The sequence below is a fragment of the Dendropsophus ebraccatus genome, chromosome 15 (genome assembly GCF_027789765.1).
Source record: "Dendropsophus ebraccatus isolate aDenEbr1 chromosome 15, aDenEbr1.pat, whole genome shotgun sequence".
Classification (NCBI taxonomy): domain Eukaryota; kingdom Metazoa; phylum Chordata; class Amphibia; order Anura; family Hylidae; genus Dendropsophus; species Dendropsophus ebraccatus.
The window spans coordinates 28,805,996-28,877,684 of record NC_091468.1 but is presented as its reverse complement, the minus strand read 5'-3'; the positions used below and the strand labels follow the sequence as shown (position 1 = coordinate 28,877,684).

Genomic DNA, 71,689 nt, shown 5'->3' with positions numbered 1-71,689 from the left:
AGCCAAGCTGATCCTGACCCCGGTTGCTGGTTTCGGGGGACGTAGGGGACTCCCTAGTGTCGCAGTGTATGGATCGGTACGTCCTCCGGAGCACACATAAGCTTCCAGCAGCAGACACAACCGACCCCCCTGTCACGCCACAGCAAGTCAAGATGGCGCCAGCGGCGCACAGTGCCATACAAACAGGTACCGGGGACAGTGAGGAGGAGTTGGCCGGGACCCAGCAGGGAGTCTCAGAGGCTGCAGACTCACGCATAGCCCAGGTGATACCCCCCTGAATGTGGACTACCACAAATTGGCGGCCGAAGTGGCTCTGAAACTGTTGCCAGACATACAAAAAGCGGTGGAGGGCGCCATTGTAGCCTCACTTACCCAGCTCCAAGCGGATTTGGCGCACACTAATGCGCAGGTGAATACCCTGGAGTCCTCGGTCACGGCATTGCAGGGAACTAGTGCTGATCTTCAGCATGAGCTGGCCTTACACAAGCAGGAAATTATCTAAACTGGATGATCTAGAGAATAGATCAAGGCGCAGCAACTTGAGACTCATAGGGTTACCAGAGTCTGTACGCAGCACTGAACTGTTCCGTGTGTGTGAAAAGGAGCTGCCAGAAGCTTTGGGGCTGGGATATTATTGCAGAGTGGAGAGAGTCCACAGAGTGGGCCCTGAACCTGATTGATTGTACAGGAAGAAGCTGCGTTTTCAACTCCAATACCCTGCAATTTTGCGTGTTTTTCATGAAAACGGGTCTGTGGATACCTACACCTCCCTGTCAGATGCGGAGCAAGCATTGCAATCATGGGAGCAACAAGAATCATCTTCGCAGCGTTATGATGAATCCTTGCAAGGACAGAACAGTGCCACAGCCCGTGGAGACCCACTACCACCTTGGTCACCCCGACGACATAGGAGGGATATGCCGCACCGTAGTCCACGGGAGGAGGATCAGTCACGATGAGTACATCATTGACTGTCCGTGGGATTATCATCTACGGTATTTAATTATTCCCAAAAGTTTGGGCTGAACGTCCCTAGAGCTCCAGTGTGCATTTATTGTTGGGATGAGTTCACTCACTTTCCTATTGGCTGTGGGGACGAGGATTACGGCCCATAAGATGATAGCAGCGGGGTCCAACCAGCGCGTATAACCACTTTATTACGGATGCACATCGATATCTGTATTTTTGTTCTTATTTTGTTCTGGTGGGAGGGTATAGTCTACTGTAGGAATGGCGGGTCTCCACGCTGGGCTCTCATAGTAGAAAAAAGTGAAGTTCAGAGCTCAGTATCACCACCCACAGTAGATAGGGTAGAAGTGATAGAGCGTTCTTGATACCCGTTAATGTAGTTATAGTTGATGTTTACGACATTTTGTCTCTGTTTCGGTCTCCCTAGGCATTTGGTCTAGAGGGCATATTTACTTTTCCTTTCATATTTTTATTGGTTGTCTTGCTCTTTCTTGTCCTGTTAAGTCTGTGCCCCCTGTAGTGTCTGTGTCTGTGTTATTAACCCCATTTCTCAGGTTACTGTTACTTGGCACTTTTGTACGCGGATTGTAGAATCATGAGGATTATTTCCTGGAACATGAAGGGACTGCATTCCCCTAATAAACGCTCTGCTTTGCTGAGACACCTTAAACGGTTCCGCCCCGACCTATTCTTGCTCCAAGAAACGCACCTAACTGAAGGTGATTTTATCCGCCTACAAAAGTTCTGGGTGGGTAAGGTTGTGGGTTCTTCAGCGAAGGAGGGGAAAGCTGGAGTGGTAATCCTATTTGCTAAAAACTTCTCTGGATCAGTGTTGGATGTGCGGACTGATGACGAAGGCAGGTGGGTCCATGTGTTGCTCGAGGTGGAAGGAGCTCAATATAGCGTATACAATTTGTATGGCCCGAATGGGGACAACAGGTCATTCTTCAGGGACGTAGGTCAGTTGATTCAGGCTGACACAGTGGCCCAAAAGATTGTGGGGGGAGATCTAAATACCGTCTTAGCTGTGTCAGAGGACAGAAAAAGTGGGGATTCGCAGGGTCCCATGCCACGCTCTTGAGATAAACTTCTGGGCCCTTTTTTAGAAGCCCAGCGACTGCATGACCCATGGCGTCTTACACATCCGGATAGTAGAGAGTTCACTCACTGTTCAAATGTGCATAATTCCTGGTCACGTATTGACTACTTGTTGGTTAGTGATACATTTATAAGCAAAATGGTGCACTCAGAAATATTAGACATGGTGATCTCTGACCATGCACCTATACAAATAGATCTCCATGATTCCTTTCCAAAAGGGACTGATTATTTATGGAGGTTTCCCTCCTATCTTGTTAAAGACGATGGCTTCCTTGAGACCGTGAAGGGATGGTGGACAGAGTTCAGCACCTACAACGCGCCACATAGAGATAATGTACCATTATACTGGAGTACTGCGAAAGCGGTCCTGAGAGGACGTCTTATTAGTTACATTTCCTCACTACGCAAAAAAGTCACTCAGCACTATGCTGAGGCGAGCAAAAAACTGAGGGAGGCATATACAGCCTTTCTGCGGGATTCGTCTGGTCCCTTCATGGCGGCATGGAAGCAGGCCAAGCAGAACTTTGACTTGTGGCTTGATAGGAGGGAACGAATGCACTGGTCGTACTACCAAAACGAACTATTTCGATTTGGCAACAATTCTGGCAGGTTACTCGCTAGGCTAGCAAAGGGGAAATTTCCCACGTCACATATAGCAGCGCTACGGACGGATTTGGGACAGGTTGTCTCTGATCCGCAGTTGGTAAACACGGTACTGAAAGATTTTTATGCTAACCTTTATAGTTCCACTCCCCGACCACAGGAGGATAGGGTCAACTTCCTAAATAATATCAGACTCCCCACCCTTTCACAGGAACAGCTGGAATGTTTAAATGCTGATGTGACGGAACAGGAGGTGAAGGGGACTATTAAGGCACTTCACAATGGCAAAGCATCGGGACCGTATGGTTATTCGGGGGAGTTCTATAAGGCTCTCTTGGATTCTGTAGCGCCGGTTCTTACCAGCTTGTTCAACCATATCCTGCATACAGGAGAATTGCCTGTCCACTCTAACATAGCTCATATTAAATTGTTGCTGAAAACGGGGAAGGACCCCCTGGATCCCAATTCGTATAGACCAATGTTGTTAATAGATCAGGATATGAAGATTCTGTCCAAATTATTGGCCGAAAGACTAAGTGGATTTCTGGGGGATCTGGTGGGTCCTTCACAGGTTGGATTTGTCAAAAACAGGTCTGCAGTGGCCAATATTAGAAAGGTCCTCACGGTCCTCGATTGGACTAGACACCTCCCCCGACCGTCCCAGTCTCCTATTCTTTTAGCGTTGGATGCCGAAAAGGCTGTAGACTGGGGCTGGTTGGGGGAGGTACTTGATAGATTTGGCGTGCAGGGACAATTCCGCACCTTCCTGAATTGTATATATTCCAGCCCCAAGGCGCGAATTCATACTGCAGGCTTTTTGTCTGCTCCGTTCCAGCTGTTCAGGGGTACTCGCCAGGGGTGTCCTCTGTCCCCTCTCCTCTTTGATCTGGCGTTGGAACCTCTGGCGAGATCCTTGGAGGATTCTAATATTTACAAAGGAATTATGGTAGGGCAAGCGGAAATAAAACTCACGCTCTTTGCGGATGATGCGTTATTATTTGTGTCGGATCCTCAGGCGCATCTCGGGCCATTGATGGCCCATATAAATCATTTTGGATCATTCTCTGGATATCGCATCAACGCCGCAAAGAGTGAGGTTCTGAGGCTAGGGAAACTGTTACCCCCACAATTTTGGGCCTCCCATGGTCTGGGTCCCCAATCGGTAAAATCCCATATAACATATTTGGGCATACGAATTGGGAAAGAATCCAGCTCTTTATATACGTTAAATTACCCACCACTCTTTACCAAAATCATAGCAGAGCTGAGAAGGTGGACCCACCTGCCTTTGTCCTTCATGGGGCGCTGTCATCTCATAAAAATGATGAGCTTTTCTAAACTTCTGTATCCTATGCAGACTATCCCGGTTCTTATGAAGCACTCCGATGTATGTCGCCTCACCTCAGAGTTTACGGCTTTTATATGGCGGGGGAAAAAAAACAGAATTGCACTGCAAAAACTAATGCTCCACCGGGTGGTGGGTGGAGTGGGGTTTCCCAATATTAGAGGCTACAATTTAACCTGTTTATTTAGACATGTGTTTGATTGGATACATGCCACCAGTCAGTTCTCCAATACTCAGCTGGAGTCGGAGCTGGTGACTCCCTGGAGTCTGTTGGCATGTCTCCACTCAAGAGTGGCCTCCCTTCCCACCCGAATAAAGAGTTCATTGGTGATCAGAGACACCGTTATTGCTTGGAGGGAAATCAGAACATTATTTAAACTCCCCTACCTGATGACTAAGAAACTCCCCTTATGGGAACATCCCAATTTTCCTTAGGGAAGAGATGATTGCCAGTATGAGCTGTGGAGAGCCAAGGGTATCACGGAGGCAGTACACCTTATGAATACAAATGAGAAAAGATGGATGACTACCACGGAAATCCGTGATACATATGATTTGCCATTGTGGGGGGTTCAGCTCAAAGATAGTCCTTGGGCACGGGTTCCAGTCAAACAAAAGACACTTTATTGTGTGAACGCAGTCTTACAAATAAAAATAGCTTTTCTTCAGCATAATGAAAAAACACTTCAAGGAAAAGATAAACAGTCCTTTCTCTCAGGTAAGCCAAAAATAAACAAAAGGCCACGGTCTCACCGTTTAGATGCAGCAAATCCCACAGGCTTCCTTAGCCTTCCAGCTTTGATAGCGCTCACACTATGGTTAAGTAACACACCACACTTTACTTCAGTAACACACCACACCCACCTTTGCTCTGAACCAGCTGCCTTTTAAAGGGCTGGTAAGACCTGGGCTGGAGTATGGGAGCGACCTTCCCACCCAAGCTCTTTGGTTGCTCCATAAAAAACCCGGACCCGAACTACCAAAAAAAAAAACCACTCAGCAATATAATGTCACAGGTGCAAACTATTGGGTTTTTTATATCACCGAGGCCAGCCACCTTGGTGACACATACCTGTCATCGACAATAGCACCTACTGCCTTTCTACACCACCCACACATTTCCTACAGATCTTGAAAGTGACCTCCTTTTGTAGGAGCAGGTTACAAAATGTGGCAAAGGAAGCTGTGACCAATTCCTTTGATGACATCTTTGGTGTGAGGCCTAGGCAGATTTCCCTCTCAGATCTTTATGGGATATTGCGCAATGATTTTCTAAAGGTGTCTGCTTCCAATTTGTTCTCTAAATGGATTGATGTGATACATGATCCGGATATTGGTGCTAAGATTGGGCAGGGGTTGGTAAACGTCAGAGCATGTGTGATCAATGAGCGTTGGAGGGAAACCTACTTTAGGATAATACACCGTGCAATTTATGGTTTCAATTTTCCAGTGTCGCCACAATTCCCAGATCGCATCACTGCGTGTCCGAAATGCAAGGTGAATGCCACCGATTTCTGGCATGGCCTGTGGTCCTGTCCGATGTCGCAAGAGTACTGGAAACAAATTATAGTGTATGTTAAGGCACACTGGAATATTGACTTAAAGGCCGAACCTCAGGCCTTGATCTTTCATTACATTGACCCCACTGAGGGGGTATGTGTACCTGTGAAGTCCATCCCTCTCATGTTGCATGTGGTATTATTGGCGGCCAAGCGGCTTCTTCTCGATCACTGGTTGCAACCAAATACTCCCTCCACCCCTGAGCTGGTTAACCTCCTAAAACACCTGCTCGGTATCGACAGAGTGGAAACGGAGCGGCACAAGGAAAAGAAATGGAGGTCATTCATACAAAGTCACTATACCGCATCAGAAATACATGACATAGTAAAACCATTCAGGTACACTACTTGGTATTTAAAGGCGGATTTGGCAGGCTCTCTGGGTCTGCTCAGGCTACCACCCCGCAGACCTGCTGGGGCTGCTGACGGGGCTCCGGAGTCATTACTTCCTGACCCGGACTGAGCCTTAGTGATCCTGAAGGTTGTACTGGCGCTTTCTGAAGGGGCATGTGAACCGTCATCTGGAGAACCTGTGATGTGGGTTAGCTATATTGGAGGTTATTCCCTCCCCCTCTCCTTTTTCCCACCTCCCCCCCTCTTGTGTCCTTGCCACCTTTCCCCAAGTGTGTCTTAACTTCCCTTTTATGTTACATGTATTTCACTTATGAGGTCTGGGCTAAAATAGACATAATCGCCTAAGGGTCATATTTTTGAGTACCTTGCGCCTAAGAAATAGGATTACGTATAGGTTAAGTGTCATAGACACCGATTTGTTGTTTTAGCCATGCTTTCTCTGTTTCTCTGTTTCTTTATGTACACTTATACTTTCCATGTTGGAGTGGGATGTGTTCCACCGTATGTTTTGTGTACCCCAAAAGATTTTAAAAATTCAATAAACAGAATTTGAAAAAAAAAAAAAAAAAAGAAACACTCAGATGTAGTTGAATATCTGAACCTAAATGTGTAAGAGCTGTGGTCTAGGGGTGACTCGCCTGTCAAGAAACCTGCCAACAGTTCATTCTTTGGTTCAAATCCCTGTTGAAATTGAGTGGATTTCTGCCATTTAATGGCAAATAATTGCCATTATTAAAAAAAAAAAAACCTACAGTTTTGAAATAATGGCCGTTATTTGCCATTAAATGGCAGCCATCCACTTAATTTCAACAGTGTGGGGACATAGCCTTTCTGTGTTTTCATTCCATTCCCAAGACCTATTTCCTTTCCATTAGGGGATTTGAATAAAAAAATTAACTACTGGCAGGTCTCTAGACAAGTGAGTTACCCTTAGACCACAGCTCCTACATATTTAGGTTCAAAGATTCAACTACATCTGAGTGTTTCTTTTAGATATAAACTGCCTACACAGGATTGAGCTGCAATCACAGACACTGACTGCTGAGCAAGCAGGAGGCGGGGTGCATTGATTATTCATGAAGAGGAGGAAGGAGTGGTGAGGTGTGGCACAAACAACACTTTGACACTTCATTACAGTAGGATTGTGCATAATTCACTGCAGACAAATTACCAAAAGGCACCATGCTCACTAGGGGACTGCCATCTACAGCACACTGTCAGCACCTTAGGTAGGGCTAGGGAGCTGACTGTTTCCTTTTAATTATTATGTGCATTGATAGGGCTTTTTAACGTTTTTTACCCATGTTTTCAATTTGTTTAGAAAAAAAATCCTGAAATCCTCTTCTGTCAGGCGCAGGGTCCCTGCTTATGTTGAGAATTGGCCTGTGGTTGTAGCCATGCTTTCCAGGCAACCTAGGGCTACATCTATTAGATAGGCACTGGATTGCTTTCGGCTGCAGCCGGAAACAATCAAGTTCCGAGCCGGGATCAGCGCCATTACAGCGCAGTCACTCAGCCGGTACTGGCGTGTGGATCGCTCCTCCAGGACAACGATCCACCCAACTAGACACCAGGGATCGGCTGCAACTAGTAATCAGATGCAGCTGTCAACTTTGACAGCTGCATCTGATTACTTGATTAGAGGGCACGGTGATCGGACCATGCCCGCTTATAGCCGCGGTCCCAGGCTACATGCGGCACCCGGGACCATGGCGGTTCAGAGCGGGGTCGCCGCGCGGCCCTGCTCTGAACTCCCTTAACGACCGCAGGGCGTGAATATACGCCCTGTGTCGTTAAGGGGTTAAGGGCACACTCTAAGTATCCACACACAGTATAATGCCCTCAATGCTATCTTACAACATTGTTGACAATAAATATTACCACCATACAGTGACTACATATTGCCTCGGACCTGCAACTGAATAAAACAGAGAGACATTACCAATTATACCATTACATATTACCGCCACACCATGACCACTATCACTAAAGACCCTATAAGAGAGTGCAGTTACATCCAGTGACTCACAGGAGGCGTCTTCTCTGATCAGAGTCGTTCACTTTTTCTTTTTCTCTCCATTCAGCCTGGGCCATCTTGTAGTCCTCTCCTGGCCATGAATCATCTGTCCAGAATCTGCCAGAGAAACATTTTAGGCTACTTGCTCCAGAACATATAATAGTTAGATCCCCTGTGCCCCTTTATATAGTAGTATTGCCCCCTCCCCATAGTAATCCCTCCTGTGCTCCCCCATAGTAATCCCACTGTGCTCCTCCATAGTTATCCCCCCTGTGCTCCTCCATAGTAATCCCCCTTGCTCCCCATAGTAATCCCAACCTGTGCTCGTCCATAGTAATCCCCCCTGTGCTCCTCCATAGTAATCCCCCCTGTGCTCCTCCATAGTAATCCCCCCCTGTGCTCCCCATAGTAATCATCCTTGTGCTCCTCCGTAGTAATTCCGCCTTTGCTCCTCCATATTAATCCCCCCGTGTTCCTTCATAGTAATCCCCCTCTGTGCTCCTCCATAGTAATCTCCCCTGTGCTCCTCCATAGTAATCTCCCCTGTGCTCCTCCATATTAATCCCCCCGTGCTCCTCCATATTAATCCCCCCGTGCTCCTCCATATTAATCCTCCCCGTGCTCCTCCATAGTAATCCCCCCTGTGCTCCTCCATAGTAATCCTCCCCTGTGCTCCCCATAGTAATCTCCCTTGTGCTCCTCCGTAGTAATTCCGCCTTTGCTCCTCCATATTAATCCCCCCGTGTTCCTTCATAGTAATCCCCCTCTGTGCTCCTCCATAGTAATCTCCCCTGTGTTCCTCCATATTAATCCCCCCGTGCTCCTCCATATTAATCCCCCCCGTGCTCCTCCATAGTAATCCCTCCTGTGCTCCTCCATAGTAATCCCTCCTGTGCTCTTTCATAGTAATCCCCCCTGTGCTCTTTCATAGTAATCCCCCCCCTGTGCTCCTCCATAGTAATCCCCCCTGTGCTCCTCCATAGTAATCCCCCTGTGCTCCTCTATAGGAATCCCCCCTTGTGCTCCTCGATAGTGCTTCTCTATAGTAATCCCCCCTGTGATCTTTCATAGTAATCCCCCTTGTGCTCCTCCATAGTAATCACCCTCTGTGCTCTTCCATAGTAATCCCCCTCTGTGCTCCCCATAGTAATTCCCCCCACTACAGAAACAGAAAAACAAACAAATGAACTCACCCAGTGCAGGCTCCACCGCAGCAGCGCCTCTCCCGGCAGCCAGCGCTCCTCTCCTCTCTTCTTTTCTCCTCCGGTACAGACATTGTGTCTGAGATGCTGCCTGTACCTGAAGTCTCGGCTGCTGCTGCTGCCGCCGCTGCTACCGCACACTCAGTGAGTAAGGCGATCACCCGGAAATCCGGGACAGGTGTAGATTCCCAGGATGCCCCTGCAGCTGTTGGTGCCCACTGAAGGCTCTTCTGAACCTCCAGTGGGCCTGTCCGACATTAAACAGGGGCGCCGCTGGTTTCACCGGCCAGCGCCCCCTTTGATTTATGGGGTGATACACCCTGTGCGGTTGCACAGGTCGCACACCCCTAAGGCCGGCCCTGAGTACAGATGATTTCATCTGTGGTCTACGCTCCTGTACAACATGTTAGCTGTAGTTCCCCTGTCTGCCACAGGAGACCACTCTTGTCTGTATTTCTATCTTACTATGGTGTTAGTGGGTTTGGAAGTAATGATGTAACACCCCTGAGGGAAACTAATGAGGGGAATTGGAGTATCTTATGCTGCGTTTACACGTAACGATTATCGTGCAAATTTGCGCGATAACGATCGAATTAGAACGATAATCGTATGTGTAAAAGCAGCGAACGATCAAACGACGAACGAGAAATTGTTCGTTTTGATCTTTCAACATGTCATCAAATCGTCGTTCGCAAAAAAATTGTCGATCGTTCCGCGTAAACAGCCGTCGCGCGATAGTTCTGCCGGCCGCCTACCGCAACCCGCCCGGCCGCCCGCTCATCCGCAGCCCCCTGCGCCGGTCTGATCGCCGCCGCCACTCTGATCGCCACCCCTGCCGCCGCTCCGATCGCCCTCCGCCGCTCCGATCGCCCCCAAACCCCCCCCCCCCCCCCGCTCCGATCGCCCCCGCCGGCCCGCGGGCATACGTTACCTGCTCCACGCAGCAGGTCTTCTGACATCCCCGGCTCCGCTCTTCAGTGCGCTGATTGGCTGAAGAGGGGAGCCAGGAATTTCAAACGCCTCCTCTTCAGCCAATCAGTGCTCCTCTTCAGCACTGATTGGCTGAAGAGGAGCCGTTTGAAATTTCCGGCTCCCCTCTTCAGCCAATCAATGCAAGGCAACACTGATTGGCTGAAGAGGAGCCGTTTGAAATTCCCGGCTCCCCTCTTCAGCCAATCAGTGCACTGAAGAGCGGAGTCGGGGATGTCGGAAGACCTGCTGCGCGGAGCAGATAACGTACGCTCGCGGGCCGGCGGGGGGGCGTTCGGGGGGGTGGCGATCGGAGCGGCGGCCGGGGGGGGGGGGAGGGCGATCGAGCCGGCGCAGGGGTCTGTGGATGAGCGGGGGGGCGGGTTGCGGGCGCGCGATCGCAAAAACTTTTTTTTCCGTACAATATATCGTACCGTCTAAACGCTGATCGTTCTGAAAAAAAAAATCGTTAATCGTACGATCGGGCCAATTATCGTTTCGCGTAAACGCACCATTAGTCATGAGGAAAGATTAAAAGAAATAAATCTTGAGAAGAGACATTTAAGGGGAGATATGATTAATTTATTTATATAGCTGGCCCCTACAGGAAACATTGGGAAAAGATGTTGTAGGTAATACCCCTCAAAAAACAAGGAGGCACTGGAGTACCCCTTTAAGCTTGCCTGTGGATCCAGCACATCTGTTTTATTGCACCTATTTTCCCTCTGGTTAAACAATAATGCAAATAAGTGTGTTATAGAGTATGATGAGGAAACCTCTAGCTCCACAGCCCAAGGGGTACAAGCTGCCCCTCATAATGCCAGGATGTGTGGAGGAGCAGATGTGGCGGGCCTCTGTACGAAGCCGGATGCGATGTTACAGATGATCGGCAGCTGTCATCACCGTACAGAGGAGCGGCACTGCATGCATGAGGTGCCCGATCTGTGACTGTACGGACTCCAGGCCAGCCATTGTCAGCCACTGCAGGGCAGTCATCTCTACAGCTCCTAATGTCGCATCATCACTTTGCTATTTCCAGCCTTCAAAGACGCCGGAGATGCGACAAATCGCCCTATATACCGCAATGGGACTCGGTCATGTCTCTCGGCCCGGTGAGCGATCACGCCCAAAGGATAAAAGAAAAAGAGGCGGATCAGGGGAGGAGAGAGGAAGTGCTCAGATCTCCGATCCCCGATCCTCCAGCGCTCACTCCTATAGACGGTCAGCGGCGAAGCTGCTACCATGATGCCGGCGGATGGAGCGGAGAAGAAGGCGGCCCCGTCCCTGCTGGAGGCCGCCCGCAGCCGCTATGAGAGTCTCCAGATCTCCGATGACCTCTGCGGGGAGTCTGAGGACAGCAGCGGCAATCCCTTCTATAGCACATCCCCGGATTCATCGGCTGAAGCCAGCTCCTCCGAGGACGATGATGCAGCAGAACAAGGGGATCGGCCAGAGCCGTCAGATCTGCCCGATCACATCGGCTGTGAGTCCAGGCCCAAAGCCGGCAGGCGCAGCGCAGTCCATGCGAAGGACAAGAGGAGGCGATGCAGAGCTGAAGACTCGGTGCAGTGTGCTGGGCAGGAGGATGGAAGGGGCACTGGTGATGCTGGCGGCCAGAGGAGGCCAGAGGATGATCGGGAGGAGGATGGCTGGTCCTCCACCCTCCAGCAAGTGGCCACCCCCAGCTTTACCGAGACCACTGGTAAGGAATCCCCAATGCTCCCCTCTGTATTCCCTGTCTTATTAGAGAGATGGAGGAGTTGGAGTGGATCTCTGCCCAGGAACCATCATCCCATCTGTCATTCTTATACATGATTGGGGCATCTGCCTCGCCTCCATCTTATCTTTCTGGGGATGAAGATCATTAATTTATAACAAATGTTAAATTCAGATATGGCGGCATAAAAAGGGGCAAACTAGCCTGGATGTAGTGTGAATAGGTGCGCTGGTGCAGTTGTGCAAGGTGGGCACTACTACAGGGAGTGTCCAGCTGCTACCCGTGTTGTTGGCAGCAGTAATCCGATGCTGAGATACCTGATGTCATGTAGTCACTATGAAGACAACACTTGTTGGCACGGCTTGGGAGCCCCCAAAAGATGGTGCCAGAGGGGTGACGCTAAGGACTTTGCATCATCACCTTGGCATCAACATGTGTGTTCTTGTGTAGAGTTATCATCTTGATGTTGGCGTCACAGATGTGGTGCGATGACGGTCACAAGACCTCTCAGAATAAAAGGATCCCGAGTAGTGATATATTTTATATAGACAGTTAAATATCATGGTGCTCAGACAGGTGTCAAAAAAATAACATGACACCTATACTCCCCTGCTGGGGCAGGACTCGCAGAGCCCGGCGCCCACACTCGTAAAGCCTATTTAGCCAATGGATGGCTGAGGCAGGACACGGCTGTGGCTGCCGATTAGCCGAGGGGGCAGTAGCATGGGCTGATCCTATATAATCCAAAGCAGTATTGCTTTAAATGACTGGCATATAAGTCTGAGGTGGTGTACACACATGGCTTTATTTAGCAATAATGATGTATTTTATGAGCCACTTTGCTGTGATTTGCACAATTGCAGTAATAAAACACAGTGGTGCCTTGGATTATGAGCATAATTCGTTCCAGGACCGTGCTTGTAATCCAAATCCACTCTTAAACCAAAGCACATTTTCCAATAAGAAATCACTGATATGCAGGCAATACATGTTCCACACCCCAAAATAATTTTGTATTCTGAATAACACGTAGAACAGATGAAACAAACAATGAGAAACAGCTGAATATGTGATATTATAAGTTACTGTACAGTATAGCAATCAGCATGTAGAGTATAATGTATAGTAAGGGCATAAACCTGAAAAAACAGCAGCAGTTTGTAGAGACTGAATAGAACTGCAGATCCCCATAATGCAGTAGTGTAGTACAACAGGCTATAATATAGAAGCAGGGCTGCTGTCAGAGGTCTGTGTGGTCACATGACAGCAATGGGGAAGGGGTGTGTGCTCAGCATGGACCAATCAGGAAGTGAGAATCACAGAGCTGTGCAGGAGGACAGTGACAGAAACTTTGCTTTACAGCAGCGTGTATAGCTTTGTGTAAGTGCAGGCACATTATAGCGGTGTGTGAGTGCAGGCACATTGTAGCAGGAATGGAGAGGATGGAAAACACAAGGGCTGACAGACTGCAGAGAGGAATTATCAGGGCATATGTGGGCACAGTATAGTAGTACTCTGTCCGAGGAGAGAGGGGTTATAGCTATGTAGAAATTACTTCCACAGTCCTGTCCCCTGATGCAGGCCCCAGCCTGAAGTGGATCTGCTATGATTTGAAAGGTGATGGAGACTTCCTGGGTCAGAGTACAGTGCTTTAGACCCCGCTATGCAGACCATGCCCCTCCCCCACTTTCACCCAGTACTGTGAGCTCTTCTTGCAAAAAGCTCTTAATCCAGGTTACTCTTAAACCAAGGTACCACTGTAATGGCTTTTTGCAAAGATTTTGATAGAATTGCAGCAAAAATTATGCCATTTTATTGCAATGGCACAATTCACGGCAAAATAGTGCAAAAAGTGTGTTAAAATGCATCATTAATGGTGAAAAAAAAGATGCCATGTGTAAGCAAAGCCTCAGGCCTAGCTTGTATCTATATAACAGCCTTGGATGCCATTCTTTGACCTCTGGCTGCCTGTTTTCCATCACTTGGACACCATGGCCAATGTTTATTGCAGCATCTTAGGGGTTAAATGGCCAAGATCACAGTTTATTTCTATCTCAACCTTTGCCACCGGAGTTTGACAATCCCAACCATCCTCCCTCTGTTAGTGGTGCAGCTTTTGTGTCTACGTCACCACTCTTAATGTTTGTTCACCGTTAGAAATATTGCAGTGATTGCTTACAATTATGTCCTCTATATTGAATTTAGTCTTTCTGTGCTGGCTGTGCTGTGCTTACTGCCATATTGTGCTTCTGTGCTGGCCTCCCATTTCATACACTATTTTATTTTGTTATACAGAAATAGAGATGAGCGAACCTCAAGCAAGCTTGGGTTTGTCCAAACCTGTTCGCTCTGCATTTGATTACTGGTGGCTGAAGAAGTTGGATGCAGCCCTAGTGAGTCCTGGAAATCATGGATACAATCTATGCATTATGGTTGTATCTGTTTTTTAAGGCAGTCTTATGGTGTGTTTACACAGGCATATTGAGTGCAGAATGGGAAAAAGGAAAAGGCTGCAACAAAATACAAAAAAGTAAGGGGTCTGAAGACTTTCTGAGTAGAGAAGAGTTAACCTCGAGCACACTTAGGTCCTAAATTCTCGGTATTGGATTAACAGCAGCTAAAAAAGTATCACACAACATAACATAAAAACAATTTGGAGTTTAGTTCTGGGTCCTTCCATTTCTCTTAGGGCCCTTTTACACAGAAAGATTATCTGACAGATTATCTGCCAAAGATTTGAAGCCAAGGCCAGGACTGGATTTTAAAAGAGGAGAAATCTCAGGCTTTCCTGTATGACCTGATCTCTGTTTATAGTCTGTTCCTGGTTTTGGCTTCAAATCTTTGGCAGATAATCTGTCAGATAATCTTTCTGTTTAAAAGGGCCCTTAATCATCAGAGATATTTCTACACCTTGATTGCAGTCACCTGTGGTCAACTCAGTTGATTGGAAAGGATTTGGAAAGACACAGCCCTGGCTATATATAAGTTCTCACAGCTGACAATGTATATCAGAGCAAACACCAAGCCATGAAGAGGAAAGAGCTGCCTGTAGAGCTGAGAGACAGGATTGTGTGGAGGAACAGATCTGGAGAGCACTCAAAGTTCCCAAGAGCACAGTAGCCTTCATAATTTCTTAGTGGAAGAAGTTTTGATCAACCCGGACTCTTCCTAGAGCCGGCCCTTTCACCAAAACAGTAGCAATCAGGGCAGAACAACACAGGTGTGTTCACACAACACCTGTTTTTTTTTTTGTTTTTTTTATATCCGTCATTTTGGTGCCAAAATGCATCCAGTTTCTACACATTACAGCTGCAATTTGCATAAAACGGACACACCTTGGCGGCCAAATAATAAAAAGGCCTTAGAAAATTCCCAAAAAAAATGTTTTGTGAACATAGCCTAAATGTGGTCAAACACCTTCAATAACTGGCAGCCAAATGACCTTTCGGCCAGTCGGTTAAATTACCCAGGAGCTCTCTGCATGGCTGATTACTCCTGTGTTGTCTATGGGGAAGGGTAAGCCGCAGCAAGAGTGCTCTCGCTGCGTCTTATCTCTTTCTGAACATGAGCTAGGGATTCAGCTGACAATAGTTAAAATGCATGGTGGCCTTATGACCCAACATAAAAAAAAAAAAAAAAAACACCTTCCAATGGTCTAACATAGCACACAGTCAAGACAACACAGGAGCGGCTTAGGGACAACTCTTAATGTCCTTGAGGGGCCTTTTGGAGCGACCTGAAAATGGCATCCACTGACCATCCCCATCAGACCTGACAGAGCTTGAGAGGATCTGCAGAGAATAATGGCAGATAATAACCTAATGCAGAATTGCAATCCTTGTTGGTATCAAAGCCAAGAAGACTGGAGGCTGGAATCACTGCCAATGGTGCTTCAACAAGTACTGAGTAAAGGCCCTATTACACTGAACGATGATCGGCTTTACTTGGCCGATCACTGACCGTTCAGTCTGATAGCACAGTGTAATAGCACATGTTGAATGTCTGCTGTGCATCGCTCCATGTAATCTGAGCGGCAGCAGACCGTCACTGACTTCAATGGGCCACCCAAATGATCTAAGGATCAGCTCTACCGCTGGTCCCTGCCCACTGTGTATGCGTGTTATAGCACAGACAGCGAGTGGGAAACCAGGAGGAAGCGAGCGCTGAGCTGACAGGTTGGAGTTCGCTTCTCAGGTAGTGTAATATGGCCTTAAAGGGTCTGGATGTCTGTGCAATATTTTAGATTTTCCTTTTCAATAAATTAGCAGATTTCGAACCTATATTTGTTATTATTGGGTGGTAAATGCAGAATGATGGGATGAAACATTTTATTCTATTTTCTAGATGGCAAAATATGAAGTGTTCTGAATGCATTGTATCTTGGCCTATTATAATCTTATTGGCATTGAGAGTATCAAGAATTAGTAGTAGAGTATTATCTTAAATGTTCCATTATTTTCTCTTTGTTTGCAGGGCCGACCCGTATAATGCCATCCAGTTCCAGTGCAATTGATTTTTTTCAACTATTTGTCCCAGACAACGTGATAAAGAACATGGTGACACAGACTAATATGTATGCCAAGAAGTTTCAAGAAAGATTTGGGTGCGATGATGCATGGGTGGACGTCACTCTTGCTGAGATGAAAGCTTTTCTGGGCTACATGATATCCACTAGTACCCACCATTGTGAGTCTGTGCTCAGCATATGGAGTGGGGGCTTCTATAGCAACAAGAGCATATCCCTTGTAATGACGCAGTCACGATTTGAGAAGATTCTAAAATTCTTCCATATTGTAGCTTTTCGCTCCAGCCAAACAACCCATGGACTCTACAAGATTCAACCATTCCTTAACTCTTTGCAGAATGCCTTTGATTCATCCTTCAGACCATCACAAACACAGGTAACACCAATAGCACAATAATTGTGCAAGCAAGTAAATGTCATTGCACCCACATGGTATTCCAAAATATATCAACTAACGCAGTCTCCATCATACTATAGTAACTTTCCCCATTGCCATTGAAAACAAGTAAGTGTCACATAGAAACATACAGTATGTGAGTGTGTAAGTTAGATAAATTTGAACTCTTTAGCTCAGCAGCAGAAAGCTAGGGACAGAAGTTTTGCTGATTGCCCAATATTTCAAAATTCTCACAGAATCTCAGTATTTTTCAGTCAGTTTCACTTTACACCATGTTTGATAAATCTCTCACATAGACAACTTGTCAATTTTACCACAGTGCAAACGGCCTAAACACTGAGCCCCCTGAAATAAATAAAAAAAATTGCATTTTTGTTTTCAATTTCACAGCGCAAATTTTTTCCCCAGTTTCTTAGCATATTTTATGGGAAAATTAAGTCTGTATGTAGTTGCAAAGTACAATTGGTGTCACTATAATTAAGGGCTCATGTGGGTCTGTAGGTGAAAAAATGCAAGCGCTATGGTCTTTAATACATGGAGAAAGGAATAAAAGTTTGCTTTGTTCTTAACCCCTTAAGGACCGGGCCAATTTTGTTTTTTGCGTTTTCGTTTTTTTCCTCCATAGCACTTGCAATTTTTCTCCTAGAAACTCACATGAGCCCTTATTTTTTGTGCCGCTAATTGTACTTCGCAATGAAAAAATTGAAAAAAAAAATGCACTTTGTTTATTTGGGGGGTACTTGTTTTTACGCCATTCGCCCTGGGGTAAAACTGACTTGTTATATATGTCCGGCAAGTCGTTACGATTAAAACGATATGTAACATGTAACTTTTCTTGTATGTGATGGCTTGTAAAAAATTCAAACCATTGTTACCAAAAATATGTTCCTTAAAATCGCTCCATTCCCAGGCTTATAACGCTTTTATCCTTTGGTCTATGGGGCTGATTGAGGTGTCATTTTTTGTACCTTGATTGCACATATGCGACTTTTTGATCACTTTTTATTACAATTTTTCTGGATTTGATGCGACCGAAAATGCGCAATTTTGCACTTTGGGATTTTTTGGCGCTTACGCCTTTTACCGTGCGAGATCAGGAATGTGATAAATCAATAGTTTGAGCGATTACGCACGTGGCGATACCAAACATGTATGTTTGTTTATTTATTTATTTATTTAGTTTTATTTATAACCTGGGAAAAGGGGGGTGACTCAAACTTTTATTAGGGGAGGGGGCTTTTTATTAATAACAACACTTTATTTTATTTTTTTACACTTATACTAGAAGCCCCCCTGGGGGACTTCTAGTATTATCACTCTGATCTCTCATTGATCTATGCTGTATATAGTAATACAGCATAGATCGATGAGATGGGCACTCGATTGCTTCCGGCTGCTGCATCTGGAAGCAACCGAATGTCGAGTCGGGATCGGCGCCATTACGACGCAGACCCCAGCCGGCAGCAGACACTGGGATCGCTTCTCCAGGAAAACATCCCGGGGGGTGATCTCCGCCACTAGACACCAGGGAACGGCTGCATCAGGTAATCTAGGGCAGCTGTCATCTTTGAAAGCTGCATCTGATTACCTTATTAGCGGGCATGGCGCTCGGACCGTGCCCGCTAATAGCCGCGGTCCTGGGCTACATGCGGCACCTGGGACCGCGGCTGTTCAGAGCGGGGTCGCCACGCTTATTGTAAATATATGCCCGCGGTCGTTAAGGGGTTAAGGGATTAAAGTGATACTCAGGCAGAAATTGTTTTTCTTTCAGATCAACTGGTGTCAGAAAGTTATATAGGTTTATTTACTTCTAATTAAAATACCCAGTCTTCTAGTATGTACTAGCTTTTGTATGTTCTGCAGGAAGTGGTGTACTCTTTCCAGTAAGACACAGTGCTCTCTGCTGCCACCTCTGTCCATGTCAGGAACTGTTGAGAGCAGTAGGAAATTCCCATAGAAAACCTCTCCTCTGGACAGTACCTGACATGGACAGAGGTGACTGCAGAGAGCACTGTGTCAGACTGGAGAGAATACACCATTTCTGCAGGACATACAGCAGCTGATAATTACTGGAAGACTTGAGAGTTTAATTACAATTATATTTAAACTATATAATTTTCTAAAACCCAACTGATTTGAAAGAAAAAAAAAAATCCACCTGAGTACCTACCCCTTCAGTGATGGCCCAATCTCAGTTTTGCTTTACACCTGTCTATTTTACCTTTCCACATATGCCAGGAGGTATTTTTCACTATCTTATGTAAAAATTCCTATGTAAAGCCTTTTGGTTTCTAGGTGCTTCATGAACCTTTAATTGATGAAGATCCAGCATTTATTGCTTCTTGTACAGAGCGAGATTTACGGAAAAGGAAGAAGAGAAAATTCACTTTATGGGTGAGACAGTGTTCTTCAACAGGATTTATTTCTCAGGTAAGGGTACATTAGGAATTTTACAATTAGTTTTTTACATAGATAATACTTTTTGTTTAGACTTGTTCCTTTTTTCACTGCAAATTTATCTTTTCAATAAGTTATGCACTATGTGTGCAGGATTTTCCAAGGTGAGTGATGCTGTGTAATTGGGAATAAATGCACAGTCACCTTAGCGGGTTGTACAACACATGTAGGGCATGTGTTGTATGGAACTGCGGCTGTCCACCTTCCAAATGCTCGACCAGAGCCTGGTGTATTTAATTAACCAAAAGACATGTAAAAAGAGATGGCAGGCAGCAGCGATCACACAGCTGCTAATTATTAACCCCTACAATGCTGCAGTCTATAGCAATGGTAGTGTTTTAGGGAGGCAGTGACAGGAGAAGTACCTGTCACTGACTGACAGGCAGAGGAGTATTACTTCCCTCCGTCCTGTCGGATTGCTGATCTTCCTATAAAGTCTGCCATAGGCAGAGGGCCGATAATACTGATCAATGCTATGTAATGGCATAGCATTGATTAGTATAAGCAATCTAATGATTGCATATATAAGTCCCCTAGGGGGACTTATAAAGTGTAAGAAAAAATATAAAAGTTTTTTTTAGAATATTAGATGAAGGTTACCAAACTAGCGTCAGGGTGGTGGTCTTCTGGAAGAACCTGCATCTTATTGGTAATAGGTAATAAGTAGCTGATATTCCTTTTTTCATTTGTACATAAGGGGTATGATATAGTGAGTACATTGTGAGTCCAGTAAGGCCTCTGTTCAATGTATCACTTTATTAGTACAATCTGCTGGACATGCTATGACATGTACACATTATGTTATAAATACATGAATATATATACATTTATATATATATATATATATATATATATATCTCAAATGGAAATATTATAACTATTGTAAAATACTGCTGTATGTCATTTTGGTAATGTTATTAACATCCCCCAGGCCAAACCCAAGCTTGCGATGTTTGATTCCTTGTGGCAGAAGAAGTTGGATGCAGTCCTAGGAAGTCCTGGAAAACGTGGATACAGTCATAGGCGAGGGGCTGTATCTATATTTTCCAGGCAGCTTTAGGGTCGCATCCAACTTCTGCAGCCGCCGGTAATCAAATGCTGCACGCTTGGTTTTTGATGGACCCAATCATGCTGGTGATTCGCGCTATTGTTTACACATATGTCAATAGGTTTTTAAAATATATATGTATAGATATGTATAATATTTTCTATGTTTTTTTTCCTTTAAGATATTTGTTCATTTGAAGGAAGGAAGTGGCACTGATGGCCTTGACACTCTGAAAAACAAGCCACAACTGCATAGCATTGTTGCTAAGAACTTGTGTCAGAATTCATGTGGAAAAAATTACATAATATTTACAGGCCCAAGCATCACAAGCTTAAATTTATTTGAAGAATTTGAAAAACAAGGTATGTATTTTTCAAGCAATGTATGTCATGACTATGGCCTTATATGGGTCATCCAGGATTAGAAAAATAGCAGCTTTCTTCGAGGAACAGTGCCACCCCTGTCCTCAGGTTGGGTGTGGTACAGTTCGGCTCCATTGACTTCAATGGAACTTGGCTGTAATATCGCACATAACCTGAGAAGAGTGGGGATGCTTGTTAAAGAAGGCGGCCATGTTTTTCTTTTGGAAGTGAAAATTGGGATGTATACTAAGAGCAAAAGAGCAACCGAAGGCATTCTAGATAGGAGGAGTTCCCACCTCCAGAAAACAATAGAATCCCTATTAATTTCTCTGACTAAGGATTAAAAAATCATTTGTTGGAGTGAAACTATTAAAAAAAATACTGATTTTAATTTTTAACTGTAAAAGAAACAACTTGATGTCTGATCCATTACCACTCGGCACAGCAGATGGAAGAAAAAGAATGAAATAATAAATTTAGATTTAAACCGTCTGTTCATAGAGCAGGATATGAGAGCCCATGTAAGTAAATGAGCCAACATTTCTGGGCTTCTTTCTGTGTGACATGTGCAAAGTCTGTCAGGCCCTTGTTATGAAGAAATCTTTCATTGAAATCTTGGAAAAAGAATGCTGCATTAACAACTGATGACCTCTCTACAGGATAGGCGGCTACCAATATTAGATTAATGGGATCCAACTTCCTGCAACTTAAGGGATCAGATTTTTGAAAATGCTGTGCTCATTATAAAGGATGCCACCTTAAGGGTGCGTTCACACCTACAGGATGCGCAGCAGATTTGATGGTGCAGATTTGATGCTGTGTTCAGTTATTTAAATGAAATCTGCTGCGGATCCGCAGCAGAAAATCAGCTGCGGATCTGGTAAGTGTGAACTTACCCTAAAGGGGAACTCTAAAGATTCTATAAAAATATAAAATGCCTAAAAAGCATATAGGTGCACTCAATAATCCCCCACTGATTGTCCGACACCTTTCCCACTTATCTACGCTGCTCCTAGCCCCAGAGTCACACTTATAAGTGATCCCAATATTCTATCATAGCACCCAGACGGGAAACTACATTTCCCAGCATGCATTGCACCTCACAGCCAACTGCCAGGTACCCGCCTCTGTCTTGTAGTATCTGGCTCCATCTGCTTTGCACAGTAAACACATCAATCTATCTATACATTTACATAGTCCAGGTAAATCACTGCGGCACTCCAAATGCAATCAAACAGGTTGGTTTATTTTTCCCACGGGTGCAACGTTTCGCTCTTACAATCAGAGCTTTCTCAAGCAAGACCTTGCTTGAGAAAGCTCTGATTGTAAGAGCGAAACGTCACATCTTTTCAGAGACCAGCCGTTCGGTGACCTGGCCGGGTCACGGAACGGCCGGTCTCTTACGATGTGTGAACATCTAAATCTTTAAATTACTATTTGTGGTAAGGAAAACAGTGAATTACAACTGGCACCAAAACCGGTGCAAGGCGTGGCCTCACTTCTTGTTGTGTTAGGTAAGTAAGATATTGGAGGACTTACAGCATCCCTAGTCATGACATCTGTTATAGGGTTTTCCTGCAAAAAAACAAACAAAAAAGAAAAACAGAAAAGAAGGTATTTAGTAGATTGGCCTTTTCCTTACACCCCCCTCCTCTTACCCACCATTACACCCAGATTATCTTTGATGGGGCCAACATTTTCAGTTTTTAAGTCTCTTATTTTTTATATAGGTGAAGAACATTTTGTGATTCTTCTTTACTTTCTGTGGCAATCCTTTCTGTTGCAGTTTTTGCTTCTTTTATTTTTTATTTTTTTGCACAATTTATTCTTCTGCCTGTAGTTGTTCAATGCCACTACCTGTTTTTTTTTATTAATTTATTGCATTCCTAACGGTTGTAGGTTGGTTTTCTCCCATTTGTACTACGTTTACTCCCAAAGGATATATGTGGTTCACAAGATGCCCTTAAAAATGTCCCATTTGTCTTGTGTACTTTTATATCCGAGGGCATTGTCCTATATAACTAAGGTCCTCTCATTTGGTGAAAATTGGCCATCTAATGTTTTTGAAGCCTCTGTGCTAAGCATTTTATGAAAGGATAAAATAAAATGTATTATGTTGTGATCACTATTACCAAGGTGACCCCCCCCCCACCACACACACACACACACACACACACACACACACACACACACACACACACACACACACACACACACACACACACACACACTTTGAATATTCTGCCTGGCCTCTTGGTTACATTTAGGTCCAGAAGTGGATCATGTTTAATCTCCCAGTGCTAAGTCCTCCATGTAACTTCCCTGATTACTACAAACAGGTCTTTCCTGCTCCTCCTCCTCCTCCAAAAGGACTGAATGTGGCTTTTAACTATTTATTCACTGTAATTCTACATATATAGTTTGTGACGTCACATGTACAATATGCAATTTGGATTCAGTGGCCTGCACACAATAGTTGTTAAAGGAAAGAATACAAGGACGTATACAGGATATTAGTAGTGTTGGTGCTTCTTTTAACCCTTCCAAATAGCAGGCGATGTGTCCTCATTTTGTTTTTGCTGTATAGTGAAGAGGGAGATTTGTTAGAGTGTAAAATATAGACTGGTGTAAACTGCTCACAGCAACCAATCACAGCTCAGCTTTCAGCTCTGGTAAAATGAAAGCGGAACTGTAATTGGTTGCAGCAGGCAGGTTACATCGGTCTATATTTTACTCCCTTTAATAAAAGTCTCTGGATTTTCCTGACAAATTGTACATACCCAAATGGATTAAACTGTAAAATAGATTTAATGTTACTGTTTAAGCAAAGGGATTACGTTTTTTACTTGAGTAGAGCATTATAAAGGCCTGTGGAGACTTACACGCCATTCATGCACCACTGGGAATTCTGGGGGAAAAAAGCATATGCAAAGTGACTCTAACATAACCTTTTTAAGGTAGATTTCCCTTGTTTTCCTACAGCTGGAAGTCTTAAAAGGGAGCTGGTTAACTTTTTTTTTTTATTTCTTTCACATCAGCGGGTGTCAGAAAGTTATATAGATTTGTCATTTACTACTTTTTAAAAATCTCCAGTTTCCAGTACTTATTATCTGCTGTATGCCATGCAGGAAGTGCAAAGTCTGACACAGTGCTCTCTGCTGCCACATCTGTCCAGAGCAGGAGATCCACCCCTGTTCGGATTTGCTACTGCTCTGGACAGTTCCTGACATGGACAGAGGTGGCAGCAGAGAGCACTGTGTCAAACTGGAAAGAATACACCACTTCCTGCAGGACATGCAGCAGCTGATAAGGACTGGAGAATTTTAAATAGAATCTATAGAACGTTCTGACACCAGATGTCACATTTAAAAAGAACAAAACAAAGAACTAGCGGGATGCAAGAAACACTAGGTACAGACTCACAGAGCTTATGCTTCCATGCACACAACTGCAAAATCAGGGAACCAGGCTAAACAATAGGAACTACAATCGAAACAATCCAGGGCTGGCAGCAAGATTTTTGATCCAGTGCAGAGGATCAGCTGTGAGAATGTTGCATAGCAACTGGCCCAAATAACAAGTAGACAGGAGAAGAATAGCTTGATGATTCCTGTTTCTGGCTATTACTGACCGCACCCCTACCTTGTGCTTGAGGATGCCTTCACACGTACCGGATCCACAGCGAATTTCACGCAAATTTTAATTCCGCTGCCAGTATGTGACCCTGCCCCTTTAACCCCCTGCCGACCGTAGCCCCTGACCCAGAACATACATTACCTGCTCGGCGCCGCGGCTGTATGTGAGGCTCCCCATCAGCCAATCAGTGCATGGCAGCACTGATTGGCTGATGGGGACCGGCGGGAAACTCTTCAAATCCGCTGCAGATCTGGTACGTGTGAAGGCACCCTAAAATAACATACCTGGAACTTGTTGTACTGCTCCTTGATACTCCTGCCATGACCCTTGGATTCAATGGCTGGTTCCTGTTTAGCTGTTTTGGTGATGACCCCGAGTTCCATTCTGAGCTGTGGAGTCTGTAAGCCTCAGCTCTGACTCCGACTCCTGAATTTTATCAGGACCGACTCCTGCTCCTGCATAAATGGCCGGTCAGATACCAGGGGAGTTGTTTATCACACTGGCTCAGCAGCTTCTCCCTAATGTCCTACATGATCCTGGGGCGACTTCTGAGGGAATAAGGAAAGATATAAAGCAGATTCTCCTGTGTATGTGCAGTGGATGCAGCCAGTCTCCAGCCTCCATGCCCTGAACAACTCACAACTAGACCAGAAGGAGCAAGTGGTCTTTTTAGTTTCTAATTAAATATTCACCATACACACAGAAACACTGCTAACAATGCCAGATACCTGTAATATAGAGGTCAGCCATAGTGATATAGAGGGGGGTCACACATAGTGATATAGAGGGGTCAGCCATAGTGATATAGAGGGGTCACTGTGGGGGCACGCCATAGCGCACACACACACACACAACCTGCTGCAGCCATAGCACACACACACAGCCTGCTGCAGCCATAGCACACACACACACAGCCTGCTGCAGCCATAGCACGCACACACGCACACACACAGCTGCAGCCATAGAACACTGAAGAAAAACACCAGCAGAGGATACTGCTGCACTACTTATTTCTTCTCCTCCTCCTCCTCTATATTACACAGGATATCTTCATATTACACTGCTGCTCATATACAGTCATCCAGCATCCAGGAAGAGAACTACACAGATCTCCCCCCACACAATGGACTCTTCCAGCTCAGAAACAAACTGCCAAATAGTGACCGAAAACTTTTCCCCGACCATCCTTATCTAATAGGGCCAGTGTCCTATTAGAATGTTGCTCATAATATATATTGATGAGCAAAACTTATAAAATTGATATCAAAACTCAATTTTAAATTGTTCTAAGATTTTTTTCAAAGCTTGAGTCGGAGTTGGTACATTTTTTCCGACTCCAGCCAAAACTAGCTCCAACACCGACTCCACGACTCCGACTCCACAGCCATTCCTGTATATTCCTGTGTTGTGAGAACATTATTGTGTTGCGACTACTTACCAGATCCCAGCTACTCTCTTGGTCTATTTCTCGTGTCTTTGTTCTTGCTCCATGCTTCATATCTGTTCATCTTGGTCCTGTTCTGTGCTCTACTTTTTTCCCCACTATTCTACTTTTCCACTGCTTGAGGATCCTCCTGCAGTGAAATTCATATGTTTGGATCCATTTTTCCATTGACCAAGGATATGGTTTACTATATTTTTCTGTATGTTAAATGTAACCATTAAAAAATGAACCCAGTGAGCCCAGCCTTAGCAAAGACTTCAGAAGAGAAGGATTTTGGGGCAGTGATTTCTGACACCTCACAATAAGGTAATAGTATGCTGGGCTGTATAGCCAGAGGTATAACTAGAAGGAAGAGGAAAATTGTTATCCCGCTGTATAGAGTTCTAGCGACACTACATACTGTGTCCCGTTCTAGAGACCTCACCTACAAAAAGATTCCTTCTTTTCTTCTTTCCTTCCTTCTGTACTGACAAGGGTGTTTCCTTTGTTTTCTGCTCAAATAGCATCTAACAAAGCCAATGCATTGGTTACCCGTTTCCCCCCCACAAGCCATCTACAGTAGTGTTAGCCTGTTCAGTGCAATTGCACTACCACTATGTCATGGCATAGCAGGTGAGGTCTAGGCACCCTCTTGGTCAGTCTGGTGAGGCCCAGGCATTGCCTTGGTCTGTTGGTTGAGGCTCCAGTAGAAAAAGTTTGAGAAGCGCTGATGTAGAGGAATATCTGGGCTCCACAACAGTAGTGGGAACATTGAAATCACCTCCAAGCCACTATGAAGCATCATCTGTATATAATTTTATGCTAAATTGACTTCATTGATGGTAACCTTTTAACCTTTGCATCCATTTTCAGATATTTACTGCTGTGGGTTGCTGAGCTCCCGTAAAAGTGACTGTACTGGATTACCACTATCAATGATGAGTAACACAGAAGTTCCACTGTCTCGAGGACAATATAGAATTAGGATGAAGGGAAAGATGTCCCTTATTTGCTGGTACAATAAAGGGCACTTTCGTTTTTTGAGTAATGCATACTCTCCTTTTCAGCAAGGTAGGTGTCCAATCTTATCATAATGTGTACAAACAGCTGAGAATTATATAAAGTAACAAAAGGAGGAATACTATGGGATGCCAAAATATCTGTGCACGGAGAAGCAAATTGTGATGTGAACATGCCCTCAGGCTACAGTCACATGCTCAGGAGTTTTTCAGGACTGTATATGATGTCTGCAATCATCCGCACAGACATCAGTAAAATTTATGGATCCGAAAAAAGTACGGCTGCTCCCATAGACTGCCATGGGACAATCTATGCCACAGTTACAGTCCGTACTAGAGCTTGTTGGTAATTTTTGTGGATGCAATTATTGCGGATGTGGAAATATATATGGACAGTGTGAAAAGCCCAATTGAAATCAATGGGCTCTAAGTTTGTCTGTAATTACGGATCCGCAAATATAGACAAAACTATGTAATGTGTGAATGTAGCCTTAAAGAAGCACTATCAGCAGGTTCTCCCCAATGAACCCGCTGATATGCCGCAGACTTTCTTTACCTTATCAGTGCAGTGCTGTTAAGGATTCTCCTCTTCTGCCCCCACACTCTGGATTTAGCCCCTAATTGCCCCTATGGTAATGGGGGGCTTAGGAGCATTTGGAGCTCATGTAAACTGTGGCAGTGAGCAGCCTACTGTCCTGGGCTCCTGATTGGCTCAGCGGCACAGGAGGGGGTGGGCCAAGGGGCTTGCTCCAGGCTGCCCACTATGCATATTCATATATGCATAGTGAGCGTCACGGGAGGGGCGGACTGGGCGGGCCTAGCTGGTGCTCCGGGCTTAGGGTGACGCCCCAAATGCTGATAACTGAATGTAAACCTGCCTGGGATAAACATATGTCTATCCTAAGATAATAAGCTGGGAAATACTAAAAGGGCAGACTAGATGGACCAGGTGGTCTTTTTCTGCCAGCAATCTTCTGTGTTTCTTTATTTCTATTATTTAGAGACAGATGGTAAAATAGCACATTTGAAAGGGAAAGGAAATTCAAATACAGTGGTGCCTTGGATTACGAGCATAATTCGTTCCGGGGCTGTGCTTGTAATCCAAATCCACTCTTAAACCAAAGCAAATTTTCCCATAAGAAATCACTGATATGCAGACAATTGGTTCCACACCCCAAAAATAATTTATTATTCTGAATAACATGTAAAACAGATAAAACAAACATTCAGAAACAGCTGAATATGTTATATTGGATTGTATTAGGATTGTATTGTATTGGAGAGGATGGGAAACACAAGGGCGGACAGAGACTGCAGGGAGCATGAAAGAATAAGCAGAGCAGATGTGGGCACAGTATAGCAGCACTCTCTGTCCAGGGAGAGAAGGGTTACAGCTATGGAGAAATTACCTCCACAGTCCTGTCCCCTGATGTAAGCCCCAGCCTGAAGTGGATCTACCATGATTTGGAAGGTGAGGTAAGACTACCTGGGTCAGAGTACAGAGCTGTAGACCCCGCTATGCAGACCATGCCCCTCCTCCACTCGCGCTCCAACCCAGTACAGGGAGCTCTTAAACCAAAGCAATGCTCTTAAACCAAGTCACAATTTTGAAAAACTGTGAGCTCTTAAACCAAAACGCTCTTAAACCAAGTTACTCTTAAACCAAGGTACCACTGTATATCCAATTTTGTACAAAGATTTTCATTTTCAGAATTTTCAGAGGGCATAATAAACAACCTTTACTAACTGGTCGCCGTGCCCTTGAAGTGCCATGTTCTGCTCCTGGATCCCACCAGGAGCCAGCCGCTCCCCTCCCCCCAGCTACATCATGATCCGACTGATTTAATGCCCGTCCAGCCAGTCAGTGAAGGTGGAAACTGCTGTAGTCACTGACTGGCTGAGCTGGCTATCTCCCACCCTTTCCTGTTGTGTCATGATGCAATAAGAAATGGAGAGATGATGTCCGGGTCTGGGAGATCTGTGATGCTGTGCTGCAAGGGCACAGAGAATGGTAAGTATAAGTTTGGTTTTTTTTAATTATGTTCCCCCACCTCCTGCTGGCCCTGTAATTATAAATTTGGTGGCACTTCTCCTTTAAGATGCGCATGTTATGTTTTACTACTGACAGCATAATATTGCTTTAGTTGTTTGCTCCTATTTGTCATTGATGCATGTTACTTAAATGTTGAATTTTTGGTACCTCCTTAATTATAAAGTAGAAACGGTGCTGATTCATAATGTAGGGTTTTGAAGAACTTAGCCGAAGTAAGTAACCGGGAAATAGCCATAGCTAATTCTTCAGCTGTAATAGGGTCATCTAAAGCCTCCAGAGCTGGTGTAGGGAGCTTTGGAAGGGCTGTCGAAGCGAAGTATTCTGAGAGGGGCGAAATTGAGCTATATGATTGGTAGATTAAATTATATTGGTCTGTATAATACAAACGGAATGCAGATTAATATTTCTTGCGTCAAGTGGGATAAACGTCCAGATGGAAGTTTAAGAGATGGTATAAATATAGAAGCAGGCTTGCCTTGCAGGGCACGCGTCTGCAATCTAACCAATTGGTTGCCCCATTAAAAAAAAAAAGTACTGAAACAGATTTGTCTAATTCAGGACTGTTCATGATCTAAAAGGCGATTAATCTTGTGTGGTATTCTAATTAATTCTCAGAGCGCCTCCTCGTCTCTGGAAGCCTTGTGTCGTGTCTCTAACTCATGGAGGGTGGCTAGCAACTGTTTATTTTAGCTGCAGCTTCCTTTTTTAACCTAGCTCCATGCTGGACACGTTTAAGGGGCCTCCCATTTTATTTGCGGAGAAGTCATGTCCGCAAAGTGAGTAGCAGTAAAGGAACTAACAGCTGACTTCAGATCCATTAAACATATGGAGTCCGCTTAAGGGTCTGATTTAGTCTCCGTGTAAAAGGAGGCCTCTGTGAGCCCGGCAGGGAAAACACAAAATGCACCAGAGCATGATCGGAAAAGACAATGGGGGAGATTTATCAAACATGGTGTAAAGGGAAACTGACTCAGTTGCCTCTAGCAACCAATTAGATTCCACCTTTCATTTTCTAAAGAATCTGCGAGGAATGAAAAGTGTAATCTGGTTGCTAGGGGCAACTGAGCCAGTTTCACTTTACACCATGTTTGATAAATCTCCCCCAATGTTGCCAATAGGCGAGGAGGTCATCCATGGTAGAATATGGTGATGGGTATAATTATAATCAATTCTACCATATGAATTGTGGGGGTTAGAGTAAAATGTATAATCTCAAGAGTCTGGATGAGGAATCCTCCATGAGTAACATAATTGTAGCTTATGGAGGGCTCTATGAATTTGCTGCATCTATGACGTCTTGCCCACTTGGAGAATGATGGTCGGTTTATCTCCTGGTCTCCCCATCAAAGTTGTTGGGTTCTAATCTGGTAGGTAGATAACTGGTATTGCAAAGGTTCTCAGAAGATGTGGCAAGTCTTCTGGGGATCTCAAAGTCGCAACTTTGTCGTTGTGTCGTATACATAAAGCAAAGGGGAATCCCCAGCGGTATGGCATTTGTCTTGCTTGCAATACAGTTAAGGCCCTATTCCACCAACAGATGTGAGGACAGATTATCTGCCAAAGATTTGAAGCCAAACCCAGGAACAGACTATAATCAGAGAACAGGCCATAAAGGAAAGACTGGATTTCTCCTCTTTCAAATCCACTCCTGGGTTTGGCTTCAAATCTTTGGCAAATAATCTGTCGTCAGATCTGTTGGTGGAATAGGGCCTTTAGTAAGGGCTTCGGAGTGGCTCTCAAGCACAAGGTTTATTTGGAAAGGTCAGGAAATAGTTGCAGCTTCACACCATCAAAGCTTATTTCTGCCTGTAAATGAGCTTTTTGCATTATCTGTTCATAACGATCAACTTCAATGGGCGTTTGCAGTGGTCTGCCCAGGAGTGTGTTGAAGATACCTGTTAATGTAGGTAAGAGGTGAGGGGTACGGGTCGCTTCCGGTAGCCCTCTGATTCACATGTCATTTCTCCTGTTATGGTTTTCCAGATCATTTAAATAACCGTGCAAAAAGCTCGAGGAGGTTTGCTGTTTAGAAGGTCTCTAGATCCACTCGAGCTTGTAGGGAAGAAATATCAGATTTCACCCCATGTAGGTCTTTCCTCCATGCTAATTTCAAATCCTACACTAGAAAATTTTGTTCACTTTTGGATGGTAAGAAAGCTATAAGTGACAGAGGTTCAGGATGATCTTGGAAGATATGAGCAGCTTATTTTGCGGGTGGTGAACTTCATGGGGTGAATGGCCAGAAGTAGGTTTTGTGTTGTGGTGTATTGGACTATGCCATGGGGGAAAAGGGGGCAGACTTTGTTGAAAGGGATATTGTGGGATCTCGGTCTCTCTTATGTATCAGTCCTCTTCTGTATAAAATCCTAGCAATGGGAGGTCTCTGATTTACTAATTAACCTCCACCTGTTGTCTCTTGTCTGGATGATGTCAGTACACACACCTGGTATAAGTAGGCATGTTGTTAGAGCATTGAGCATAAGACACTTGAGAAAGAGATCAGCTTGATTTCGAAACATGTTATACGTCGTGTCAATTTTGAACTTTTAGCATTTACTACCCTATTTATCATCTATCTGGACCTGCGCCACTGTGTTACCCAGTGTGGAGTGGAGGAGTTTGTCTGCTATCTCCTATGGACTACCTGGACCATTTAAAGATCATTTGGGCAGCTCCCTGCGGACCCCCCGCTCTTTTTTGCTTGCTGTCGGTGCATGTAATAGCGCCAACTGCGAGCAGGGAACAAGGAGCAAGCAATCGCTGACCTAACCGGTCGGTGCTTGCTTGCTCCTAATATCGGGCCGTGTACTACGGCTATTACAGCAAGCCTCATGGACATAGACGACAATAGACAGTCTGTCCCCTTGACATGAATGTGAAATATTACTGAGCGTGCTCTGAGACCTGTGAAGAGATCATTCCAAAGGGAACTGCTATTGTCTCCTCTATCTACTGGTGTCGCTGCAATTCTGTACAGATCACTTTACAGCAGCCTCCTCTTATCACCACAGACACAACAGGAAATGTCAGCTTAGTTTTACCTTAGTGGTGAGAATGAAAACGGCAAGATCTCAGGATTATTTTATAATATAATGAGAAATATGAAACATTAGAAAAAAAACTCCCTAGAAATTAAAAAAAAAAGTTTAAAAACTAAAAAACTTGATTTAAACAAAGTATTTTTTTGATGACACATTCCCTTTATAGTATATGTAACACTATGGATATAAAATTTTTTTTTCTGTATATCACCTGGTCGGTGCCAGCTCATAGATCCCGGTGTCACGGTCCATTTTTCAAATTGTGTCACGTTACATGCCACCGTCCTGCACCAATTTTTTCATATGCAATTCAGCCCGCTCTGTGTACTGGAGGCGGGCTCGCCCCTGTGGGAACACTGACATGTTATCTATGTTGCTCAAGTAAGTACAACTACAACTTTCCTGCTTTAAAAATGAAAACCTTTAAAAAAAATAAATAAATATGTGTTTAAAATTGCTCTATTCTGATTCTTATAACTTTTATTCTTGGGTCTATGGGGCTGTGTGAGGTGTCATTTTTTTGTGCCATGATCTGTACTTTTTATCGGTATCCTGCTTGCATATACTGATTGCGTTTTTTGATTACTTTTTATTAAAATTTTTCTGGATGTGATGTGACCAAAAATCTGCACTTTTATGCTTTTGGTGGGTTTTTGTGCTTACTGTTTACCATGTGAGATTAGGAATGTAATAATGAGTGATGAGCAAGTACTAAAATGCTCGGGTGCTCGTTAGTTGAGACGAATATCTCCCAATACTCGAGTGCTCATTTCGAGTAACAAACCCCAATGAATTCAATGGGGAAACTTGAGCATTTTTGCAGAGGAAAACCTGTCGTGTGAAAACCTGTTAAGCTCAGAAAATGATGGAAACACAACGGAAATGGAAAGGAAACAGCTGGGGCAGCATGTATGGATGCCTCTGAGGCTGCCTAATCGCAACCATTATGCCAAATTCTGGGCAACATCCTGGTTAAAACAGATGTAGGCATATGAACCACCCAAAAACTCAACCTGAAACAGCATGGCAGTGAGAACACAGGGAACCATTAAAACAAAGGTAGCATATGATGAACCACCCAAAAGCTTTGCCTGACACAGCATGGCAGCGAGGACACAGAGAACCAATAAAAAAAGAGGTAGCATATGAACCACCACAAAATTTAGCCTGACACAGCATGGTGGTGAGGACACAGGGAACCATTCAAACACATGTAGCATATGAACCACCCAAAAACTTTGCCTGACACCACAGACCCAGACAAAGATGAACAATACAATCATCCAATAAAAATAGCCGGATTATGGCTAGATTTAGCCCCTCACCCTCATGCAGTTGTGCGTGAGAGGCATATCTTTGGAAGTAGGGACGAAAAATAACAATACAGTCTTCTTAAGAGGCCCCGGAATTTAATTTGATCTAATGTATACACTTTCAATCCTTTCTCTGAGAAAGTCTCTGAGAGGGCAAGTGCGGTAGCCTGTCTTTTAAAAAGACCTGGTCAATTCTGCCTTTAAAAAGGCTAATACAACATCCAAGGAAGGATAGAAGCTTCTGTTGAAAGGCCTGGTCAATCCTGCCTTCAAAAAGGCTACAACAACATCCCTGGAAGGATAGAAGCTACTGGTGAAAGGCCTGGTCAATCCTGCCTTCAAAAAGGCTACAACAACATCCAGGGAAGGATAGAAGCTACTGGAGAAAGGCCTGATCAATCCTGCCTTCAAAAAAGGCTAATACAACATCCAAGGAAGGATAGAAGCTACTGTTGAAAGGCTTAGTCAATCCTGCCTTCAAAACGGCTAAAACCTCCAAGGAAGGATAGAAGCTACTGTTAAAAGGCCTGGTCAATCCTGCCTTCAAAACTGCTACAACACCGAAAAAAGGTAGAAGGTACTGGTGAAAGGACGGCAGAGGACACCCGTAACATGACATCCCCAGATAATATGGTTCGAAATGGACAAGACAAGGATGCTTAATTGAATTTGACTATGAATTTGACTGTAGCAGTTGGGATAACATTCCTAGCATCATGTGACTTCCCACTTCTCCCCCCACCGCTGTTTTGAGTTTGAATTTGACTTTGACTGTAGCAGTTGGGGTAATTTTTCCTGGTTGACTTGCAGAAATGCACACATATGCGGTGCACCTTGGTGAGCAAGTCAGCCAAATTTGGGTAGGTTTTAAGGAACGGCAGCAACACTAGGTTCAAGACGTGGGCCAGGCATGGTACATGTGTGAGGCTGCAGAGTTGCAGAGCCGCCACCAGGTTCCGCCCCTTGTCACACGCAACCAAGCTCACTGCTAATTACACAGGGTAATTAGCAGTGAGCTTGGATATGACTTTAATAAGACATAAATAAATAAAAAAATAATAATAAATGTCAGCCTGTCAGCGCTGTCAGTTGACAGGCGGGTGTGCTTATTAGTGACTGATGCCACCAGCTGCACTGAAGACCCGCTCTGACAACACGTTAGGGGCAGGGCAGCCCAGCACCTCCAAGTCAAACTCAAAATCCAATCAGCATTGGGGAGAAGTGGTGAGTCATATCCAAGCTCACTGCTAATTGTCCTGTGAAAGATGGTGGCATATACTATATACTATATAGCTGCAGTTACCCACAGATTGTATACGACAACCTCCAGAAACTAGTGTGAACTGTATATTTTCTTATTTCTTCATTTATGACTGCAGTCACATCAAAGCTCACTGCTAATTGCCCTGTGAAAGATGGTGGTATATACTATATAATAGAAATAATAATATAATAGTACTGAGGATTCCTTAGGGGTCTGTATGCAACACCTGCTGTCCCCTTTCTGCCAGCAGCCGATCACCACAGTGTGCTGCTAAAATCTTGGTAGCTGCACTGCATGTCCCAGCCAGCAGTCTGAAGTCTGACTTTGAGCATAGTGGAGGTGAAGGGGTGCATGTAGGGCGGGAGGTGCTTGTGCCTGGGGTCTGGGCGGAGGGAATGACAGAGCCAGCACGTGACACAGGGGAAGGAGCATTAACTAAGTGAACGGCCTTGGTTCCACTGAGTGGGGTGTTTAGCACTCAAATGCCTAAGCATGCTGGTAGTGGTTAGCCTGGTAGTGGTGGCTCCCCTGCTGATCCTGGCATGGCACAGGTTGCACACTACAGTCCATCGGTCATCCGCAGTTTCTTTAAATAACCTCCAGACTTTTCAGACTCTTCCAACCTGTCCTGTGGCTGAACTTGACTCCCCCTCGGAAGCACTGTCACTAGGCTTATCCACCCAGCTAGGGTCAATCACCTTATCCACCACCAGCCTTTCCTCCAATTCGGAATCCCTCCTTTCCCTGAAGGGGCCAGGCTGTGGGAAAGGAAGCTGAGCTGCTGGAGCAAGGGTTCCACTCCCTTGGCTAGCGTGGGTGGACTGCGTGGGAGACTGTGTGGTGGATAAGTTACTGGACACATTATCCGCTATCCACGTCAGCACCTGTTCAAGCTGCTGCGGTTTCAATAGTGGTGTATCCTAAGACCACGTAAGTTGCGAGAAGCTAGGGAGTGAATGTCTGCGCTGTGCCACTGCTCCCTCCTCAATGGGTGCTGCTGTGTCACCCTGCCCAGAATCACGGCCTATGCCCACTGCATTGCTTGGAACCCCACGCTCTTGTCCTTGACCCTTACACCTGGGCTTCACCATTTTATGGACACTGCACAGTCAAGACTGAGAGAGCTGCACTACAGATCACAGCAAGCCAAGAAAATATATTACTCAGACTACTTTTGGAGGTCGTCGTATAGAGTCTGTGTGTAAGGGCTGCTATATGGTGTATAGCAGCACTTACACAGGGCAATTAGCTATGAGCTTGGATAATCCCACAGTAAGAAACAACGAACTGGAGAGAATGGAACCGCTGCACATCCCATCTATGGCTGATACTAATGCCGCTAGGCCTATATTAAAAATCAACACCAGAGTGTCTGTATATGAATTGATCAAGCCATATTGCCCCGTGTACCACCGCGCAGGTCCTCTGGTCCACACGGGTCCCTACGCTAACTCCACACCGTGTCACACTCTGATGTGTTTTTTATTTAGCCTAGCGGCACTAGTATCAGCCATAGGTGTGAGGTGCAGCACTGTTTCTTGCCTGAACCGCATTTTGTTTCTCTCTTTTCTCCGTGTTTTTGCACTCCTCCTGGTGAGACCCACATGACCGCAATTAGCAGGAGACACCTGAGTGCACATGGTTTTAATCCCTCCTGTTTTTTCCAATTCTGTTTGCTCCAGCTTTGGTGAGTGTAATACCTTATCCAGACTTGTGCTGCTTGGGTCGACCTTCTCCGCCGCCGGCTGCACAAAATTCTGATGTGTTTTTTATTTAGCCTAGCGGCACTAGTATCAGCCATAGGTGTGAGGTGCAGCACTCTGTTTCTTCCCTGAGCCCACAGTAAGAAATACAGAAATAAGAAAATTTACTGGTGGTCAGGTCCCACTAGTTTTTGGGAGGCTGTGGTATACAATTTGTTGGTGGCTGCACCTATACACTCTGTGACACCCCCATTACACTGTGGAAGCAGTAGTGAACTTAGATATGCCTTGTGTAAGAAATACAGAAATCAGAAAATATAGTAGAGGGCCCAATAAAATAGTACTGAGCACTTCTTAGGGGTCTGTGTGCCAGCAGCCGATCACCAAATCGTGATAGCTGAAATCGTAGTAGCTGCACTGCAAGTCCCAGCCAGCAGTCTGTAGTAATACAATTTAAAAACGATTTGAAGCCCTTGCAAGGGCTGTTTGGCTAGTATTCCCTGCCTACTGGAACGCTAATTCCCTCCCTAACGCTCTCCCTGACCAGTAGCAGCTCTGTCCCTTATCTCTTCCAGCATGCATGTGAGCCGAGCCTCGGTGGCCGACATTTTTGTATGGCAGGGTCATTTGATCTCGCCAACCAATCGCTGCTATCGACAAGTATGGGTCCCACGTTATCGCAGGATGTACCAAAGAGTGTCCTGCATGTTAATTGGCTGAGAAAAGGCACAGAAACTTACAGGAAACGGATGATGAGATCTTCTCGTCCGAGTAACGAGTACCATAATACTTGAACAAGTACCAAGCTCTGACAAGCATGTTCGCTCATCACTAGTAATAATTAGTTTGTTCGATTCTGCATGCGGCGATGGCAAAAATATGTTTATAGTTTTACTTATTTTTATTTATAAAATGGGAAAATGGGGGCAATTTAAACTTTAATGGAATTTGAAAAAAAAAATATTAAATTTTTTTTTTTTTTTGCACTAATTTGTAGTGCCCCCAGAAGACTCCTATGAGCAATGCAATGGTTGCTCAGTTTTGACATCAGCATTTAAATGGTTAATTAGCTGTCATAAACGATCAGCTTATAGCCGCGGTCCCATCACCTTGTGAGCCGTCTCTGTAACCCCCCAGCGGCACATTGACGTAAATATACATTGTTGCTCGTCAACTATATTGATTGTTAATCAGTGTTGCTTCCTAAGTGGACCGTTTGATTTCACAGAAGTTTGATTCAGGGTACAAACACACAGGGCGGATCCATTGCCTGTAGTTTGTAAGGGAAGACATATTAGCAGCGGGGTAGACCGCCCCGTTAACCCCCCGCCAGCCGCAGAATACTGTACCTGCTCCACGCTCCGGCTTGCTTCGAGGGCTCCCGGTGTCTGGACGTCCGGCTCCGCCAATCAGTGCGCTGTGGCAGGGCAGCGCACTGATTGAGTGAGACGCCCAGCCGAGAACCCCCAAAGCAAGCTGGAGCGTGGAGCAGGTACAGAATGCTCCGGCCGGTGGAGGGTTATCGGGGTGGTCTCCTTACATACTCGCAGTGGGGTGGACATGTCTTCCCATACAAACTACAGGCAATGGATCTGCTGCAGATCCACCGTGTGTTTGTACCCTCACTTGGCGTTATATTGCCGTGCTCCCTTTATTTTTTGAGCAGTGTAAATCTGGGGCAAAGTTTCTGCTTTTTCAATAGAAAGCAACCATGGTTCAGATTTCTCAGATTAAATTAAATCTAAGATCTGTGGTACCGGGACCGCTTTCCCCGATACTCCAGAACCCATCATTCCCGCCTGGCCTGCAGACGCGCAGATTTCTTCTGTGGGAACGGTCTGACTGCCCTAGGGTTAGGGACTGCATGACGGGTGACGCCATCTCATCTGTGGTGACACTTCAGGCTCAGTCCCCGGACCGTCGGTTGTCCTGGCTGGAATACGGGCAGTTAGCTTCATTCTTACGAACTCTCTTCCCGAGGGGCACGTACGTTGCTGCACTCACAGATTTTGACAACCTAGTCGTTTCCACCTCAGCTATCCCACATTGCATATCTGTACTATACCAGATTCTGGTTGGTATTGAAAACCCTGACAGACCTTCCTCCTTTGACAAGTGGGAACACGATTTGAATGTGTCTCTTGATGGTCAGTCCCTCCAGAAAATTTGCGAATTCACTCATGGTGCTTCTATGGCCGTTAAGGCAAAGGAGAAAAATTACAAGATCCTTTCGCGGTGGTATTTTTGCCCAGTCTCCTTGCATGCAATGTTCCCTGAGGTCTCTGACCGCTGCTGGAGATGCCTCACGGAAGCTGGTGACATGTTACATATTTGGTGGGCATGTCCGAGCATTCGAGAGTTTTGGGAGAAGATCTTGACCATCTATACCGCATATTCTGGAAGGACCATCGTCAACTCCCCGCAGCTGACCCTTCTGTCACAGATCCCGGGTTCCCTTGCTACCATTAAGAAAGGGATGTTGCGACATTTTATGACTGCGGCACGCATGGTTATCCCCCGACACTGGAAAACACCCAGGGTGCCTACACTAATGGAGTGGCTTAGTGAACTCAGGGAACTGGGTAGAATGGAAGAGCTGATTGCGGAGGCTCATGGGCAGTCTACTAAATTTGATAAGGTGTGGTTCCCCTGGCGCCTGTTCATGGACTCGGAGGCTTTCCTTGCCCTCACCTGTTAGGTAGGGGTGCTTCATGCTCTTATAGCGCTGTACTTGTTGTGGCGCTTGGCTCAGTGGTCTGCCCCCTGCCCGCCTTCTCTCCCCTCTCCTTGAGTTTCCGTTTCCTTCCTCAGCCTCCTTTTCTCCCCCCCCCCCCCTTTTTTTTTTTTTTTTCCTTTCCTTCTCTCCCCTGCAACCTGCAGGACTTTTATTATGCTTGCGGTTTGCATTGTAGTGCACTGCCGTGTTGGTAGTGCTGATGTTTGGAAATGTTGACATTGCACTGCTCTTTTTCTTTCTCTTTAAATAGTTTAAAATGTGACACCAGGCGACTTGCAGGTCGCCATGTACTGAGATTGCATTGATTTTGTATATGCTGCTTTGCGTTTGGTTGTCAATAAAATCAGATTACACATAAATTAAATCTAAGCTGTGGTTGGTTACTATGGGTAAAGCAGGTACTTTTTTTTTTTATTTTTCTTCATGCTGACATCTGGACCAGTCTCACTCAATGACAGGATCATTTGCTGGACTCCTAAGCATGGGAAAAATCTGAGATTTCAATCAGTAAATCAAAAGCTATAGTAAGCGGCATATGTAGCATCAGTTTTGCTCCATTATTTAGGTGAACATGGTGCTTTTGTGCACGGCATATATTATTTTTGCGGCATTTATCTAGCTGTTTGTGCTAATTTTGAGCAGTTTACGCTGGCTGCACTTAAAAAAAAAAGTTTGTCTCGGAGGAGCGTGGTTTATATTCCCTACTCTTTTCTTAGCCAGTTTATGTGCAATTTTTTTTATTTTCACAAAAAGTATTGCACAGCAGTACTCCAATAAGTGTGTTAGCCTTTTTTAGCCAAAAAAAAAAGCGCAAAAGTTGTTCAGGGTTTATCAAGACCTGTGCTCCTATTGATATTTTTTGAGCATGGACCAAAATTATATTGCAGTATGCAAAAGGTGCAGAAAAAGAAATTGCGCTGATGCTACATACCCCCCCCCCCCCCTAAATCTTTTCCAGCAAAGATATACATCAGTCTGCTCAGCATTTCCTGCTCTATAACATTATGCTAGATAGATAAGATAGCAATTTTAGGGTGATGAGTTCCCTTTTAAACTGCAGCATACATTGTGTGAGGAGTCAGAATCTAATCTATAGCCATCTATATGGGAGGGGAATGCAGTTTTTTCCTATGTTTCCTATGGCTGTATTTAGCCAGGACCCTTTTGTGAGGTTCAGGGTAGAAATACATTGTTGGTCCTAATCTCACAATGAATTCATATACTATAAATACAAGGGGAAATTTCTTAAACTGGTGTAAAGTAGAATTGGCTCAGTTGCCCCTAGCAACCAATCAGATTCCGCTTTACATTCTTTGGAAACTCTACAGATTCTTTGGAAAATGAAAGGCGGAATCTGATTGGTTGCTGGGGACAATTAAGACAATTCTAATTTACACCATGTTTGATAAATCTCCCCATAGAGTAGGAATCACATTTGGAGACTTATGCCAGTGTTTTGCATTAACACTATGGAGTTGGACAACCGCCCCTAGAATCCTCAATAAACCGTGTGCTGACATTCTTTTCACTGCTTCAGGGACTGCCTGCTTCCTGGGCTTTAGGGATTGTGTACGGCTTAATACGTGCTTTGATATTTGGGTCAGTGATAATCTCATGGCAAATAACCTTACTAACACCCAGAGGTCAGAGAACATATTACTCCTGCACTGTAAAAATTCTGTTTTTCGGTCTTGGGCAGGTTTACCCAAATTACAACTTTTTAAGGTTTAAGGGGTGGCTTCAAGGTGGCTATCAGTCATTCGTAATCTTGACATGCATTTTAGGGGTTTTACATGATTAGAAAAACACAGTTGCATTCTTCCAGAAACAGTGCCACCCTTGTCCTCAGTTTGCAAGATGTATTGCAGCTTGGTTCCATTGAAGTGGAAGTAGCCAAGAAAGCAGCTATTATTTTCTAATCCTGCATAATGCATTTAATTAGACTGCTATACTATGGCCGTATGCATTTACTTTTGCTTTTCTGAAGTTCCTTAGAATTCTAGGTGGTGCCTCAGAATTATGTGACTTACCTGCTATGTTCTTCAGCACTTTTTCTGTGGTTTCTGTGTTTACTTGGTATAACAAGTCATGAGCAAGCTTAAGGGGAAACTGGTTAGAAGCATCTAACATCTGTCCTTATAGCACAGGGAGCGATGATCCTTTGATCCTTCTTGCTGTGTTGGGATATGTAAACAAGGCAGTTGTGTGCACTGGGGGGCAGGACTACCACCCTCAGTGCACCAATCTGAACTGGCCAGCCAGCACATTCTAATGAATATCGTGGAGGTGCCCTGCAGTGATGTCACTCCGGCACTCATCACTGCAGATTGACGGATGAATATTCATTAGAAGGGGCAGGCTGGCCAGAGCCGGGGGTGCTATTCCCACTCCCTGTGCACCAAATGGCCTCATTTACATGTTTAATAAACTACAAAGTTCCCAAAAACAGCACCAAGATCAAGGTTAAAAACTTGCCTTTATCCTCAGCGCCCCATGTGCTAATGGGACATTCATAGGCGGATTATAATGAGGGCAATATGGGCAACCGCCCCGGGCCCGAGCTCCAGGGGGCCAAGGGAAATTGCCCCCATTATAATCCCAGGGTCACGCGCTGCTGCGCTGTGCTCCGGTCCATTAACTGTGAGCGTTCCCAATGAATGCTCACAGTTAAAAAATGCAGCCGCTGCGCCCTGACTGGCAGAGAGAAGAGCCATTGGCCATTCACTCAGCCAGTCACTCTTGTGACCGGAGGCAGCATTATACCTCCGGCCACAAGAGGCCGCTCCCTCCCCCAGCTCCCCAGCACAGGTGTGACATGCTAGCAGAGCAGGAAAAGGAAGGGGAAGAAGACGAAGCAGTCAGCTGGCTCAGGAGTAAGGTTAGTATGTATGTATGTTTTGTTTTTTTTCTTTCTGTTTTACAAGGTGATTGGGACTGAGGTGGAGGGGAGGCTTACTGCATGGGGGAAATTACTTATAGGGGGATAGATATCTACATAACAGGGATTGCCTAAAGGGGAGGGAACATTTCCTACAGGGGACATCAGAGAGGGATTTGCTATTGGGGGGGGGGGATTGCCTACAGGGGTTAATTGCGTACAGTGAGAATCACCTATTGGTGATGGGGCAGGTTTACAGGGAAGGGGGTTATACTGTAGATAGAAAGATAGATAGGAGATAATAGATAATAAACAGAATTGCTAGCAGATAGATAGATAGATAGATAGATAGATAGGAGTGAGATATGGTGCGTTTACACAGAGAGATTTTTCTGACAGATTTTTTTTTAACCCAAGCCAGGAACAGACTATAAACAGGTCATAAAGGAAAGACTGAGATTTCTCCTCTTTTCAAATCCATTCCTGGCTTTTGTTTCAAAAATCTGTCAGATAAATGTCTGTGTAAACGCACCAATAGATGGATAGATATGAGTGAGATAGATAGATAGATAAATAGAACAGCTATGAGATAGATAGATAGATAGATATCCCAAGAAGTCGCAGCACATCTAAATACTGAAAAAAAACTTGTGATTTTATTTCATAGTAACAATATCGGCCAGTGCAACGTTTCCGTCTCATCTGGAGACCTCTCAAGCGCTTGAGAAAGGTCTCCAGATGAGACAGAAACGTTGCACTGGCCGATATTGTTACTATGAAATAAAATCACAAGTTTTTTTTCACTATTTGGATGTGCTGCGACTTCTTGGGATATTTAAAGAGAAGACGTGGATTCAATCTTTGTTGCTGGCACTCTTGGACAAGGTCTGAGAGTGCACTCCATTTTGAACGTGATAGATAGTAAGAGATAGATAGATAGGAGCTAGGTTAAAGATAATAATTCACTGCAGAGGACATTGCTCTGCCAGTTGGGGCGTGGCTAGCAGGGGACCCACAATCTCTGAACTGCCTGGGGCCCATGGTACCCTTAATCCGCCCCTGGGGACATATCATTAGGAAACATGCTTCTAACCTAATAGTTTTCCTTTAGGATAAACAAGGATATGTGCACACTACGGAATTGGGGCGAAAATTTTAAACTGAGTCAGCGGCGGTCTCTGCTTGAAGTTCTGCCTGTCCCATGGACTCAATGATATTCTGAATATCAGTCCGCCTATTATTTTGTAGTGCTGCTTCTGCCTCTAAGGACTCCTTGCTCCATCCCTCCCTTCTCTGTGTTTGGGCTAGTTTCAGATGAGTATAATATGCCCCATTTTTTATATCCGTACTACAGCTGCAGGTCCCAGGTTGGGTAGTGGCTGCAGTGGAGCCAGAGATGAGTGTATCTACATGTGCCATCCATCCCTGTCTGAGTTCACCCCTCGCCAGGGCTGTGGAGTCAGTAAACCGCAGCTCTGAATTTTATCAGGACCGACTCCAATTCCAGCTCCTTCATAAATGGCCAGTCAGACACCAAGGGACTTATTTGTCCAAGTTGTGTTAGGCAGATCTGGCTTCCTAATGTCCTACATGATCCTGGGGCGACTTCTAAAGGAATAAGGAAAGATATAAAGCAGATTCTCCTTTGTGTGCGCAGTGGATGCAGCCAGTCTCCAGCCTCTATGTCCTGAACAACTCATAAGTAGACTAGATGGAGCAGGTGGTCTTTTCCTGCTGACAATCTTCTATGTTTCTAACTAAATATTCACCATACACGAAGATACACTGCTAACAATGCCAGATCCCTGTAATATGAAAACTCAATTATAAAATTTTGAATTTTTTTTTTTTTTTTTAAAGCTGGAATCAGAGTCTGTACATTTTTTTTCCAACCCCACAGCCCTGCCCCTTACTTTCCATTTTGGCACTTGCAGCCCGTCCAGTACTACATTAGTGGGTCTTTGTGACACAGCGATGCAGCTGCTGGGAACCACAGCAAGGAGGAGGCAGGCAGCGTTTAGTGAGGTGGTATGGGGGGGGGGGGTCTGGTCACTTTGCGACTGGTAAAGCTTTCAGATGGGGATGGAATTGGAAGCATGTAAGCAGAAAAAACTTTGTGCAGTGTATTCTCTAAATGTTTGTAGTGAACATCATGAGTAGTGTTGAGTGAACCTGTTAAAATTTTAGGTTCAGCAATGTTATCCGAACCCTCTGCGTTTGACTGTGGCAGTTGGAGAAGTTGGATGCTGCCCTGGAAAACACGGATACAGCCTATGGCCTATGACTTTATTAATGCTTTCCTGGCAGCATTAGCAGGGCTCCAGACTAAAAAATTTACCTGGGAGCCATTGGCTCCTAACCTGAAAAATTTAGGCGCCAAATAGAATATTTGGTCGCCAACATTTTAAACCATGTAAAATTAATGTTATGTTACATGGGACTTACTGTGTGCAGAGGCCACGGCAGCCTCCTCCTCCTTTAGATCCTTTCTTTTCTTAGTTTGAAAATGTTCAACATGGAAACTTGCAACTTGACAACCATATACAGTCTGACTCAGTACTTCAGCTTCACTTGGCTAGCCTTTTAATGAGGCTTACTCTTCTGAACTTGAACTTAAAGGGAACCTGTCACCCCCGGTGACGGGGTGACAGGCTCCCAACCCCCCGTTAGAACCCCCTATACTCACCTCATCGCGCCGGGTCCCGCTTCTGAAGATGGTCGGGTCACGGAGATCTCAGCCGCTGCAGCCCGGCGTGCGCTGAGAGATGAGTCCAACGCTCATAGAGAATGACGGGAGAGTCCAGCGCTCCGTCATTCTCTATGAGTGTTGGACTCATCTCTCAGTGTGCGCGCCGGGCTGCAGCGGCTGAGATCTCCGTGACCTGACCACCTCCAGAAGCGGGACCCGGCGAGATGAGGAGAGTATAGGGGGTTCTAACGGGGGGGTTGGGAGCCTGTCACCCCGGCACCGGGGGTGACAGGTTCCCTTTAAAAGCTTGCAACAGTCTATACATACTGAGCTAGACTTATGACTGCAGCCATAGTGACCCCCCACAAGATGTGTATATAGATAGATATATCTCTCACCTAGTGACTAATGCAAGTGACCCCCTACAATACAGACACCTGAGGGGCCCTGATAATAATAATTGTGCATATATCTATCTCCCAGTGTCTGCAGCCAGTTTGCCCTACACTTATAGATGGCCCCCTCCCCTTATAGATGACCCCCTCCTTTTATAGATTACCCCCTCCTTTTATAGATGACCCCCTCTACCCCCATTATAGATTCCCCCTCCTCCCTCCATTATAGATGCCCCCTCTTCTCCCCCCTTATAGATACCCCCTCCCCTTATAGATGCCCCCCCTACCCCCATTATAGATGCCCCCCCTACCCCCATTATAGATGCCCCCTCCTCCCCCCCATTATAGATGCCCCCTCCTCCTCCCCATTATAGATGCCCCCTCTTCTCCCCCCCTTATAGATACCCCCTCCCCTTATAGATGACCCCCCCTACCCCCATTATAGATGCCCCCCTACCCCCATTATAGATGACCCCCCCTACCCCCATTATAGATGCCCCCTCCTCCCCCCCCATTATAGATGCCCCCTCCTCCCCCCATTATAGATGCCCCCTCCTCCCCCCCATTATAGATGCCCCCTCCTCCCCCCCATTATAGATGCCCCCTCCTCTCCCCCCCTTATAGATACCCCCTCCCCTTATAGCTAGCCCCCTCTCCCCCCCTTGAAGATGGCCCCTCTTCTCCCCCCATTATAGATGCCCCCCCTTCTCTTCCCCCCATTATAGATGGCACTCTCTTCTCCCCCCATTATAGATGCCCCCCCTTTCCTCTATGCTAAGCAGTATTTAAAAAAAAACAAACACACAAACTCACCTGACAACCCGCTCCCCCGGCGATCCTCTTCTTCTTCGGACGCTGTCCCCGGCTGATGCGCGGCTGCCGGGGGTGTCCCGTCCTATCCCCGGCAGCGCGGCGCATCAGTGAGCTCCCTGTACGCCGGGGCTGTGACTTCTGACACAGGAAGCGTCTCTGACGTGCGCTTCCTGTGCCGGAAGTCAGGGCCCCAAGCAGCTCACTTAAAGAGACAGCGCGCCGCCGCCGGGGCCAGTCGCAAATGGCGCCCAGATTAATAAATCTGGGCGCCATTTGCAAAATATCAGTCGCATTGGCGACCATTTTGGTCGCCATCTGGAGCCCTGATTAGGAGGGCATCCAACTCCTGCAGCCGCCGGGAGCCAAAAGCAGAGGGTTTGGGTAACGTTGACGAACTTGAACATTTTGACAGCTTCGCTTAACACTAATCATAAGCCCCAGAAGCTCACTTTATGATATGCCCCCGACTAAAGGAGATTATTTGGATGTGAAGGAACCATCCAAATTCTATATCTCCCCCCAGTCCATATGAATTTATGTAGAGCGACTTAACCCCTTCCCGACTCAGAACGTAACTGTACATCCTGGGTTGGGTGGGGGAGTTCAGAGAGGGACGCGTGGCAACTATCCACCGCGCCAGTTAGCAGGTGCAGTATAATTGCCACGCCCACTAATTAGCTAAAAATAATAAGTAAAAATAATCTCTTGGGGGTCAGAGGACAGGGAAATTCTTCTTTTTGTCTGATAAATATTTTTTTCCCTCTATTTTAGCAAGGCACGTCTGGCAATGTATGCAACACTGCTCCATTGTTCTATTCAGTGAAATGTTAAAATGTTATGGAAAAGTATTGTGTAAAGTTGATTGTATTGTGTACTTTTGCACACTGTTTTTATACCTGTTTTTTTTCTTCCTTTAGGTGTCATTATAAAAAGAAAAAGTGGGGAGATTCCATGCCCTCTGGCAGTTGAAGCCTTTGCTGCTCACCTCAGTTATATCTGTAAATATGATGACAAGTATAGCAAGTAAGTAACATGGAGGAAGTCAACTGCAGTTAAAGGGGTACAATGGCAAAAACAGTTCTTTCAAATCAACTGGTTTTAGAAAGTTATATAGATTTGTAAATTACTTCTATTTTAAAATCTCTAGTCTTCTAGTACTTATCAGCTGCTGTATGTCCTGCAGGAAGTGGTATCTTTTTTTTCAGTGTCACACACTGCCACCTCTGTCCATGACAGGAACTGTCCAGAGCAGGAGAGGTTTTCTTTGGGGATTTTCTACTGCTCTAGACAGTTACTGACATGGACAGAGGTGGCAGCAGAGTGCACTGTGTCAGACTGGAAATACTACATGACTTTCTGCAGGACATACAGCAGCTGATAACTACTGGAAGACTGAGGTAATTTAAAAATCTGTACAACTTTCTGACACTATTGATTTGAAAGCAGTTTTTTTTCACAGGAGTTCTTTTTAAAATAAACATGGACACATGTTGTGTTGCATTTACCTCATCTTAAGACCTTCATGATTTTTTTATTATGTCCTGATAAAACGAAAGAATTAGGCTGCATTTACACGTTCCGTGTTCCGCACGGAATGCGGACGTGGAATGCCTGTAACGGACTTCTCCCACCGCCCGGGCAGCATCTGTGATAAGATGCTGGGAGCGGGGGAACTGTACAGATATGCGCCACGCTGTAATGAATCACAGATGATGCCCGGGCGGGGGGGGGGGAGAAGTCTGTTACAGGAATTCCACGTCCGTGTGGAACACTGAACGTGTGAATGCTGCCTTAGACTACATTCACACGTTCCTTTATTTCTGCGGACTGTGTATTATGTCTGCAATTTTTAGTCCGCAATCCACAAAAATGAATCTTTAATGTGTCCATATTTCTTGCGGATCCGTAAAAGTGGAGGAGGCAAAGGCAAAATGGTCAAAATTATGTATCTAGCTAAAGTCACAGATCATGTGAATAGAGCCTTACATACTTATGGGACCTACTTTGTCCATAATTGTGGATCCTTAAAGCTACTCTGTACCCACAATATGACCCCCAGCCCCCAAACCACTTGTACCTTCGGATAGCCGCTTTTAATCCAAGATCTGTCCTGGGGTCTGTTTGGCAGGTGATGCAGTTATTGTCCTAAAAAAATAATTTTAAACTTGAGGCCTGTGCCCTAACTTTGCACACCCTCTCTGTCCCTCCTGCCAACCCTCTTCATCATTGGGAATGCTCCAGGCAGATTGCCTCCTATTCCCCACCTGTGGCAGCCCGGCACATGGGCTGGATCGTTAAGGACTTGTGCAATGTTCAACATGGAGAAAATGTTTCAGTGGCATTCCTAATGATGAAGGGGGTGGGGAGGAGGTACGGAGGGGTGGTGCAAAGTTAGGGCACAGATACTCCCATTTGGCACGGGCTTAAAGTTTAAAAGTATTTTTTTAGGACAATAACTGCATCACCTGCCGAACGGGCTGCAGGACAGATCTTGGATTAAAAGCAGCTATCCGAAGGTACTAGTGGTTTGGGGGGGGGGGGAGCAGATTGTGGGTACAGAGTCTTTTTAAATACGGACATGTGAATGAGGCCTTAGAAGCGGGTATACTTCCTTTTTTTTTTTTTTTTAAACCATTCATTGTAACCACGTTTCCATTTATATCAGATATTAATATTTTCTTTTTCAGGTACTTTATTTCACACAAACCAAACAAAACCTGGCAGCAAGTATTCTGGTATTCCTTAAGCATTGCAATAAACAATGCATACATCCTCTACAAAATGTCCGATGCCTATCATGTTAAACGTTATACCCGCGCTCAGTTTGGTGATAGACTTGTTCGAGAGTTGCTTGGACTGGAGGAAACTTCATCTCAGGATTGATGACTTCAGTTTTCCAGGTGCTTGAAGCAGAACTTGAAGCCGCTGCCCTGAACTGCCGAAGCATAAATGTGTAAATTAGAACAATCTATAAATGTTATTATGTTATTCCTTTTGGCAGGACGATAAACCGCACCAAATGAATAAACATTCCTTTCTATATTTTGTAGTAATTGAACTATAGTCTGAATTTTAAAATCCTACAACCTACCATGCAAAGAATCATAAGGGTGTGTTCCTATGTTGTGGCCGTCCCCATGTGAACACAACCTAAATGCCAGCACTGCAGCAGTGTGTCAGTAACACCATAGGTTTGCTTGGAGAATTGTGCGGCCATTAGTGGCTGCAAATAGTTATGGTTGTGTTCACATGTGGACCCTAACAGAAGTGAGAATTAGGCTAGGTTCACACCTGTGTTTGTCACATTCATAAACGGATCCATCGATAGTAAATGAACAGATAAGCACAGACTGATGGGCAAACAGATTGCAAAATGATTAGGTTCTTTAATGGTCAATTTGCATTTTGGCTTTAAAGTGTACCTGTCGCTCATGTCACCTTCCACTCATGTGATGAGTGGGACTCATCATGTAAATCTATGAGGCCGACTCTTTTCTCTTACACAGAGCAGGGAGCGGACTGCGTGGCAGCCAAACCCTCTCCCCACTCGTTCTCATGATCACACCTAGTGTCTACCGACAGTGGACACTAGAAATAGACAACAAAAAAACACCAAAGGGCACACATAGTGTAAGGGTCCTATTACACGGAGCGATTTTTAACGATTAACGACTAACGATTAACAATTGCAAATTAGATTGTTTATCGTTAACTTGATATCGTTCACCATATTACACAGAACGATAATTGTTATTTCGATCGTTTATTCCTTCTGATCTCAGGAAAACAAGGGGCAATGTGCTATTACACTGAATGATTAGTGAAAAAAATGCGAAACTTGAGCAAACGTGGAATTATAGCGAACGATTAACGATAATTTTAGGTTCAACGATCAACGACCTACGAACAATTTTTCCATTGTTGCCTGCAATTACACAGAACGATTATTGTTTAAATTCGAACGATATAACTATTTTTCACACAATAATCGTCCATAGAGCCGGATTACCTGTGTTGAATGCAGGAAGAGATTGCACAGGTAGTGGTCCACTTGTGCTGAAAAAACAGGAGTTATAGGCGCTAATAGCAGAATTGTATACTACCACGTTGGGAATCATATGAGTATCGGAGGACCATTATTTGGACACGCATTTCGAGGGTTTGCCTCTTCGTAAGGTCCATACAAAATAGCAATACTTTAGATACATTCAAAAGGAAGGAGCCTGCGGGAATCTCCATTAGAATTTGAAAATGCCCAGAAACAATATATATACCAGAAATCCTGTCCAACTGACTGATCTGATGGAAACTGAGAAAATGGAAACAGATGCAAATTAATGGGGAGTATGACTTGCTATGATTTGCTATGTTCTGTTTCTCTGTGATCAAAACCAAAAGAAAAACAGAATTGTGTTAAAATGTTGGTGTGAATCTAGCCCTATAATTTATTTTCGATACATTCACAGATGTTTTTTTTTTTTTTTTTTAATCATCTTTCACATAACATTACCTTGTTTGCCTGACAATGATGCTGTTTAACAATTGGTATTTTAATATCTGGTTTAATTATTTTTACTACTGACACAGAGAAAACAAGTGTGTTTTGTAATTGGAATATAGTGTCTTAAAGTGATTTGCTAGTCATGGCTTATGTATTCTTCATTTGATAGCTGACTGAAGTAACTTGGTTGTTATAAAATAAAGATTCTGAACAAATGAAATCTGTGATTTTACACTGTTAGACAATGATGCACAGATTAAACCACAATCTGTATAAAGAATATGCATATCACAATTTTACAACACTTAGATATAGAATATTTTCCTGTTAGTTTTAAAGGGAAACTGTTGGCACCCGGGACTTACTCAAGGTGCTGACAGTGTATTAGCAGTCCCCTTGTGAGCATGGTAGATTTTGATAATTTGTGAAGTAGACTATGCACAATCTCAGGTCTCCTACTGTACTGAAGAGTCAGAGAGGAGTTGTGGCTCAGTGTTTGTGCCACACTTTGTCACGCCTCACCATTCCTTCCTCTTTATGAATAATCTTTGCTGCCCATCTTCCTGCTCACTCAGCGGTCAGCTAGTGTTTGAGTGTTGGTTTCAGACATAAACTGCCTACAGAGGACTGGTCTGAATCTCCAATCCTAACTTTGTTGGAGCTGTGCAGTTTTTTTCCCTCCTGGGTTCGATTACCTAATGGAAATGAAATTGTGCATTTTTTTCTCTTAAAAACTTTGGACCTGATTGGGAATTCTTTGCCCTTTAAAAATGGTATAATAATAAGAAACAAATTATATTTTATTTCAATCAGGGGACTCAAACCCAGGAAAAACTGTTATTGGACTCTAGACAGGTGATTTACCCCTAGACCACAGCTCTAACAAAGCTAGGCTAGGAGATACAACTATGTAGTCATTTTATGTCTGAAATAAACACTCAGACACTGGCTGACAATGTGAGAGAGCAGGAAGCTGGGCAGCAGAGATTATTCAAGAAGAAGAGGGAGGTGAAAGCAGTGATGAGGTGTGCCAGAGTACAGCACAAACGCTGAGCCACAACTCCTCCTTGCCTTTTTTTTTTTTTTTATTACAGAAGATCAGATATTAGGCATAATCCACTCCATGGGTAACTTACCAAAAGGTAACATGCAGTGGACTGCCAACCTAGGACTCCAGGGTGCTGAGAGATTCTGTTTAAAGGGGGTTATCCAGCCTATTTACATTACAGCCTCTCCTCTTTGTAAGCCAATAATATTAGATCTGCATGGGTCTGACTACTGCCCCCCTGCCCCCACTAGCTGTTTGAAGAAGACGCAGTACAGTGCTACAGTGTGTTCATTTTTTCACTAGCCCTCATCCGTGAAATTCACATACTTTTAGCAGCAGTGGTGCAAGAAACTGAATTGCAGCATTGTCCCATTCAAGAGAATAAGACAAGGTTACAGTTTATACAAGCGCTACTAACACAAGGGATTAACACAAGTAAACACTGAGGGGGAGATTTATCAAAGAATGTAAAATTTAAACTGGTGCAAACTGCCCACAGCAACCAATCACAGCTCAGCTTTCTTTTCAGCACTGCCTAAATCTGAGCTGTGATTGGTTGCTGTGGCCAGTTTGCACCAGTCTAAATTTTACACCCTTTGATAAATCTCCCCCTGAATGAGCACCAGCACTTGCACAATCCCTAGGCCTCTTTTAACAGCTGATTGACAGAAGTTGACACAAGAGTTGAACCCCCAGCAATCTAAAATTGATGGACTCTCTGGAGGGCAGGCTTATCCAAATTTATAGGTTTGATAACCCCTATAAAGAATGTATCTAGCGTTCAACGTGCATTATATAGACAAAACTACTGGGACACCTACATGAGCTTTCTAATTAATATGGTTTTGGTCTTCCCCCTTTGCAGTGTCCCCTCTTTCTACAAGATTTGGGGAATTTTTGCCCATTCACCCAGAAAAGCATGTGTAAAGCCAAAACACTGATGTTGGATTAGAGGATTTGACTTAGAATTTTCATTCTAGTTCTTCTCAAAGCTTTGTGAACTTGGGCCAAAGTCATGCTGGAACAAAAATGGGCTTTCCCAAATGTGTTCCTACAAAGTTGGAAACAAACACAAAAATGTCTTTGTATGCTTAACTCCAGTGATCCCATAGAAAAGGCACAAAAAGCGTGTATAGATGCACCTCACATAGTATGTGCCCACCACTGGCTCTATCTGTTTCTGCTTTGTAGATTAATCACAATATTTATCTTCTATCTATTCATTCATCCATCTACATAGATAGATTTAAGAGACAACGACAGTGTCTCCTTTCCCCCTATACTACTCAGGAGAGGCTGTTCTTTCTCCGCCCTTGGCCAGGTGATCACTGTGTGAGGTCAGTGGTGGGTGGGGTTACAGAGATCATGTGACACTTTGTCTCAGAAGGGAGGAGGAGGACAGGACAGGTGGGCAGCTTCAGGGTGTGAGCCAGGATTACTGCAGACAAACCAACCAATTCATTGAATAGAAACCTATTACACACAAGATTAGATTATGGGGGGATTGAATAGGGTTAAATCTTTCTTATCTGGAGTTTTCTTTTAAACATTAAGATTTCCCTTCACTGCAAGTAAAGGGCCTGGGTCAACCCCTAAAATGCTACCCTATTATCCCTCCTCAACAAAGTTTTACAGCTGGCATAATGCAATCAGACCGGTAACATGCTAGTGCCATCTGACAATCCCAGACTATCTTTAGCTTTGGCTGTCCAGGCATGATGGGAAATGTAGTTTTGCAACAGTTGGAGGGCCGAAGGTTTTTTCATCCTTGATCTAGGGCACAGGTGTCAAATGGGCCCTCCAGCTGTTGCAAAACTACAACTACCATCATGCCTGGACAGCCAAAGCTGGAGGGCCTGAGTTTGACAACCCTGATTTAGGGGGAAGAATTTCATGAACTGTAGCATTGCAGTATCCATCTAGTAAACTCTTAAAGTGTCACTGTCGTTTTTGGGTTTTTTTTTTGTTTGTTTTTTCAGAAATCAATAGTACAGGCGATTTTAAGAAACTTTGTAATTGGGTTTATTAGGCAAATATGCAATTATCTGCATTCAAAAAGACTTTCCACAGGTCCCCCCTTGCTCCCCTTTTCCATTCACTGCTCATAATCAGGAAATCACGTCTTCTTGTATCAGACGTGCCCCTGTCTTTTCTATGGAGAGGGGAAGGGGAAGGAGGGAGATTAGTTGGCAGCAGAGAACAAAGGATTACACAGCGGGAGCTGTGTGAAAGCCTCTATTCAGAGGTCAGAGAGGTCAGTGCTGACTTAAAGGGGTTGGCCACTTTATAGTAAAATAGGTCAGTACAAAGTATTAGTAAGTGTACTCAGTGTATATACTGACAGCAGCTCCCTGTGTACCTCACAAAGCTAATATCAGACTCCCCTCAGGACTGTGCTGCCCTCCTCTGTTTTGTTTCAGTCCATAAAATGGCTGACATGGAGGAGCATGTGACCAGGCCCTGTCCACTGTGTCCTCCATAGACATATACAGGCTCAGTGGTGGACACAGCGGGGCGGAGCATGGTCACATGCTCCTCCATGTAAGCAATCTTATGGACCAAAACACCACAGAGCAGGGAAGCCGAGCCTGGAGGAGGGGAGTCTCATATTAGCTCTTTGGAGCTGCTGTCAGTATATATAGTGAGTACAGTTACTAATACTGTACACTGAGCAATTTTACTATAAAGTGGCCAACCCCTTTAAGAGGAGATAGCCCCATGATGTAGCTGTAAATTAACTCTTTCTTGTCCTGTTTTGGTGACTCATCTCCCTCCACCCCTCCCCTTTCCATAGAGAACAATGAAGATGGGGGGGGGGGGGAAGCTTCAAACTGCTTTATCATGATAAAAATGCATTTTTTGGATAAGAAACCCAATTACAAAGATTCTTAAAATCGTCTGTACTATTGATTTCTGCAAAAAAAAAAATTAAACGACAGGTACGCTTTAAGAAGGACCCAAATGCTTGTAAAGGCAGACTGCTTTGGTAGGTGCTAAAATGTAAACACCTGTGGAAATGGGACCAAAAAAAAAAAAAAACAAGTAAGAAATGTATGCCTATGCTTTTGTCAATATAATGTAATTGTAATTTAAATAAAATGCTGAGTACCTGTGCAAATATATTGCCTTGTTCTGATACTCCATTTACACTTTGCAGCCTTCAGAAGTGAAATCTCCCAGCATTCCTTTCCAGCTGCATTGTATCACTGTATAGTAATCTGATTGTTCCAATGCCCTATAGGATGTCAGCTGAACTGTTTCCAATAGCAATGAACAGAATTGTGAATGCAGCTCTGGGTTATTATACAGGCTATAGATCACTGAAGATAATTTAAGAAATGAGTTAAAGTTTAAACATTTTGTGTTATTTTTTTTATTTAAAGTGATATTATAATGTGATGTAAACTTTATGGGTTCAGAAATATTAAATGATAAAATTATTTTTGAATCATCAAAACTAATCAACTAGTGTCAGAAAGTTATACATATTTGTAATTTACTTTGAATAAAAAGTCTTCTAGTATTTATCAGCTGCTGTCTGTTCTGCAACAGTCTGAAACAGTGTTCTCTGCTGCCACCTCTGTCCATGTCAGGAACTGTCCAGAGCAGGAGAGGTTTTCTGTAGAGATTTACTGTAATGTCCTCCACTCCTAATAAACACAGGTTATATGAAACACAGATCAGATGAAAGAAATAAAACAAAATCATAAAATGCAAAAAAAAAGTAAATTTTTTTACTAAAAAAAAAAAAAAGATATAGGTTAAAAACAATGAGTTTTGAAAGCGAAAGTGTTATACTACAAGAATATATCTGACCATCTTAAATAACACCTTTCTTATGGTATGTTTACACTGAGCAAATGGGCAGGAATCTCACCTGCTTCAGTGTCCACCATATCTCTGTTGGAGGGCTCGGGCGCTTCCGCTCAAAAAATTGACCTATTTGCTTATCAAGAAAAGTTTGCTTTGGTTCCAAAACTCTTGCTCGCTTCTCAACCACTTTTCAGGTACCCAGTCTTGAAGTACAGTAATACAGCGGTATTCTAACGAAGATTTACCTGGAAGTAACGTTCAGAATTCAAACTTTGCTGGGTATCTGGACGTTTCTGCAAGCATGGATGGTGGGTTGTACCTGGTGAGTTTAGCAGTGGTGAGGCTTCACATACAGTACAGAACTGTATAAGATTGCTGGAGTGCATACACAGTACAGTAGTAGTCCAGTCAGTGCACCGCCATCTCCCATCCTGTACTGTGCTGGGATGGGGGGGGGGGGGCTATACAGTACAGGATGAGTGAGGAGTTAGCGATTATTGTACTATAATTGCTGGTTCTGTTTCTTGTTTGCTGGTTATGTTTCTTGTTTAAAATGTACTGTACAGTATTTAGTGCTGCTCTGTAATGTACTGTATAGTATATAGTGCTGTTCTGTAATGTACTATACAGTATATAGTGCTGCTCTGTAATGTCCTGTACAGTATATAGTGCTGCTCTGTAATGTCCTGTACAGTATAGTGCTGCTTTGTAATGTACTGTACAGTATAGTGCTGTTCTGTAATGTCCTGTACAGTATATAGTGCTGCTCTGTAATGTACTGTACAGTATAGTGCTGCTCTGTAATGTACAGTATATAGTGCTGCTCTGTAATGTCATGTACAGTATATAGTGCTGCTCTGTAATGTACAGTATATAGTGCTGCTCTGTAATGTCCTGTACAGTATATAGTGCTGCTTTGTAATGTCCTGTACAGTATAATGCTGCTCTGTAATGTACAGTATATAGTGCTGCTCTGTAATGTCCTGTACAGTATAGTGCTGCTCTGTAATGTCCTGTACAGTATATAGTGCTGCTCTGTAATGTACAGTATATAGTGCTGCTCTGTAATGTTCTGTACAGTATAGTGCTGCTCTGTAATGTCCTGTACAGTATAGTGTTGCTCTGTAATGTACTGTACAGTATATAGTGCTGCTCTGTAATGTCCTGTACAGTATATAGTACTGCTCTGTAATGTACTGTATAGTGCTGCTCTGTAATGTACAGTATATAGTGCTGCTCTGTAATGTACAGTATATTGTGCTGCTCTGTAATGTACTGTACAGTATATAGTGCTGCTCTGTAATGTACAGTATATAGTGCTGCTCTGTAATGTACTGTACAGTATATAGTGCTGCTCTGTAATATACTGTAGTGATTAAACTGAGCACTTTTCAATGTAATAAATGAGTATTGTAGGTAATTATTGGTGGGTGCTGGAGCATTTACATTATTTCCTATGGAAAAACATTACTCTTTTCTCAAACTGCCTTCCTGAACCAATTAAGTTTAAGAACCGAGGTACCACTGTGAGTGTGTGTGTATATGTGTGTGTGCGTGTGTATAATATATATATTATACTTCTTGCAGTGAGCAAAGAACGGACAAAGATAAATGACACAAAGGGGCGCTCATATAGTGCAGTATTCAGGATACAAAATGGAGCAAATAGCCCTTGCAAAAATAAAACTAACCCTATGATGTTGTGCAAACAATAGGCACAACGCTAGTAGGGCTTAATTGGAAAGTCTGCAGCCAGGCATTCAGTATGCAGCCGAAGGCTCCCATCTCGATGCCGTCGCTCGCAGGAACATGAAGAAAGGACTGTAGATAGCTGATAGAGCCTCGGCTCTACACTTTATTGAGCAACGCGTTTCGGCGACGTGCTGCCGCCTTTATCAAGCTTGGAGCTTGATAAAGGCGGCAGCACTTCGCCAAAACGCGTTGCTCAATCCATGTAATAGGGCCCTAATGGCGTCAGAGGTCGCAACTGCGCCAGTGTTTAATATCAGCATATGCACACATCAGCCCTCAGTTGCTAAAAGGTGAAGCTGTGCAGAAGCAAAACAACCATGCATGTGTAGTGCAATCACAGATAAGTACAGTGGTACCTTGGTTTAAGAGTAACTTGGTTTAAGAGCGTTTTGGTTTAAGAGCTCACAGTTTTTCAAAATTGTGACTTGGTTTAAGAGCATTGCTTTGGTTTAAGAGCTCCCTGTACTGGGTGGGAGCACGAGTGGAGGAGGGGCATGGTCTGCATAGGGTCTACAACACTGTACTCCAACCAGGAAGTCTCCCTGACCTTCCAAATCATAGCAGATCCACTTCAGGCTGGGGCTTGCATCAGGGGACAGGACGGTGGAGGTAATCTCTCCATAGCTGTGACCCCTCTATCCCCGGACAGAGAGTGCTGCATCTATGTGCCCACATCTGTCTTGCTCATTCCTTCCAGTCTCTGTCAGCCCTTGTGTTTCCCATCCTCTACAGTAACTTATAATATCACATATTCTGCTGTTTCTGAATGTTTCTTTCATTAGTTGTACATGTTATTCAGAATAATAAATCATTATTTTTGGGGTGTGGAACCAATTGTCTGCATTTCTATGATTTCTTATGGGTAAATTTGCTTTGGTTTAAGAGTGGATTTGGATTACAAGCACAATCCTGGAACAAATTATGCTCGTAATCCAAGGCATCACTGTATATATAAAGCAGATCAGAAACCAAATGAAAAGGGAGCTGGAAAATCAATAGTAGGACATCACTGCAGCTCTGATGCTCTCCTCCAACGACCACCAAGGAATACACAAAAGTATCTAAAAACAATAGAAACAATGTATTAAAACATTAAAAGAAACTGCATGTTCAATATACTATATATGCAAGGAAAAAGACAGAGCAAGAGAGAAACCGAAATGGAAAAAGGAAGAAGAAAAGAACGGGAAAAAATCGGGGAAAAAGAAGGGGGATAAAGAGAGATAAAAAAAAAACACTGAAAAAATTCTGTCTGCGGATGACCCCCAACAAGCCAATGGCGACCATTCTGTTTCCAACAGACAAAATCTTTTTCTTTTAAATCAACTGATATCAGAAAGTTACATAGATTTGTAATTTACTTCTAATAAAAAAATCTCATCTCAAGTCTTCCCATACTTATTAGCTACTGTATGTCATGCAGGAAATGTTGCCGAGACTGCAACTGTCCAGAGCAGGAGAGGTTTTCTACGGGGATTCATAGAAAACCAAGACAGAGTTCCTGTCTCGGCCAGAGACGGCAGCAGAGAGCACTGTGTCAGACTGAAAAGAAAACGTTTCCTGAAGAACATACAACAGCTGATAAGTATGGGAAGACTTGAGATTTTTTAATAGAAGTGAATTACAAATCTATATAACTTTCTGATATTAGTTGATTAGAAAGAAAAAGATTTTCGCTGGACAACCCCTTTAAGGGCTCTCAACCCCTTGCCATGGTCTATAGACGTATATAAATTGAAGACGTCAAACAAAACCGAAATACAATTGACAGGACACACAATCTGATTCAACTTGTTGATCGGTGATCGGTAGTGTCCTTAAAATAAGAAACACTATTGATGGCAAATTGCTGCAACAACTTATCTACATAGATGGCCAACGGACAAAAAATAGAACCACTCCCGGAGACAATTAAGAACTGGGGTATGTAAACTTTAGATCAGGGTCATTTGGAAGTTTTTGGTTGTCATTAGGATTTAAAAAGAGAAAACACAATAGTTTGACAATAAATGTCTTCACCCAACCACTAACCATGCGTGGGAAAAGGGTTTTGTGTTATCATTCATATTCTGTGATAAAAGGACAAGAAAGGCAACATTTGCCGGGGGATGTAAACTTTTGAGCACAACTGTACCTGTTTTTGTTGTGGCTCACAACGTTACTATTTTTAATTTCCCTTTTCTCCCCCCCGTTCTTTTCTTCTTCCATTACGGTTCCTCTCTTGCTCCATTTTTTTTCTAGCCTATATAATATATCATACATGCAGTTTTTTTTAAATATGTTTTTTATTAATTGTTTTTAGATACTTTTGTGTACCCCCTGGTGGTCGTTGGAGGAGAGCATCAGAGCTGCAGTGATGTCCTACTATTGGTTTTCCAGCTCCGTTTCCTTGGGTTTATAATCTGCTTTTTATATAGTTTTAAATAATTAATTCTATGATTGCACTACGCATGCGCCATTGTTTCACTTCTGCGCAGTTTCACCTTTGAGCCCCTGGAACATTTGGGCAACTAAGGACTAGTGGTCAGTGTCTGGATGACAAGATATTGACCTGCACATATTCTGGTTCTGGCACATGCTCAAATGATTTGTTTACAAGCGGAGACCGGGAGTGATATATAGAGGTGACACTGCGTATGAGCCTCCTGTGTCACTGTAGTCTAATCCCTCAGTGTATGAGCCTCCTGTGTCACTGTAGTCTAATCCCTCAATGTATGAGCCTCCTGTGCACTGTGACCTGATCCCTCAGTGTGTGAGCCTCCTGTGTCACTGTAGTCTAATCCCTCAATGTATGAGCATCCTGTGACACTGTGATCTGATCCCTCAGTGTATGAGCCTCCTGTGTCACTGTAGTCTAATCCCTCAGTGTATGAGCATCCTGTGACACTGTGATCTGATCCCTCAGTGTATGAGCCTCCTGTGTCACTGTAGTCTAATCCCTCAGTGTGTGAGCCTCCTGTGACACTGTGATCTGATCCCTCACTGTATGAGCCTCCTGTGCACTGTGATCTGATCCCTCAGTGTGTGAGCCTCCTGTGCACTGTGATCTGATCCCTCAGTGTGTGAGCCTCCTGTGCACTGTGATCTGATCCCTCAGTGTATGAGCATCCTGTGACACTATGATCTGATCCCTCAGTGTATGAGCATCCTGTAACACTGTGATCTGATCCCTCAGTGTGTGAGCCTCATGTGACACTGTAATCTGATCCCTCAGTTTAACGAGCCTCCAGACACTGTGATCTGATCCCTCAGTGTATGAGCCTCCTGTGACACTGTGATCTGATCCCTCAGTGTATGAGCATCCTGTGACACTGTGATCTGATCCCTCAGTGTGTGAGCCTCATGTGACACTGTAATCAGATCCCTCAGTGTGTGAGCCTCATGTGACACTGTTATCTGATCCCTCAGTGTGTGAGCCTCCTGTGCCACTGTGATCTGATCCTTCAGTGTATGAGCATCCTGTGATACTGTGATCTGATCCCTCAGTGTGTGTGAGCCTCCTGTGCCACTGTGATCTGATCCCTCAGTGTGTGAGCCTCATGTGACACTGTAATCTGATCCCAGTTTTTTTTTAAAAATATGTTTTTTATTAATTGTTTTTAGATACTTTTGTGTACCCCCTGGTGGTCGTTGGAGGAGAGTATCAGAGCTGCAGTGATGTCCTACTATTGGTTTTCCAGCTCCGTTTCCTTGGGTTTATAATCTGCTTTTTATATAGTTTTAAATAATTAATTCTATGATTGCACTACGCATGCGCCATTGTTTCACTTCTGCGCAGTTTCACCTTTGAGCCCCTGGAACGTTTGGGCAACTAAGGACTAGTGGTCAGTGTCTGGATGACAAGATATTGGCACATGCTCAAATGATTTGTTTACAAGCGGAGACCGGGAGTGATATATAGAGGTGACACTGCGTATGAGCCTCCTGTGTCACTGTAGTCTAATCCCTCAGTGTATGAGCATCCTGTGACACTGTGATCTGATCCCTCAGTGTAACGAGCCTCCAGACACTGTGATCTGATCCCTCAGTGTGTGAGCATCCTGTGACACTGTGATCTGATCCCTCACTTTATGAGCCTCCTGTGCACTGTAGTCTAATCCCTCAGTGTATGAGCATCCTGTGACACTGTAATCTGATCCCTCAGTGTGTGAGCCTCATGTGACACTGTAATCTGATCCCTCAGTGTGTGAGCCTCATGTGACACAGTCATCTGATCCCTCAGTGTATGAGCCTCCTGTGTCACTGTGATCTGATCCCTCATTGTATGAGCCTCCTGTGTCACTGTAGTCTAATCCCTCAGTGTATGAGCATCCTGTGACACTGTGATCTGATCCCTCAGTGTGTGAGCCTCCTGTGCACTGTGATCTGATACCTCAGTGTGTGAGCCTCCTGTGCACTGTGATCTGATCCCTCAGTGTATAAGCATCCTGTGACACTGTGATCTGATCCCTCAGTGTATGAGCATCCTGTGACACTGTGATCTGATCCCTCAGTGTGTGAGCCTCATGTGACACTGTAATCTGATCCCTCAGTGTAACGAGCCTCCAGACACTGTGATCTGATCCCTTAGTGTGTGAGCCTGCTGTGGCACTGTGATCTGATCCCTCACTGTATGAGCCTCCTGTGCACTGTGATCTGATCCCTCAGTGTGTGAGCCTCCTGTGACACTGTGTTCTGATCCCTCACTGTATGAGCCTCCTGTGCACTGTGATCTTAACCCCTTAGTGTGTGAGCCTCCTGTGCACTGTGATCTGATCCCTCAGTGTGTGAGCCTCCTGTGCAGTGTAATCTGATCCCTCAGTGTATGAGCATCCTGTGACACTGTGATCTGATCCCTCAGTGTGTGAGCCTCATGTGACACTGTAATCTGATCCCTCAGTGTAACAAGCCTCCAGACACTGTGATCTGATCCCTCAGTGTGTGAGCCTCCTGTGACACTGTGATCTGATCCCTCACTGTATGAGCCTCCTGTGAAACTGTGATCTGATCCCTCAGTTTGTGAGCCTCCTGTGCACTGTGATCTGATCCCTCAGTTTGTGAGCCTCCTGTGACACAGTGATCTGATCCCTCAGTGTATGAGCCTCCTGTGCACTGTGATCTGATCCCTTAGTGTATGAGCCTCCTGTGACACTGTGATCTGATCCCTCAGTGTATGAGCATCCTGTGACACTGTGATCTGATCCCTCAGTGTGTGAGCCTCCTGTGCACTGTGATCTGATCCCTCAGTGTGTGAGCCTCATGTGACACTGTTATCTGATCCCTCAGTGTGTGAGCCTCCTGTGCCACTGTGATCTAATCCCTCAGTGTGTGAGCCTCATGTGACACTGTTATCTGATCCCTCAGTGTGTGAGCCTCATGTGACACAGTCATCTGATCCCTCAGTGTATGAGCATCCTGTGCCACTGTGATCTGATCCCTCAGTGTATGAGCCTCCTGTGCCACTGTGATCTGATCCCTCAGTGTATGAGCCTCCTGTGCCACTGTGATCTGATCCCTCAGTGTGTGAGCCTCATGTGACACTGTAATCTGATCCCTCAGTGTATGAGCCTCCTGACACATTGATCTGATCCCTCAGTGTATGAGCATCCTGTGACACAGTGATCTGATCCCTCAGTGTATGAACCTCCTTACAGTGGTGATTACAATGTTTCAGCTATATGATTTGACCACAAGGTGGCGCCCTGTCATTGTGGATCGAGTGTCCCATATTTACTATAGTTGCAGCGTATTCAGCACAGCTATCGTATACATGTGTATGAGAGGGGGCGGGGGCTGTGTGTGTGGATTTACCCCCGTAGGGATATGTCAGAGCTGTAGCTGCACCGGCAGGAGGCCCGGGCTGTAGGGACACAGTATGCGGTGTAACATTCGCCATTCCTCAGCACAGGTCTATAGGATAATGCTGTGGAGCCGTACACTGCGCTATAGTCACTGAGGCGTCTCCATGGGATTCTCCGCCGCGCCTCCCTAGTGATCACGTGGCCGGCCGGGCCCCGCCTCTTCCGTCAGGTTTCCGGGTCTGCTCTCCACACGTGTGCTCCGTTTCCTGCGGGAATCTCCAGTGTGTATGCTTTAGCACAAGGTAAAGACTGTATGTATGTTATTACACTGTCCTGTATGTATTACACACCCGTATTGGAGGAGATACAGGAGGCAGCTGCGATGTAAGCTTATCTACCCTGCGGACTGACAGTGACTGCCACGTGACACGTTCCTGAGCGCAGGACAGAAGCGGTCAGTCCGTATATGTGCTCAGTGCTGCTGGCGTGGTGGGCTGTACCATGTAGTCTGTAGAGGTGTAGTGGGCTGTACCATGTAGTCTATAGAGGTGTAGTGGGCTGTACCATGTAGTCTATAGCGGTGTAGTGGGCTGTACCATGTAGTCTGTAGAGGTGTAGTGGGCTGTACCATGTAGTCTATAGCGGTGTAGTGGGCTGTACCATGTAGTCTGTAGAGGTGTAGTGGGCTGTACCATGTAGTCTATAGAGGTGTAGTGGGCTGTACCATGTAGTCTGTAACAGTGTAGTGGGCTGTACCATGTAGTCTATAGAGGTGTAGTGGGCTGTACCATGTAGTCTATAGCGGTGTAGCGGGCTGTACCATGTAGTCTATAGCGGTGTAGTGGGCTGTACCATGTAGTCTGTAACAGTGTAGTGGGCTGTACCATGTAGTCTATAGAGGTGTAGTGGGCTGTACCATGTAGTCTATAGAGGTGTAGTGGGCTGTACCATGTAGTCTATAGAGGTGTAGTGGGCTGTACCATGTAGTCTGTAACATTGTAGTGGGCTGTACCATGTAGTCTATAGAGGTGTAGTGGTCTGTAACAGTGTAGTGGGCTGTACCATGTAGTCTATAGAGGTGTAGTGGGCTGTACCATGTAGTCTATAGAGGTGTAGAGGGCTGTATCATGTAGTCTATTGCGGTGTAGCTGGCTGTATCATGTAGTCTATAGCGATGTAGCGGGCTGTACCATGTAGTCTATAGCGGTGTACCGGGCTGTATCATGTAGTAGTCTATAGCGGTGTAGCGGGCTGTACCATGTAGTCTATAGAGGTGTAGCGGGCTGTACCATGTAGTCTATAGCGGTGTAGCGGGCTGTACCATGTAGTATATAGAGGTGTAGCGGGCTGTACCATGTAGTATATAGAGGTGTAGTGGGCTGTATCATGTAGTCTATAGCGTTGTACAGTCTCTGTACCATGTAAGTCTACACCTGTGTTGTTACTCTTCCAGCCTCCTCGAGTGATGGGTTATGGGTAGAATGGGTATCACCCAGTCAGCCCTGACATTGAGGAGATTTTGCTGCTCACCATTCATCTTCATTAGTCTTCTCCTTTTTTATATTGCACATTTACTGCATATATATTATATAGTGCAATTATTTATATGTATCATACAGTATATATACTATACTGTATTTAGCTCCTGGTTACTAGTACCGCCCCCGCCACTGTGCCTGCGCTGTCTAGGATCACTATGGCGTGGTGTATGCGCAAGTAGCCAGCATCGTACAGCAGAGATACAGACTGGGGGTGGAGAAGAACCAAAAGGCCACAAATGCTCTATGTCCCGCCTCATTGACTCCGCTGTTGCACAATAAAAGATGATTTTTCACCCCAAAGACTGCACCACAAGGGTTTTTATAAACAGACCTGGGAATGATTTCATTTCATCTAACCAGGGCTGTGGAGTCGGTAAGCCGCAACTCCGACTCCTGAATTTTAGCAGGACCAACTCTGACTCCTGCTCCTTCATAAATAGCCATTCAGATACCAGGGGAGTTATTTATCACACTGGCTCAGCAGCTTCTCCCTAACGTCCTACATGATCCTGGGGCGACTTCTGAGTGAATAAAGGAATACTGTATATAAAGCAGATTATCCTGTGTGTGCAGTGGATGCAGCCAGTCTCCAGCCTCCATGTCCTGAACTACTCACAACTAGACTAGATGGAGCAGGTGGTCTTTTCCTGCTGACAATCTTCTATGTTTCTAACTAAATATTCACCATACTTAAAGAAACACTGCTAACAAAACAGCTAAACACTGCGCGCGTACACACACACACACACACACACACACACACACCTACCTGCAGCCATTGAACACTGAAGACAAACACACAATTTTCTCTTTGAGAGAACAGAGGACAGAGGTTACTGCTACACTACTTATGTCTTCTCCTCCTCTATATTACACATCTTCATATTACACTGCTGTTCATATACAGTCATAAAGATAGCCCCGCCCCCAGTGCTTCTAATAGCTTCCCGGCCAGAGGATTTCACTGATAACAGCATAGGAACAGTGCCAAGGATGAAGGTAATAGACATACCTTCATCCTCAGCATCCTGTGTCCACTAGGGAGCTATGAGCAGGTTAGAGTTGTCTACCTGCTGATAGTTCCCCTTTAAAGGGGGTTGTCCTGTCCTTAACCCTTTTTGTTTTGCACAGCATGGGGGACGAGTGTGGTCTGACTGCTCAAACTGTCCACAATCCTGAGAACAGAGGTGTAGAGTATCCGCTTGGGATTGGGTAGCAGTCATGTTTGCGTTCTGCCTCTGTATACATTGTCTGTTGGGGGCTGAGTATTGTTCTCTATCCTCTGAAGTCTCTTAGTGAAGGGATGGAGTGGGAGTCAACACACACTGTGCTGGCCCTGGTGCTGTGAATATACCTGCTCCACTCTTGCCCCAATGTGACTTCAATATATGCAGTGTATATATAGGAACTCACAGTGTGTGTATATAAATATATATTTTTATTTTGGCACCTGCACCCCATATAGTACAGCAGCCTCCCTATAGTGAGGACTCGGGCATCACTCACTCACCAACCGGACACACATGCCTTGGTTCAACTCATCCTCATGCCCTGTACCTCCAGTTATCATTCATTCTGGAGGAGGCTGCAGTCTTGCCCTAATGTAATAAAATAGAAATAAGTGCCCTATGACCCATGAGTTTCTATAATGCATATTGTTTTCTTTACTTCAGGAGGTTACAGCAATGGCTGGAATTTACTCCGGTATCCACCTGAAGTTGAAAAACTCGAAAATTCCCTGGGAACATAAGCTAAAACTTGCTCATTTTGCTTGGATTTCCCATCAGTGTTTCATCCCAAACAAGGAGCAGGTAAGTGTGAATACAGGCGAAAAGTAACTATCATTTTGTGTCATTGACATTAGCAAAAGTCTATAAGGCTGGGTTCACACTAACGTTTTTCTTATTTGCTAACGGATCCGTCCAAAGGATAAGCAAAAAGCTGATGAGCAGACTGGTGCAAACTGATTTTTTTCATTGTCCGTTTGCATTTTGGCTTTAAAAAACTGACTTTGTCCATCAGTTTGCATCAGTTAGCTTCAGTTAGCATACGTTTTTCTATCAGCTTATTTTTCTTCTTTGGTTTCTCACTTCTTCTGTGCATGCTCAGTGAAATAACTGATGAAAACTGTTAACTTGCAAACGGATGTCAACTGAAATACCTTTAGTTTAGATCCGTCCTCATTGACTATAATGTTAAAAAAAAAACGGAAGTCCACTTTCCGTTCGTGATCTGTTTTTTCAAACGGATCACTGACTGAATACATGCAAACGGAGCACAAATATGACCAACGGAGCACAATAAAAATACATAGAAATGAATGGAGTGTTAGACGGATCAGTCAGATTCCGTTTATGTTGTTTAAAAACGGAACAGCTAAACGGAACTGTGGCGGAGAGAAAAACGTCAGTGTGAAGACAGCCTAAGATGCTCAAAGTAAGAAAAAAAGAGATCTGACATTTATATATTCGGACCATATAATGATGACAGAATTACATGATTAATGTACGGGTCTCTGCATCCAGCACTGGGCCCCGAACCTCAGTTGAGTCAGTGAGGTGAGATGGGTGGAGGCATGCATGCTAAGGCTCGACAACACCTCCTTGACCACACATCTTTGTCTCCTTGCATGATATAGAGATTCGCTTTTACCCTTTTATTCATGTATCCCTAAAATTACAGAAACACAACTGATGTCGCTCTTAAAGTGTCACTATTTTTTGTAAAATCTTTTGATGTGTTATAGAGACATGTCAAAAGTTTTGATCGGTCCGTACTGATCGGGAGAGCAAGCTGGCTGAGGGCCGCTCTAATTGCAAACCTCTCCCGGCTCTGTGACAGAGAGTCAAGATCACCATGGGGCATGGAGTTTGGACACCTCCCCCCCCCCCCTTCGCAATCTCCGACTTGTCCCTATACTGTGAATAATCCTTTTAGTTAGTTTTAATTAGAAAATCCCTGTAACTCTGGACGATTATAGTCAGGGTGTTAGAGACGCTCCTGCGGGCGATAATTGTCCCGTGTAAAAGTGACGGCAATCAGTTAAGTACCAGGTAAATGCCTGATCCTCGGCTGATCATCTGTTTAGAACATGCCTTAAAAATGTATTGGCATTGGCCGATAATGATAACGGCAAAGTGTCAGCGCAGATTATACATCTATATCTATATGCTGTCAGTTTCCAGATCACACAGCAGTACATACTTACGGTAGCACACTAGGTGTGATCCAGCATCCTGTTCCTCTGGTTCTCCAAGCCAGCCTTGGTGTCTTTAGGATGCTGCCTCCTTTAGAATGATTGATAGCCGGAGGATACAGAGCCTAAAAATACTGCAGCTGGATGAGAGAGCGGTGAAACAGGATGCTAATGTGAAAGGACCCTTAGGGGCCTATTCCATGGAGCGATAATCTGCCTGATTCAGCCAATTATCGCTCAGTGGAATAGAGAAAACGATCGTGATCGTGTCATAGGCTGTTAGTTTATTTAGGCCCAAACCTAAAATCATCGGTCACCCACCACGCATCGCTTTGTGGAATAGCGATGCGCGACTGGCGATTTGAGAAGCAGCATACATTACCTAGCAGGGCTTCTTCTCCGCTCCGTCTTCCTCCCCGGGTCCCACGGCACAGCATCAGCTTCTGTGTGGCCTGACAGAGTTGTCAGACCGCTCAGCCAATCACTGGCCGGGACCGCCGCGGCCAGTAATTGGCTGAGCGGGCTGACAGCTCAGTCAGCCCGCTCCGGAGTTGATGCTGCGCCGCGGGACCCGGGGAGGAAGACGGAGCAGATGAGAAGCCCTGCCTAGGTAATGTGTGCTGCAAGGGCTGCAAGGACATCGGTAACGATGTCCCTGCAGCCCTTGCTAAACGATCATCGGGCCGTGGAATAGGCCCAGTAAACGAGTGCCGATCTAGCAGATCGGCGCTCGCTTACACTGTTGATCGGGCCCGTGGAATAGGGCCCTTACAGTGATGTGAAATATAAGAGCCAATATTCATGCTAAACTGACCAGGAAAGCTATTGTCCCTATGGGGGGGCACTCTCAGTAAACTAAATTAAATGTTTCCAATAAAAAAAAAATGTTTTGTATTTCATTTTAGTTCTTACTTGATTGGGTATGCCAAACTTTGGTTGGATTTCATACAAAGAAGCAAAATCTAGACGGGGATGTTGAGCAGAAGCTCTGGGTCTTTTTGGACAACATTTTACATAGCAAAAGGTTACAAAGTCTTATGGAAGAGGGAAAATCTCTCAAGCTTCGCTTTGCCATCGCTCAGGTAATTAAAGATTAACATTTTTCTTTCCCTAAAAAAAAAATATATTTATAGATAGATTATATATTTATATATCTATCTATCTATCTAAGCAATGCAGTTCCCTATCCCCTGCTCTGTTCTAGCAGGGTCCCATTAACCCTGTGTACTGTATATTCTTATATAGAGTACACAAGGGAGTCTGCCCGACATGATCGTGGTGTGCAGCAGCCTCTGCGGAGGGGGTAGTGATTGTTATCACCACTTGCTCTGTTAATGATTCTAGCACAATGAGAGCTGATATTAGCCACTGCTCGCTGTGCAGAGGATATCGGACATACAATAGCAATCGTGTCAGGCAGCCCCCCCCCCCTAATATACAGTAATATACAGTACACTGGGGAACAGGACCATGCTCCGCATAAAACTGCAGTACTTGAGCAGAGCATAAGTACACAAGCTTAGGTGTAGCACATTTGTTATATACCTGTATAAAACTTGTCTGCATCATCTTTCTGCTCTAAAATGTCATCGGTGGAAATTGTCACCTAGGCGGGGCTTCATACAGTTGGGCCCTCTCCACAGCAAGGAGAAAGGACCCAACTACCATGAAGCCCCACCTAGGTGACACTGTTAATTGATAAAATGAAGTGAGAATAAGGAGGGTGACAGTATAACTTAAAGGCCAAAATCTGCCTGGTCTTAAAGTGTTTGTAACCCTCTTTCCCCCTGCCTCTCACTTGCCACCTAGAGTCATCCTCCAGATGCCAGCCTGTTTGGTCCAGAACATTTTAGCAAGTCATAGCTTGGCAGAGAGGAGTAGGTGCTATCCTGTGATTGGCCAGGAAGGAAGAAAGAGCCTGTGTGTACTAATGGTAAATGGACCACTTCTGGCCCTGCCCCTGAAATAGAGAGAATAACACATAGCTGTGCACTATGGAGGTGTCTCTTGAGCGGTGTTCCTCCATTTTTACGACCAGCCTCTTGCACAATAATAGCATTAAAATCATCTTGTCACCACTGTGAAGGGTTGATCAAACCAGAATTTTTTTTTTTTTTTTAGTCTTTATAAGGTACAGGTACAGGTACAGTTTAGCAAGCCACTAACTGTCTTAATTTTTTTCCCTAGGTAATGAATAATATTTTTGCAATTCTACCTACCCAGCCAACTCCATCAGCTGATATTGGAATAGTGTTGAGTTGTTGTCAAGGCATTCTCTCCAGTCCATGTTTTGGGATGGTCTACAGAGCCAAATATGAACTGATGGTAGAACTTATAAGTAAGCTGTGTTTATTGGCTCATCATTGCTTGACTTCAGAGCACGCCATCACACATCAAGTATTAAACGTACTTAACCTATCCCTTAAACAGTATACATTTCTACAGAGACAGCAGAACAACACCAACAGACTGTTCACACAAGTGCTCACACATCTATTGGAGCCATGTTTGCTTCTACGGAACGCCTTAAACAACCACGATGGGGATAGTAAGACTGGAATCTGCCAGATTATCAGAGATATTGGGAGTAACATAGAGGCTGTTCTTCATACCGGTCTTTTCCAAGCAGAAATTCTCCCTCTTTACAAAGAGCAGCTGCTTCCTGAACTGGAGAAACCTGAGAAGAAAAAGGGGCCGTTCAAGGATTGTCAGATTCTAGTTTGCTCTATTTTGGCAAAATTGGAGAACATTGAATTTTGTGAGAAAGAAAAACAACTTTCCTTTTTGGCCGACGCTATTCCTCTTCTGTATAAACTGTTTTTGGACTCTTACTGCCGGGATGGGAATGAAGTGCTTTGCTTTCAGATGCTTGTCCGTTTGGTTGAATGCCTTTGTGCACCATTCGCAGTAAAGCAGGATTACAGGGCAGTCTCTTTTCCAGTATGGCCAGTTGGCATAACTGCACTAGAAAACCTGCTGAACTTTGTTCTCAGTCATAACATATATAATATTGCAGAAGATAACATTAGAGGTCAGGGGGTTCAGTACAAGTTTTACCGAAGTTTAACAGAGATATTAGTGTGTACTCCCTGCACGTCCTCACCAGCTTGGTTTAGGTGCCTAAAAACGTTGACTTTATTAAATCATCTTATTGTAGAAGCAGACCTTGCTGACATATTACGGCCTTGTCTTGGCGCAGATATTACTGATATGCGCATCAGGAAAGCTCAGGAGACATTAATTCTCAGCCTTCTGAAGACATATACAAAGCTTCGGCAGTTCACTAAACTCTTTCAGAAAATACTCACGGTCGTATGTCAGCCGGCGATGGAAAAGGACAACCCTCAGATTCTGTTGTCAGGGCTGACTGGAAAGCTTGCCGAATTTCTCGTTCAGCTTCCACCTAATCAAACTTTAGATATGTGGTCTATGGTTTTGGAGAACTGCCAACTTGATCAACTTAAAGATGACCCAAGTCATAGCTTAAAACTGGAAAGCCTTGGTTTGCTTCTGCAGTGTTTAATGATGAATATGAAGAGCTTAGACAATAATACTCCTGTTCCGGTTATTCATCGGTTTCAGCGTCTCATGAAGCAGATTTCTGAAGAGCTAATAGGGCCTTCACTAGGCATCGTGAAAAAGCATGTGGATACAGATGAAGCATCTTGGCTTCTGAAGCTCTGTGAGGTTGTCCTTCTGCTTTTTTATACCTGGATAGAAGTAAATACTGTGACTGCATTGAACTGTGACAAATACACCTCTCAGATGTGTCAACTAGCTCTACCTTTGGAATCACCTTTGGAGTTTTGGGATTTTTCTATATTTTTTGAAGATGAAGCATGTTGGCGTAAAGTTAACAGTCTTTGTCGAGAACCACACTTAAACTGCTTGTCCTACCTTGGGCTTCTTTCCATCCAGAAAATAAAGCTTATCCTTATGCACATTCATAAGCCGGCTGAATATGAAAAGCTCACTCTTCAAGCATCTGCCTCTTTTTTTGTAACCTGCAGCCTCCTCCTTACTAAGCACAAAGAACTTAAACCGTACAGCGCTAGTGTTGGCGCATTTAGTGTAAATTGTCTCCCTGTTGCTCAGTGGCATTTCCTGGTTTCAAATATTCAGATTCTTCTTCCCTTCATATCCCTTGAAGATATGAACAATATTGCCGACTTTCTGTTGGAAACCCAGTTGACAGACACCGACCAGAGCAAGCCAACCGACACGGATGTCACACATTCCCTTAAAGAGACTTCTCGAAGTTTACTCCGGAGTGATTCTTTTTCAGAAATGTCCATTTTGCAATGTGTTTTTATAACCAGTGTCATCAAAAAGTGTTCCATGCTGGTGAAAGAGCAAGGTAGATTAGGTGAAATTTTGGATCTGCTTTCCATGAAAGACTCGGACTATGTTATTTCTGTGTATAACAAAGCAGCCAGCATTGTAAATCCCAGAGTTACTGACGGGTGTGA

At 44.5% G+C, this 71,689-nt stretch overlaps 2 protein-coding genes across 2 annotated transcripts in view; both read left to right on the top strand.

Moving 5' to 3' along the window:
* Positions 1-11,287: 11,287 nt before the first annotated feature.
* PGBD5 (piggyBac transposable element derived 5) lies at positions 11,288-50,074 on the top strand. Its single transcript, XM_069954377.1, has 7 exons — positions 11,288-11,821; positions 16,310-16,737; positions 19,054-19,188; positions 20,445-20,625; positions 26,558-26,755; positions 46,507-46,612; positions 48,277-50,074. The coding sequence occupies exons 1-7, from the start codon at positions 11,362-11,364 to the stop codon at positions 48,470-48,472; spliced, it is 1,704 nt and encodes a 567-aa protein (XP_069810478.1). The 5' UTR covers positions 11,288-11,361; the 3' UTR covers positions 48,473-50,074.
* Positions 50,075-62,706: 12,632 nt separating this feature from the next.
* The window catches only part of URB2 (URB2 ribosome biogenesis homolog), a 17,107-nt gene continuing 8,124 nt past the window's right edge, over positions 62,707-71,689 (top strand). Inside the window, exons 1-4 of the mRNA XM_069955053.1 lie at positions 62,707-62,785; positions 65,698-65,835; positions 68,126-68,302; positions 69,408-71,689. The exon at positions 69,408-71,689 is cut by the window's right edge and continues 971 nt beyond it. Of these exons, the coding sequence (XP_069811154.1) occupies positions 65,710-65,835; positions 68,126-68,302; positions 69,408-71,689 (2,585 nt within the window). The 5' untranslated portion in view covers positions 62,707-62,785; positions 65,698-65,709. The remainder of the gene's footprint in view (positions 62,786-65,697; positions 65,836-68,125; positions 68,303-69,407) is intronic.

Coding starts and splice junctions, on each gene's coding strand:
- PGBD5 (XM_069954377.1), top strand. CDS start 11,362: ATGATGCCGGCGGATGGAGCGGAGAAGAAGGCGGCCCCGTCCCTGCTG. Junction 19,189..20,444: donor CAACAGGATTTATTTCTCAG/GTAAGGGTACAT, acceptor TTTTCCTTTAAG/ATATTTGTTCATTTGAAGGA. Junction 26,756..46,506: donor ATACTCTCCTTTTCAGCAAG/GTAGGTGTCCAA, acceptor TTCTTCCTTTAG/GTGTCATTATAAAAAGAAAA.